General features: G+C 50.7%; 2 protein-coding genes across 2 annotated transcripts; one reads left to right on the plus strand and one right to left on the minus strand.

Moving 5' to 3' along the window:
* Window positions 1–8,813: 8,813 nt before the first annotated feature.
* PDIA5 (protein disulfide isomerase family A member 5) lies at window positions 8,814–53,471 on the minus strand. Its single transcript, XM_044295900.1, has 16 exons — window positions 53,372–53,471; window positions 40,043–40,169; window positions 32,367–32,454; window positions 31,823–31,906; window positions 31,622–31,667; window positions 31,352–31,505; window positions 29,893–29,960; window positions 28,390–28,481; window positions 27,119–27,190; window positions 25,518–25,654; window positions 22,740–22,807; window positions 20,625–20,788; window positions 20,411–20,541; window positions 14,011–14,081; window positions 12,429–12,563; window positions 8,814–12,359 (listed from the first exon to the last, which is right to left on the minus strand). Exons 1-16 carry the CDS (start codon window positions 53,426–53,428, stop codon window positions 12,279–12,281), a joined length of 1,575 nt encoding a protein of 524 aa, XP_044151835.1. The 5' UTR covers window positions 53,429–53,471; the 3' UTR covers window positions 8,814–12,278.
* Window positions 33,883–39,338, plus strand: LOC122939780. Its single transcript, XM_044295901.1, has 2 exons — window positions 33,883–36,005; window positions 39,135–39,338. The coding sequence occupies exon 1, from the start codon at window positions 34,619–34,621 to the stop codon at window positions 35,525–35,527; it is 909 nt and encodes a 302-aa protein (XP_044151836.1). The 5' UTR covers window positions 33,883–34,618; the 3' UTR covers window positions 35,528–36,005; window positions 39,135–39,338.
* Window positions 53,472–72,089: the final 18,618 nt, after the last annotated feature.

Here is a 72,089-nt window from a genome sequence, read left to right on the forward strand (position 1 = left end):
TCCGAGTGCAGCGCTTACCTACCTCCCTATGGGTCTCAGTGCAGCGCTCACCTACCTCCCTATGGCTCAGAGTGCAGCGCTCACCTACCTCCCTATGGGTCCGAGTGCAGCGCTCACCTACCTCCTTATGGGTCCAAGTGCAGCGCTCACCTACCTCCCTATGGGTCTCAGTGCAGCGCTCACCTACCTCCCTATGGTTCTCAGTGCAGCGCTCACCTACCTCCCTATGGGTCCGAGTGCAGCGCTCACCTACCTCCCTATGGTTCTCAGTGCAGCGCTCACCTACCTCCCTATGGTTCTCAGTGCAGCGCTCACCTACCTCCCTATGGTTCTCAGTGCAGCGCTCACCTACCTCCCTATGGTTCTCAGTGCAGCGCTCACCTACCTCCCTATGGGTCCGAGTAATCAGTAACATGAAGTGACAGGAGGTCATGAGAAATACAAGGCGCAGGACGCACGGGCGTTTCCGGTCCTTCAGGCTTCTTCTCACAGCGCACAGGGGCTTTTCTATAGTGGAAAAACCGACATGAAGAAAACCCAGAGCGGTAAGAAGCACGGGCCACAAAAAACGTCACAAGAAGTGCAATAAAAAAACACAGCGGTTATTATTATTCTGGTGTTTTTGAGGTGAGAGTCCCGCGGGGGGAGGAGGCCGGACAGTTTCCGTGGCGGTGCTGGTTCTGTAATACGTGTGTATTTTCCTCCCAGAGGTCCACTGACCAGGCGGAGAGAAGATGCGCCAAATCTACCTCAGTAAAATTCCAAATCAAGCAGCTCCCGACCTCAGTATCGCTGTCTGTCCCCATACACTCCACACAAGGTGACCCCAGCAGACGCACGCGCTCTTAATGGTGCGCCTTATTAACAACGGTTCACAGTCACATGGTCATGACATCATCAATTAGTAACACAGGAACTGACATCACTAATGGTGAAGAAACCTCGTATCCCGATCCATGGCCCGCCAGTCTGCACCCACGCACTGGGAAGGCCACTACACTAGTGACACCAAAAATGTAATTTACCTTATTACGTGGCCGTGCGGCCTGCTGTGTGTGTGTGTGTGGGGGGGGGGGGGGGGGACAATCCAAATGGTGAGAGACCGTATATGCAAACATAAATCCACAATACGGAAAGAAATCTCGCCGTTCCCTATCCCTTCTCACAATCACAATCATTCAATCGCACAATGGAAGTGTCAGGTCATGGAGCAGGTCTGTCAACCGAGGAGCGGGGGATGTGAAGGGTTATTGCGCAGGGAGGCCTTTGGATCCATACGTTGGATACATTATATCCAAAGGGGCTTAATAGGGATTCTGAGGTCGTGTGTTTTTAATCAGTTTTTTCTATATTTGTTATTTTTTTTCAGACTGGCGGGCCATGGATCGGGATACGAGGTTTCTTCACCATTAGTGATGTCAGTTCCTGTGTCACTAATTGATGATGTCATGACCATGTGACTGTGATCTATGCCTATAAAATGTGACTGTGAACCGTTGTTTATAAGGCCCACAATTAAGAGCGCGTGCGTCTGCTGGGGTCACCTTTTCTGAAATCTATCTCAGTGACTCGCGCTGTATGATCAGTTTGGCGCACACTGTTCACAGCTTGTGTGTCGCTTCAATGGAGCAGAGCTGCGATACCAGACACAACCTATGGACAGATGAGGCGCTGTATCGAGAAGAAAGCTGCCAGATGAACTGATGACATCACAACATTGCATCAACCAATCAGATCACAGTATGACATCACCTGGTTATAAAAGGAGCTCCCGATACTGGGGCCGCTCATCTGTACAATGAAGCATGTATGATGTGCGCCGTGTATATATGTATGATGTATGTATATGTGCCCTGTATAATATGTATGTATATGTATGATGTGTGCCATGTATAATATATGTAGGATGTTTGCCCTGTATAATATGTATGATGTATGTATATGTGCCCTGTATGATGTGTGCCGTGCATGATATATGTATGATGTTTGCCCTGTATAATATGTTTGTATATGTATGATGTGCCCCGTATGATATATGTATTATGTGTGCCCTATATATAATATGTATGATGTATGTATATGTCATGTATTATGTGTACCTGTATATGATATTTATGATGTGTGCCTGTATATGTAGGATGTGTGTCCTGTATGATATATGTATGATGTGTGCCCTATATATGTATCATGTATGATGTGTACCTGTATATGTATTCTGTATGATATATGTATGATGTGTGCCCTATATATATCATGTATGATGTGTACCTGTATATGTATTCTGTATGATATATGTATGATGTGTGTCCTGTATGATATATGTATGATGTGTGCCCTATATATGTATCATGTATGATGTGTACCTGTATATGTATTCTGTATGATATATGTATGATGTGTGCCCTATATATATCATGTATGATGTGTACCTGTATATGTATTCTGTATGATATATGTATGATGTGTGTCCTGTATGATATATGTATGATGTGTGCCCTATATATGTATCATGTATGATGTGTACCTGTATATGTATTCTGTATGATATATGTATGATGTGTGTCCTGTATAATGTGTGCCCTATATATGTATGATATATGTGTGCCCTATAGATGTATATCCTGTATATGTATGATGTATGTTATAACGAGCGCGTTAGCTGCAGTAGACCCCCTCTTCCCCTCTGTAGCGGTTTGCGGGGGTATCAGCAGTCGCAGGCAGAGTACTTGGCTGTGATTTTAGTAGATGTAATTCCTCACTTTTCCAGCGGAGGTGCTGCCTAGAGAATGACCCCCTTAGGCTAGTTTCACACGAGCGCTGGTATCCGGCGGGCTGTTCTGCTGTGCGCAGCGTTTCCTTCTGGACTGGATCACCGCTGATCCCCATTATAGTTAATGCGGCCGGACAGTGAGCAATGCCGGAATGCTGTTCCCTGCGCGACGCTGGCCTTAGCCTTTCCGCAGACCTGGTGCTGAACACAGGACTGAAAGCACACGGCCTTCCTATAGAAATCAGTGGAGAAGAGAGATCACAAAAATGGCGGTACACACTGCGTGATCCTATCCAGGTCGGCGGAGGCGGGGGTCAGTCACAAGATGACATCAGGGGTTAGTTTCTTTTCTTTTTTTTGCATTATACAAGACAAAGCCAATGGTCCTTCCTCTAGATTATAAGGTCCAGGGGGTGGGGTGCAGAGGCAGAACTATAGGGGGTGCAGAGGTAGCCTGAGGGGCCCAAAGACCCTTGTGCCATATAAGAAGACACTGGTATTATAGAAAGTGCATGCTGCTCAAGTTACACCTCTGGCTGGAGGGAAGGGGTTAGGCCAAGAATTTGGCATGCCGTGTCAATATTTGCCTTAGACAGCAGAAGGCTCTGTGCTTCCCTGCCTCTGGCCACAAAGCACTGAGGGAAGCTGAACTCTTGCACCAGGGCCCATGAGCCTTTAGCTACTCCCCTGGTGAGGGGGGTTCTTCTTGCAGATTATAAGGTCCTAGGGGTGAGGGGGTCTTTCCTGTAGATTATAAGGTCCTAGGGGTGGGTCCTTCCTGTAGATTATAAGGTCCTAGGGGTGGGGGTTGTGAGGAATATGGATTATCACTTACTGTCGGCCATGTTCCCACCCAACCATCTGCTGAAAGGTAGCAGAGGTAGTGAGCTCCACATGGGGGACCCTGCTTCAAAGCCAGCCAGATGGCAGAGAGCCTCTAGCAGTCCACCTTTGTTTACATTTCTCACCTCCATTCAGCATGCCAGGAACCCAGCTAATGGAACAGGAAAAACTTCCCTGCAGAGGGTCTAGGCCATTCACCAGTTCAATGCACATTATCAGACATCATGGAACCGGCAGTTCATAAGGGATTATGATTCACCCATCCATCAGACATAAACCAGATACATATTTGTGTCCCTGTGGCCACAATGAACAGGCCCGTGGTCATAGCTTGGTGGTGGGATGCCAGGGAGGGGAGATATACATATCTCCCCACAGAAACCAAATAAAGTTACCATGCTTGGATTCTACTGGTAGCCGGAAACCCAGGCGGATCCATTGGTCCCAGGACCACCTCCCTGCGACATTCTGGTCTGGAGCCATGAGCCCTAATCGGTTTTGTGGTTCATTTGCTGCCAGCCCAGAAGTGGGGGGGTGGACCCCTCCCAGGGGAGGGGAGGGGCCAGCTACAGGTTAAAAGGCTTGTGCCAGCAAGCGGGCGTGTCTTTCTCTGAAGGAGGGTTACATCGGGCCATGTGTTTAGAGGGACCTGCTGCCATCACTGGCCTCCATGTGACTACAGCAAAGGACTCATCACAACCCAAAGGACTCCTATACCTGGTAAACTGACTTTTTGCTCAGTTTAATCCTGTGTGTACCCTATTACCTGTATCTGTAACCTCAGACCACTGTATATATCTTGTTTGTGTTTATAGTGTTATTTCTAGTGAGCCCTTAAGGCGATTAAATATATAATTTAATCTTGTGCTGTCTTGTATCTCGATCACGAATCCCCATGTCCGTGTTTAGGCCTAGTTATACGCTACCGCGAATTGGTTTCTCATCCTCTATAATCCCGTTAGCGGACCGGGCTTATATCTAACGAAGCAGATACCCAGGTGCAGATACCCAGGCTGAGACAGCACTGTTTTCACTGGGGCAGTGACCAGACTCTCTCATCTTGTTGCCTCTCTGTGCCCGTGTAACATCCCAGAGTATGTCACTAAACTCTGTTCCCCTGCTACTACATGTCACGTGTATATTTATTGTCATCGTGTGTAATCTAACATTGCATTTTCCCTGTATATATATTTTCTATGCCCGTTTCATATATCATGCTGTAATTTCCCTGTACACCAGCAGGTGGTGGCAATGTGTGATCAGGTATATAGCCAGTTTAGTATATCTAGGCCTGGAATAGTTCATTCCAATCTAGTCTCCCCTGTGTGAGCAGAAGTGGGCTAGTCCCATGTCCTGTCTCCTGAGGAGGAGAAGGAAGTTAGTGAGTGTACCAGCCACCCCTGCTGGGGGTAGATTGTGTTAGTAGGAGCTCCCAGTTACAGGGATCCCAACCTAGGATCCAGCCTCAGCTGAGGCCAAGGACCACTCTTCCGAGACTGAGTCATCTACCTCAGCTGGTGGCAAGCAACCCTCCAGAACTACAGATCTCCAGGAAGACATCATTCCCTGCGAGCAGTCCTGTGAGTACCTATCCAGAGTCCAGGAGAAGCCAAATTCCTCCTCAGCTAGTCAGGTCCATACCAAGCAGAAGACAGACATAGCAGAAGATAGATACCTGCCAGATTCTTTAGGCATATGACAAGAAGCAGAATAGATATAGATTATATCTCCTGTCTGGATTTCCATCATTCCTCAATTACTCCTACAGACCACACTCAATTTTATTGCAAGTGAGCCAGGATCCAGGAGTCCAGCCGTACCAAGGTAGGAGACACCGTTGACACCACCATATCTGCTACACAGAGACATTACCCCCCTCTGGCATTCCTCACCTGGTACGTGAGTTATAACATCTTAAAGGGCCCTGCTACAGTACCTGCGCAAGCTGCAATTGGCGTCACAAACTAATTATAAACTTATACACATATCTATCCTGACCCACTGCATTGTACTAGTGTCCTGCTCATTGCACCAGCGTGGACAGGAGATATCAGTGTAAACTGTACCAAGCTGACCTTACCTGCTCCTCCAGGAGGGCGTGACGTCACCAGTGACCATACCGGGTCTCTTGAACTCGACGTAGTTGACGTCAGTCGGGGTACGGTATTCGTCACGGGTCCTCGGGGTGCGGAGTCTTTCCTGTAGATTATAAGGTCCTAGGGGTGGTGGGTCCTTTCTGTACATTATAAGGTTCTGGCCCTCGTAGTGAACAGGGCATCATCTTTTAAGGCAATGTCCATCCAGTAGATTGTGAATATCTTTTATATGACGCGTTTCGTCTGTGCCCCGCCATGTTCCTATTATCACCACAGATTTCAGGGCTGTGATATCAGCGTCAGTCCTGACTCCGCTCCGCCATGTTCCTGTTATTACCATAGATTTCAGGGCTGTGATATCAGCGTCAGTCCTGATTCCGCTCCGCCATGTTCCTGTTATTATTACCACAGATTTCAGGGCTGTGATATCAGTGTCAGTCCTGACTCCGCTCCGCCATGTTCCTGTTATTATCACCACAGATTTCAGGGCTGTGATATCAGCGTCAGTCCTGACTCCGCTCCGCCATGTTCCTGTTATTATCCACCATAGATTTCAGGGCTGTGATATCAGTGTCAGTCCTGACTCCGCTCCGCCATGTTCCTGTTATTATCACCACAGATTTCAGGGCTGTGATATCAGCGTCAGTCCTGACTCCGCTCCGCCATGTTCCTGTTATTATCCACCATAGATTTCAGGGCTGTGATATCAGCGTCAGTTCTGACTCTGCTCCGCCATGTTCCTGTTATTATCACCATAGATTTCAGGGCTGTGATATCAGCGTCAGTCCTGACTCCGCTCCGCCATGTTCCTGTTATTATTACCACAGATTTCAGGGCTGTGATATCAGCGTCAGTCCTGACTCCGCTCCGCCATGTTCCTGTTATTATCACCACAGATTTCAGGGCTGTGATATCAGTGTCAGTCCTGACTCCGCTCCGCCATGTTCCTGTTATTACCATAGATTTCAGGGCTGTGATATCAGCGTCAGTCCTGACTCCGCTCCGCCATGTTCCTGTTATTATTACCACAGATTTCAGGGCTGTGATATCAGTGTCAGTCCTGACTCCGCTCCGCCATGTTCCTGTTATTATCACCACAGATTTCAGGGCTGTGATATCAGCGTCAGTCCCGACTCCGCTCCGCCATGTTCCTGTTATTATTACCACAGATTTCAGGGCTGTGATATCAGCGTCAGTCCTGACTCCGCTCCGCCATGTTCCGGTTATTATTACCACAGATTTCAGGGCTGTGATATCAGCGTCAGTCCTGACTCCGCTCCGCCATGTTCCTGTTATTATCACCACAGATTTCAGGGCTGTGATATCAGCGTCAGTCCTGACTCTGCTCCGCCATGTTCCTGTTATTATTACCACAGATTTCAGGGCTGTGATATCAGCGTCAGTCCTGACTCCGCTCCGCCATGTTCCTGTTATTACCACAGATTTCAGGGCTGTGATATCAGCGTCAGTCCTGACTCCGCTCCGCCATGTTCCTGTTATTATCACCACAGATTTCAGGGCTGTGATATCAGCGTCAGTCCTGACTCCGCTCCGCCATGTTCCTGTTATTATCCACCATAGATTTCAGGGCTGTGATATCAGTGTCAGTCCTGACTCCGCTCCGCCATGTTCCTGTTATTATCACCACAGATTTCAGGGCTGTGATATCAGCGTCAGTCCTGACTCCGCTCCGCCATGTTCCTGTTATTATCCACCATAGATTTCAGGGCTGTGATATCAGCGTCAGTTCTGACTCCGCTCCGCCATGTTCCTGTTATTATCACCATAGATTTCAGGGCTGTGATATCAGCGTCAGTCCTGACTCCGCTCCGCCATGTTCCTGTTATTATTACCACAGATTTCAGGGCTGTGATATCAGCGTCAGTCCTGACTTTGCTCCGCCATGTTCCTGTTATTATCACCACAGATTTCAGGGCTGTGATATCAGCGTCAGTCCTGACTCCGCTCCGCCATGTTCCTGTTATTATCACCACAGATTTCAGGGCTGTGATATCAGCGTCAGTCCTGACTCCGCTCCGCCATGTTCCTGTTATTATCCACCATAGATTTCAGGGCTGTGATATCAGTGTCAGTCCTGACTCCGCTCCGCCATGTTCCTGTTATTATCACCACAGATTTCAGGGCTGTGATATCAGCGTCAGTCCTGACTCCGCTCCGCCATGTTCCTGTTATTATTACCACAGATTTCAGGGCTGTGATATCAGCGTCAGTCCTGACTCCGCTCCGCCATGTTCCTGTTATTATTACCACAGATTTCAGGGCTGTGATATCAGCGTCAGTCCTGACTCCGCTCCGCCATGTTCCTGTTATTATTACCACAGATTTCAGGGCTGTGATATCAGCGTCAGTCCTGACTCCGCTCCGCCATGTTCCTGTTATTATTACCACAGATTTCAGGGCTGTGATATCAGCGTCAGTCCTGACTCCGCTCCGCCATGTTCCTGTTATTATTACCACAGATTTCAGGGCTGTGATATCAGCGTCAGTCCTGACTCCGCTCCGCCATGTTCCTGTTATTATTACCACAGATTTCAGGGCTGTGATATCAGCGTCAGTCCTGACTCCGCTCCGCCATGTTTTTGTTATTTGTGAGACTAGTAAAAGTCCTGTGTGCAGAATAATAAAAATATGACAGAAAAAAGTGCTGAAAATCTCACAATATGACGACACCATTGGTGTCGGGGAACACCATGTTTTAAGTCCCAAACCCACAACCCTTTTTGCCCCCATAAACTTGGCCGGAGCTGCATTGTCTGCTGGAGTGTGACCTTCTGACGTAGGCATCCTCAAACTGCGGCCCTCCAGCTGTTGTAAAACTACAACTCCCACAATGCCCTGCTGTAGGCTGATACCTGTAGGCTGTTCGGGCATGCTGGGAGTTGTAGTTTTGCAACAGCTGGGGGTCCGCAGTTTGAGGATGCCTGTTCTGACATATCGTATTCTCTGCTGCTGCTCACCATCATACTTTACACTGCATCTCATTTGCACTTATAAATGCTGGTCTCATATAATCTCCCTACATCTCTGTCCACCACCCGCTGCGCACATTAGGACGGGTTGCATTATCAGGAAGCAGAAGACGATTATCTGTAAAATAGTTTTTATTTCTGAGATGAAACAAATCACGGATACACAGAATGATAATAATCAACGAGACGCGTTCAGAACCTGGCGCTTTACAAGACACATGAAGACGCGGCAACGTTTTCCGAGGAGGAATGTAAACAAGTTCTGCGCTTATATAAAAAATATGGTGCATTTATTCCGTTATACAGTATGAAACTGCCGCCGTGAACACGTTACCCTCCCCCACCACCATCTTGGTGTACATAAAATAAAGAGAACAAAAATAGCTTCTTTTTGGCTTTTTTTCCCACCTGCTTAACTAAGTCAAAACATTCTCTGGAAGTCATGTAAACGCTCTGGTTACGGTCGCACAATCGCCGCCGTTTGATATCATGTCCCTGAGTGACGCAATGACGGCCTCCTCTCAGCTTAATGTATAGAACAAGAGGAAGCCGCAGGAAACACCGAGGTCCAGCAAAAATCTAAGAAAAAGAAAAAAAGTCTTGGGGCGTCCACCGGCTGCACGCTCACCCCATGGTTTGGGTTACAGCATCTGGAATGTTCACTGGTGACGTGAAACGCGTCTGTGGGTGAAACTGATATTCGTGAAACGCGGCATCAATGCATCAGGAGCCACTCATAGAAATAAGGCACAAAGGCGACCCACCCATGGAAGAGGAGCCATTGATCTCCTTGCGTATGAGCCGTAACGCAGCGCTGAGCCGACCTATGGGAGTGGCCGGGAAGCTGCAGCTGTCACTTCCGTAAAGTGAGTGGGAATTGGCGCAGTGGCACTGTGATGGGAGCGCACGCTGCACAATGCCAACATGAGGTCTGAGCCGTACAGACGTGCACCTTGTGCCTCCGCAAGGTTCCCTACGAACAGCTGGGCTACAGCAGAACGAAAGTCAGTTCTGCCCACAACGTGGCGCGTAAGGAAGGGGGGGCAAGTACAGAACATAAAATAATCTCCATTTTTGGCATAATCACAGTATGGAGGGAAGGTCGGAGCACAACCCTAAAATCTCACGCAACTAGCGGACTGATGGAGGGGCATAGGCTGCCGCAGCAAACAAGGTGGGGGGTCCTCCAGACCAGCAGCACACTGACCGGTTAATCTTATTTTGGGGTGCCATAACCCTTTTCCTTCTTCCGTCCTCCTTTCCCAGTTTTTCCTACAGGGAACCGCTAACCTGGAACGGTTACTTTACGTTTCCTAAAGTGGTTGTTCAGAATTAGGAAAATATGGTGGCTACTCTCAATAGAGTTGAGGTGCAATACCAGACACAACCTGTGGAAGAGGGGAGCGCTGTGTTCAGGAAAGTGGCCATGATTTCCTAATCCTACACAAGATGGGCTGTCTGAGATAATGAGATATATCTCCAATATCCCGCCTGCTGTCATCCCTTTCTCCAGGGCCGTTCTCTGCACCGCCATTATACCGGCACATCACTACTGCAGTCTGTAAACCAAACAACTGGCGGCGCAGAGAACGGCGATGAAGGAGGAGGCGGCGGCGAGTACGTAATCTATTTTTGACAACATTTAGGGACAAAATTTCTAATTATGTCAGACAACCCCCTGAAATCTCATGTATGCTTTATTTAGTAGAGGGCGGAGCTGCACCCACAAAATCCTCCCAAAGAACCAATCAGAGGGCTGCAAAATGTCTTATTACAAAAGCCCCTCCCCCTAGGAGCCTTCGCAATCTCTCTCTAGAGTCAACATTTACTTTTCGGCCTCCTGATTGGCTCTTGTGCCGGTATTCAGTGGGGGTCACTGTACTACTTGGGCTTTGATACCAAATGTCACGTTATAAAAGGAACCAGATCTGGAGAATATTTCCCTTTAAATAAACTAGGGGGACATAAAGAATGAAGTATTCCTAATACAGTGCGGTCTGGGGAGACAGGGCAGATCCTCCTTCATGGCGGTAAGAAGTAATCCTTGCGGTCAGATTGTCGGCATTCAAATAAAGGGGGTGATGAGAAGCATCAACCCCGATCATTCTCATCTAGCCCCATTCACCTTGCTGCGATGTCAGGGGCTGTGCGAGGGGAAGCACAGAAAGTGACAGAGGATTCTGGGTGAAATCAGTGATCGGATACCTGGTGTCATGGGGTAGAGTACAGAGACCATGGTGCACACAACTTAAAGGGCATCTCCACCTGGGAACCAGAGGTCTCCTTTCTATGCGGAGGCTTCACCTCTCCCCCAGGTCTGGGCAGTACAGATTTAACCTCCTCAGCAGTGGTTGATCCTCCTTTCTGCAGCAGCCTAACTGCACTCGGGTCAGAGGTTTGCGGATTCTTCCTCAGTCCACTGGATCAGACCCGTATCTAAGACCAGGAGAATAGTCCAGGTGCACAATGATGGTGGCCCTGGAAGCTGCAAGTATTACCAATGCACTGCTGGACCCCCACTAAGGCCTGCTGCACAAGAATATGGGGTCTTCACAGATAGCACTGCACCAGTCCAAGGTTAGGAGAACAGGGTTCATCTTCTGGAGAGCAGGCCAAGGTCTTATTACAGTGCACTGGAGAATGGATGTACATGGCTTCTTACAGTGCACTGCAGCATGTGTAAGATGCACTGAAGATCAGGGGGTCATTATACAGGGCCTTGGAGAATCCATGTGGGAAGGCCTTTTTACAGCGGAGGTGCAGGGCCCTGCTACAGTGCACTGGACTATTGAGGGTGCAATGCCTTCATATAATACACTAGATATTATGGGTGCAGCAGGGTCTTCACACATTGCACATGTTACTGCACTGGATATTAAGGGTGCAGGGTCTTCATACAGTGCACTGAACATCAAGGGTGCAGGGTCTTCACACAGTGCACTGAACATCAGGGGTACAGGGTCTTCATACAGTGCACTGAACATCAGGGGTACAGGGTCTTCCTACAGTGCACTGGACATCAGGGGTACAGGGTCTTCCTACAGTGCACTGGACATCAGGGGTACAGGGTCTTCCTACAGTGCACTGGACATCAGGGGTACAGGGTCTTCCTACAGTGCACTGGACATCAGGGGTACAGGGTCTTCATACAGTGCACTGGACATCAGGGGTGCTGTATCTTCCTACAGTGCACAGGACATTAGGGGTACAGGATTTTCGTACAGTGCACTGAACATCAGGGGTGCAGGGTCTTCATACAGTGCACTGAACATCAGGGGTGCAGGGTCTTCATACAGTGCACTGGACATCAGGGGTGCATGGTCTTCATACAGTGCACTGAACATCAGGGGTGCAGGGTCTTCATACAGTGCACTGGACATCAGGGGTGCATGGTCTTCATACAGTGCACTGGACATCAGGGGTGCACTGGACATCAGGATCTTCATACAGTGCACTGAACATCAGGGGTACAGGGTCTTCATACAGTGCACTGGACATCAGGATCTTCATACAGTGCACTAGGACGGGTTCTCCTGGGCCCTGGAGGTTGGGAGCTGCAGTGCACTGGAGGGATTAGCTTTACAGTTCTTCCTTCTTCTTCCCGAGTTTGCCGTGGTCCTTCTCTCTGAGCGACCGCATGAAGGAAACAAACCCAGACTCCTGAATGATAGAAAAGACAGAATTATTAAGCGTCCCTCCCCGCCCCCCTCCATGCCGAGCGGCACTCACCGAGCGCTCCCCGTTGTACTTCTCCGTGAATTTGCCGTAGTTGTAGTAGACGTAGGTGGGGAAGCCCTCCACTCCCTCCTGCTTACACAGAGCCTGGTTCTTCTCTTTGGTGCAGTCAACAGCAGCGTATGCGATCTACAACACGAAGCAGTGTGTCAGCTGACTGGGTCATGTGACTGCGATTAAAGCTCCCCCCCCAACTAACACTGGCGGAGCGGATTCTCTGAGACCAGCCACCTACCATATACTCCATGGGAAATTCTATAACTCAAATCTCCCTGCTGAAATTTTTATGCATAAAAATCACCACAAAAACAGGGTTAACACTGCCTGTGTGAAAAAGACCCTAAAACTCCCCCGGGGCCCCTCCCCCACAGCATTATTACAGGGTTAACACTGCCTGTTGGTCACAATGTATCGGGTGTGGACCGCGACCTGATACAATGTTTCCAGCTCCAGAATAAGCTGAGTTTTGGAGGAAAATCAAAAAAATAATTTGCATTTAAAAGTCACAAAACAAAGAATCCCGTTTGAGAAGGCGTCGGATGGCGGCAGAGCGCGGCCTCGCGATCCAGAACCTCAGCCAAAGTCCGCAAAAACATCTGCTCATTTACTGAGGGATATGACTTGTGGGATCAGACGCGGCGTGACGCCGTCTACAAATACCGGGGTGACTAATCTCCAAACACCAGAGACGAGCGGCGCCGGCAGCGTCTGAACCGTAACACTGTCCCTCGACTGATGAGACCGGTCCTGGTGATCGATACGTCCTTAAACCGATCAGATATGGAATAAGGGTCTCCAGGTGTCCGGGAAACTACAACTCCCAGCATGCCCCATCACCCAAAGGCTACTGGAGGATTCACTTCCAGATCTAGATTCATACAAATTATTCTAGTTATATAATGAACTGTCTCAGTCTTTGTGTTTCGAATCCTCACTATCTGCAAGATCTCTCCTTGCTGTCACTGAATGGGAACATTCTTGTACAGACATTGTATTGCTCACAGCTGAGGCTTTGTCACAATGTATCAGTACTGGCAAGCCTGTGTGAGCTGCACAAGACTCTGTCCGCAACTCTCAGGCTTCCCGATACAAAAACGTAGGCTGTGCGGGAAGCTTTTCAGGTGTAGTCCATTCACAAGGGGAGGGCAAGGGGAGGTCTTGAAAATGATACGGCCATGTTCACAAGACGGAGAACTTGGGGGACGTGGAGCCTTGGGCCGACCCTTGGATTTCTGCAGCAGATTGCGCCTCATTCAGCCAAAGGATCCCACAGCAGGAACCTACGCACTGCGAGTGTGAACTACGCACAGAATTCCCATTTAACGTAAATATTGGTGAAACCTGCACGAAAACGGGTGTGAACGTGGCCTGAGGCAGAGACCCCCGACCTGTGGCTCTCCACCTGTGGTATAACTACAACTCCCATAATGCAGGCTGTCCCCGACGAGAGTTGTAGTTTGGCAACAGCAGGGAAGCGACAGGTTTGGGAACATTACCCTAAAGAAGGAGAAACACACTGGACCCGTAGCGTCGGGTGTCCGATTTTCTGCCGGCAGACTGACCGCCCCGCACTCACCTTCCGGTCTTCTTTGAATTCCTCCGCTGCGTTCATAAAATCAGGAATTGAGTTTTTGCAGTGAGGACACCCTGAAAACGGAGGAGACGGTTATCCGCCAGCACATCGCTCAATGCATCATATAGAGTACTACAGATCAGTTCTCAGGGGGACGCCTGCAGTATAAAGAATGGAGGTTGTCACACTGGTTGACATGGGTCCATTCTACAGACACGTAATTATACTTTCTAATACTGTCTGTACCTTAGATTCCATTACATCAGCAGAGGATAGGACCCTGGACAAAGCCAGGACCATGAGAAGAAAAACCTCCCTGCTTTACACTTCAGGCTACATCCAGAGAAACAATTTATTTGTGTCGTTAGAACTGACAACCCAAAAGGTATCTAGCGGCCTCTGCAGGGGAAAGGCGACATTACATGGCAGCTGTCCAATAAGGGGGGGGGGGGGGGGGGAGGCTTTTACGAGAACCCCCCCCCCCCCATTATAATGAGCGCACATATATCCACACTTACAATTATCTGAAGCATATCCGATAAAAGGTGTGGACGACACTGTATAATATATACACACACACTATACGGTATATACTGGACGACACTGTATAATATATACACACTCTATACGGTATATACTGGACGACACTGTATAATATATACACACACTATACGGTATATACTGGATGACACTGTATAATATACATACACTATATGGTATATGCTGGATGACCCTGTATGGTATATATATATTATACGGTATATACTGGACAACACTGTATGGTATATGTACATACCGTACGATATACACTGGATGGGATCATATAATATACATACACGATATATACTGGCGCCATCATCCGCACACCAATGCCCCACCCCCCCCATCCCTGTGACATCACCGCGGGCACAGACTACAGCGCTGGACTATTGTCGGATTAGCAGGATTCCCAGACCATGGGCGCTGGGTTAGTGGACAGTCGCTGTAATCTGCCGCCCGCTCCTCTGCCGATAAACCCTCCTCAGCCGCCGGCCCCTCGCCTTCTCCCAGTAATGGGGGCGGCTTCCCTGATCTGACTCTCTCCTCCCTGATCGCTTCTGACAGATGAAACTAATTGCCCCGTCCTGTGAATCGTGCGACGAGGGGTGATAACGTCCGGACGCTTCCAGGCCTGCGGGACACCAGGGACGCTGTACATAAAGCGGCGCGCCATCATGATGAATCGCCAGCGCTGCAGCCTTCAGGTCTCAGACAATTAACTGTAATTACGCTACCGACAGCCGGTGAACGGACGGCGCCGCCGCTAATTGGAGAGATATCAGGGAACAAAGCAGAATCCGAATGGTTATTGTAAAGGACGTTCATGGAATTAGGGGGGAGGGGAAGGCAACGTGGGGTTAATAAACGTCTGCATGTGCAAAATGGAGATAAAAAGGACGTTAATGGCCGGAGGAAAGACGAATTCTCCTGATCAGAGCAGTGAGCGGATGGGACGCCGACTCTGGCCCACTGGAGAAGAGGCTGCCGCCCGCTCTGCCGCCGCCTCTCCTCCGCACCCGGGTGGGGGCTCTGTTCTGTGACACTATAGGGGGCGCCGCTGCTGAGAATCGCACTTATAATTTATCTCTCCATTCACATCAAGAGCAGCTTTCAAATTCTCACAGGTCAAAGATACAAATAGAAAATTCTACCCCAATCCCTCACGCACCGCCACCGCAGCCAAGATCCCACAATGCACTGCTCTCCGGTTACAAAAGAGCTGCAACACTGTGAATGCAGCTCTGGAGGAGACTAGAGCACGAGGATCATCACTGTAATATTTCATCAACCGTCTCACCATGTTCAAGATCTCTGCTTTCTGACCCAGTCTTGTTCACACGGCTGCCGATGGCTTGTTACACTGTATCACTGGAAACGCATCAGAAGTTACTGAAACACTGTAACAAAAATATCAGCAGTCTCAGCAGCACTTGTTTTCAGTGGATTAATGGAAGTGTTTCCATTCACTGATGGCAAGTAGAGATCTTGAAAATCATTATAAAGTAGATGACCCATAAGATCAGCCATTTGCAGAATTTCTGATGATATCTTCAGTAAATCCTGGATCCGGTATCCTCCATCGTTCGCAGATCACAAGGACCGCACGCCCGGCCTGACAACAGGAAGGGTTAACCGGCTGCTCAGACTTCACTCCGGACGCGCGGTGGAGTGTTACAAATCCCATAATCCCCTGCATCGGGGATCGGACGCGTTTTAAGGCCGCACTTACAATCCCATAGAGGAGGCAGCGCAGATGTCTTCACATCACACAGAAATACATCCAGGACGCTGCACTGAGCCGACAGCCCGCCTGGCGCCCCCTGCTGCCCGAGAATAAAGCGGGGGGACGGGGGGCACCTAGAAACAGAGAGAAAACCACAAGGGTCCAGAAACTAAAACCTCTGCAAACATTTCTCCACCAGGTCCCAGCTCTGCTTGTTGTCAGTGTATGGGAACACCACTATTAACAAGCACAATGTACACCATAGTCTCGGGGTCTGATGTCATTCCAGGGGTCTGTTCTGGAGTCTGAATGAATGTTAGGGGTCTGCAGCATGACTACATTTAGGGGTTCTGAATGAATTTTAGGGTTCAGCGTATAAATTAAAGGGGACCTCTTCCCGCTCCTGACATGTCTGGTTTAGTAGCTTCATGCACTCCCCATGTAATAACAATTCTGCAGCCTCTATTCCTATGGCTCCATGTTGTGCTGTTCCTCTATTATTTCTACTAGAAGTTATGAATGAATTGCTAGCAGTCTGCAGTAAGGTTACAGAGGGGAGGTGACCAGGTGGGGGCGTGTCCCTGCACAGACTGAAAATGGCAGCACTGATTGGATAGAGTCAGACTGTGCAGGGACACGCCCCCAACTGGTTACCTCCCCTCTGTACCATTACTGCAGACTGGCAATTCATTCATAACTTCTAGCAGGAATAATAAAGGAACGGCACAACACACAGACATAGGAATAGAGGCTCCAGAACTGTTATTACATGGGGAATGCATAAAACTATTAAAATAGACATGTCAGGAGAGGGGAGAGGTCCTCTTTAAATTTAGGGGTTCTGGGGTCTGATGAAATTTAGTAATCTTTCCTAAAACCAGTGGAGTAACCCCCTGCCCAGTGCTATCTGACGAGGATGAGCTCAGGACGGTTAAAGTGATCCCATTCACTGAAAGCAAGCCGAGGCGCCCACAATGTTTTCGGCAGACTGCCTATAGGGTAACAGGCTGATATATCTGCAGAGTAAAATCGCTATAAATCAGCTTAGAATTCATCACAAAAGGCGCAACTCGATGATAAAAGCAGCGCGGCACTCGGGGTGTGGGCTGCGGATCCGCACACGTTCCATGTTCGCTGCTTTACTCGGGGCAGATAATCTCCTTATGTGAAGCCTCCGGCTGACGGGAATGTATTCAGGATTCTATTTGCTCAGTTCTTATCATTGGACACAAAGCAAATCCACAAAGAACTAAAACAAACTGTACATGATACAGGGAGACGCCGGCGGCTGCAATACCGGCGAATCTCCTGCGCCGATCACACAGAGGCCACGCAGCAGCTCTGTGGACGCTTCTCTCAGGATGTGCTGATGGAAATGAAATTTAAAGGGGTTATCCAGAGTTATAGAAGTGATTCAAGATCTTTGCTTGCTGCCAGTGAACTGCATAGATCCCGAGGTAGGATGCCAGACTGATATATTTTACATGCACTGATACATTGTAACAAACTGTCAGGACAGCCGCTGGTGTATTTAGCTCCCAGCTGTGGGACCTATCGGGACAGAACAGATTTCAGCCTCTGGATGTAAACAAGAATCTCCAGCAAGCAGAGATTTAGAAAATGTAATAAACCTGAAGCACGCCGCCTATTACAGCCCTGCATGGTTGATAAAAAAAATGGCTACACAACATTTCACATACAAACAACAGAGCTGAGAAATGGGGGTCATTCTGAATTAAAGTGGCATTATACCTACTGGAAATGGAAAAATAGAAGCTCTGAGCACATTTTAGATACAAACCTGTGTTGGGCCCATCTACCAGCCGTCGAGGTGGCTTCTGCAGACGGGTACCTAACACTGATATCCCGCCTCTCCTGGACTTACCTAAGCCTACAATACTCAGGGCGGTGCAGGAACCAGCTACATATATACTCTGCTCAGAAGCCCCAGGCAGATGGGCGTTCCTCAGTCTAAAAGAGGCGCTACCCTCAATATATACTACAAGTATATTTGGACTGGTACATTCATATTCATAGTCACAGGGGCAAATCTATCAAGCAAACATGGTTGAATTAAAGTGGCATTATACCTATAATAAATGGAAAAATATAAGCTCTTTGCGCAGAGTATACACCCTGAGTATTGTAAGCTTAGGTAAGTCCAGGAGAGGCGGTATATTAGTGTTAGGTACCCATCTGCAGAAGCCACCTTGATGCCTGGTAGATGGGCCCGACACACGTTTGATAAAAAATGTGCACAAAGAGCATCCATTTTTCCATTTATAGGAGGTATAATACCACTTTAATTTAGAATGATCCCCATTTCTCAGCTCTATTGTTTGTATGTGAAATGTTGTGCCGCCATTTTTTTTTTTTATCAACCACGTTTGCTTGATGGATATGCACCTGCGACTATGAATATGAATGTGGTAGTCTAAATTTTCTTGTAGTATTAGAGCCCTGCAGACCTCTTCATGATGTGATGATTAAGTGATATTTACATAGGACTGCGCCGGCTGTTAACCTTCCCTGCAGAGCCTTAGGCTACGTTCACACTAGCGTTTTTACTGGATCTGGTAGGGTTCAGCAAAAACGCTTCCGTTACTGATAATACAACCGTCTGCATCCGGTATGAACAGACCTGGTTGTATTATCTTTAACATTGCCAAGACGGATCCGTCATGAAATCTAATAAAAGTCAATGGGGGATGGATCAGTTTTCTATTGTGTCAGAGAAAACGGATCCACCCCTATTGACTTGCATTGCTGCGCTCCGTTCTATTCAGTTACGTTTTGTCCCCCTTGACAATAAATGGGGACAAAACGGAAGCGTTTTTTTTCCGCTATTGAGCCCCTATGATGTATGTTAATACCGGAAAACATTAACGCTAGTGTGAAAGTCGCCTTATGCTGGAGGATCAGATTTACCTCACAGCAATATCCATTAGGCGGTATAAATACAGAGACGTCTTCCTGACACAACATAACGGGATACACTCTGTAAATCTCCCGCTAGTAAAGAGCTGGATGGAGGGATCGTAAACTTTAAGAGGATTTCACTAGATCTGCCTGATATCACAGAATATACTGTGGGTAATGGCACTGCGCGGGGGGGGGGGGGGCGCGTCCTCCGCACGTTCAGCACTGGGATTATCCGCTCTCAGGTTTCATCATCATGATGTCTAGATGTAAAAGTCCAGCATCTCAAACCGATCGGGGGTTACACTACATCTTATGCTCCAGTCACATCCAAAGCTGCTGCACTGCTTATGATAGGTTGAATAAAGTAGACATTTTCCGAATAGGTAACTAAGGCTACTTTCACACTTGCGCTTGATCGGATCCGTTCAGAACGGATCCGATCATATTAATGCAGACGGAGGCTCCGTTCAGTACGGATCCGTCTGCATTAATAACTTAGAAAAATTTCTAAGTGCGCAAGATGCCTGAGCGGATCCGTTCAGACTTTCAATGTAAAGTCAATGGGGGACGGATCCGCTTGAAGATTGAGCCATATGGTGTCATCTTCAAGCGGATCCGTTCCCATTGACTTACATTGTAAGTCTGAACGGATCCGCTCGCCTCCGCATGGCCAGGCGGACACCCGAACGCTGCAAGCAGCGTTCAGCTGTCCGCCTGGCCGTGCGGAGGCGAGCAGAGCGGAGGCTGAACGCCGCCAGACTGATGCAGTCTGAGCGGATCCGCTCCATTCAGACTGCATCAGGGCTGGACGGAGGCGTTCGGGTCCGCTCGTGAGCCCCTTCAAACGGAGCTCACGAGCGGACCGACGAACGCTAGTGTGAAAGTAGCCTAAGCTGCGGCTCTGCACGATGATCAGTCCAGACTATCCTCTGTGAGCTATACCCATCAGCAACCAGATGTCCTGATCGTCTGTTACAATGTATCAGTCCGGAGCTCAGGATGTTTAGGATTGTCAGGATGGATACACTGTAACAAACTGTCAGCTGTGAGTAGTATTAGGTCAAGACTGGTATTCACCATCAGGCCATGTCTGCTGCACCCCCTCATTCTCAGGATGGGTGCAGGATCGGAGGTCGGACCCCCATGACCATGAAGTGATGACATATACTATACCCCGTAAAACTTTAGAAAGAAGGAAACCAATGTGAAAGCTCTTACAAGGTGCGTAGAACATGACGAGCGCGTGCTTCTTCTTCTTCAGGGTCTCTCTGAAGTCGTCTCCCAGGAGGTGGAGCACGCTCGATGGCTTGTCCTCCCATGCCGGTTCTGGAGGAGGCGGGGCTTCGGGGCTGCGACAAACAGAAGTCTACGTGATTTACGGACTCCCTCTGACTCTACACTCAGCAGACGGTGACCGCACTCATCCACGTACCTGCGCATGAACTCCAGGATCTTCTGGTCGGTGCGCAGGTGTGGCACCGTGTACTTCTCCTCACCGTCCTCAAAATACTTCAAGGTCGGGAAGCCAGAGACGTGGAACCTCTCTGCCAGAGATCTGTGGATGGTGGCGTCCACGGCCGCCAAGACACCGGGGCCCTGAAAGAGACAAGAGGGCAGGTCAGCAATGAGAGCGGGGGCTGGGAACGGCTGCTAATCAGAGTCACTGACAACAGCAGAAACTGCAACAATGTACCAGAAGGTTGTCACATTGTAACTGGAGAGAGGGGGCATTATACGACACAATACAGTGCTGCACTATAATACCGCACAATACTAACCGGACAGTGGTACAGGATAATCAGACGCCGACACTCGGGGTACAGGATAATCTCAGACGCCGACACTCGGGGTACAGGATAATCTCAGACGCCGACACTCGGGGTACAGGATAATCTCAGACGCCGACACTCGGGGTACAGGATAATCTCAGACGCCGACACTCGGGGTACAGGACAATCAGACGCCGACACTCGGGGTACAGGGTAATCAGACGCCGACACTCGGGGTACAGGGTAATCAGACGCCGACACTCGGGGTACAGGGTAATCAGACGCCGACACTCGGGGTACAGGGTAATCAGACGCCGACACTCGGGGTACAGGGTAATCAGACGCCGACACTCGGGGTACAGGGTAATCAGACGCCGACACTCGGGGTACAGGGTAATCAGACGCCGACACTCGGGGTACAGGGTAATCAGACGCCGACACTCGGGGTACAGGGTAATCAGACGCCGACACTCGGGGTACAGGGTAATCAGACGCCGACACTCGGGGTACAGGACAATCAGACGCCGACACTCGGGGTACAGGACAATCAGACGCCGACACTCGGGGTACAGGACAATCAGACGCCGACACTCGGGGTACAGGACAATCAGACGCCGACACTCGGGGTACAGGACAATCAGACGCCGACACTCGGGGTACAGGACAATCAGACGCCGACACTCGGGGTACAGGACAACCAGACGCTGACACTCGGGGTACAGGGTAATCAGACGCCGACACTCGGGGTACAGGGTAATCAGACGCTGACACTCGGGGCCTGTGAAGGATTAGAGTAGGTTTTATGCACACAGCCGATTGATTAACTAACCCTCATGTAGGCAGTTCATGAACTACAACCCCCATGCGGCTAGACTGAATGATCCGATCCGCTGCAGTGGGTAATGTGCACTGATCTCATTAATGATTAAAACCTTTGATTAGAATTTAAGTGATTGATGCAGAAATGCTTCTTGCCAGGGTGACCCCCAAACCTTCTTTCTGCCACGCTCGGATACAGCGGCTCGGCTACGGCGTCTCGCCTCCCTGTTTTCTCTAAATATGACAAGTTTAATTAATTCTAATGGTAAACACTTCTCCTAATAAACGAGACTCTCAGGCTGTTCCTGTAATGTTCTTAGCGCTGGAGATTTGGCAAAGCGAGTGAATTAGCAATCAGCCCGCGCTCGGCTCCAACTCCTTGAGGATCTCAGCAAGACCACGCGTTTCAGTCTCATTAGTCTGGAGCATTAGGATTCTATTAGTAAAACAATCCATAAATTAGAAAATCTACAGGATAATAAATATCAGGAGGTGTTTTAACCAAACAACATGAGAGCAAGAACAAGGTATGGAGGAAGGGGCGGAGCATAGGCGGTCACCTGCAGCTGTACCAGGAGTGGGTGTGGCCAAACACTCGCAACAATGTATCTTTGTAAATACATGTGACAATGGTACCTGGCTGGGGGTTATTACCCAATGGAAGAAGCTGGCCTGGTCTGATGAATCAGGTTACATCCTGCGGATGGCCGGGTGCGTTTGTGTTACTTACCTGGGGAAGAGCTGGCGCCAGGTGCACCACGGAGAGAAGGCAGCCTCTGATGAATCAGGTTACATCCGGTTTATGTCTGGGTGTGTGCGTCACTTACCTATGGGAAGAAGTTATGTCTGACCGCTGTTTCCTCCCCGTACGCCGGGTCTCACCTCCGGTTCCAGGAGGCACAAAACAGTTTACCGGAAACAAAGAAACGGTTTCACCTAAATAAACCTGATTTTCTTACACTTTCTTTTTGCAGAACTTCGGCCGCCTTTTCATAATCCGGTTTCATCTTCTTGCAATGTCCGCACCCTACAGGAAACGGACAGAAAACACGGTGATCGCCACAATCCCGATCTAATCCTCGTCTTATACCCAGATGTGAGCAATTCTACTAAAGCTGTTTATTTGCTATATTGGTTCCTGGGAAAGCTGGGTGACAACCAATATGGCTGCCATAGAAGTGGTTCCCCTTAACCCCAGCAGGATTACGCAGATTTACCATTCAGATCCTTGTGAAAGTGGCTGACATCAGTACATGCGATGAAACGGCTCTAGCCACCATTAGATACATCCAGGTGACCAAGGGTTAATGCATTTATATTAACACCACCAACTGGAGGAAGATGGAGACGCGCTGACTAAACAGATTAAAAACCAACACAGCTGAGTGTTTGTGACAGTCTCATGTAGGTCACGATCCCCGACTGTGACAGTCACTGAATAGAGAGAGACCTCATCACACAGAACGCGTGCAGAAGGGAGGGCACCTGTGTACATACATTACTTATCCTGTATTATACTGCAGAGCTGTACTCGCTATTCTGCTGGTGCAGTCACTGTGTACATACATTACTTATCCTGTACTGACCCTGAGTTACATCCTGTATTATACTCCAGAGCTGCACTCACTATTCTGCTGGTGCAGTCACTGTGTACATACATTACTTATCCTGTAGTGATCCTGAGTTACATCCTGTATTATACTCCAGAGCTGCACTCACTATTCTGCTGGTGCAGTCACTGTGTACATACATTACCTATCCTGTACTGATCCTGAGTTACATCCTGTATTATACTCCAGAGCTGCACTCACTATTCTGCTGGTGCAGTCACTGTGTACATACATTACTTATCCTGTACTGATCCTGAGTTACATCCTGTATTATACTCCAGAGCTGCACTCACTATTCTGCTGGTGTAGTCACTGTGTACATACATTACTTATCCTGTACTGATCCCGAGTTACATCCTGTATTATACTCCAGAGCTGCACTCACTATTCTGCTGGTGCAGTCACTGTGTACATACATTACTTATCCTGCACTGATCCTGCGTTACATCCTGTATTATACTCCAGAGCTGCACTCACTATTCTGCTGGTGCAGTCACTGTGTACATACATTACTTATCCTGCACTGATCCTGAGTTACATCCTGTATTATACTCCAGAGCTGCACTCACTATTCTGCTGGTGCAGTCACTGTGTACATACATTACTTATCCTGTACTGATCCTGAGTTACATCCTGTATTATACCCCAGAGCTGCACTCACTATTCTGCTGGTGCAGTCACTGTGTACATACATTACTTATCCTGCACTGATCCTGAGTTACATCCTGTATTATACTCCAGAGCTGCACTCGCTATTCTGCTGGTGCAGTCACTGTGTACATACATTACTTATCCTGTACTGATCCTGAGTTACATCCTGTATTATACTCCAGAGCTGCACTCACTATTCTGCTGGTGCAGTCACTGTGCACATACATTACTTATCCTGTACTGATCCTGAGTGACATCCTGTATTATACTCCAGAGCTGCACTCACTATTCTGCTGGTGCAGTCACTGTGTACATACATTACTTATCCTATACTGATCCTGAGTTACATCCTATACTATACTCCAGAGCTGCACTCACTATTCTGCTGGTGCAGTCACTGTGTACATACATTACTTATCCTGTCCTGATCCTGAGTTACATCCTGTATTATACTCCAGAGCTGCACTCACTATTCTGCTGGTGCAGTCACTGTGTACACACATTACTTATCCTGTACTGATCCTGAGTTACATCCTGTATTATACCCCAGAGCTGCACTCACTATTCTGCTGGTGCAGTCACTGTGTACATACATTACTTATCCTGCACTGATCCTGAGTTACATCCTGTATTATACTCCAGAGCTGCACTCACTATTCTGCTGGTGCAGTCACTGTATACATACATTACTGATCCTGTACTGATCCTGAGTTACATCCTGTATTATACTCCAGAGCTGCACTCACTATTCTGCTGGTGCAGTCACTGTGTACATACATTACTTATCCTGTCCTGATCCTGCGTTACATCCTGTATTATACTCCAGAGCTGCACTCACTATTCTGAGCTTCTTCAGCATTATAAGAGGACTCCAGGATTATAAATGGCCCATGGTAGATCCGGGGGGGGGGGGGGGGCCTCACTAATGGTAGATGGTAGCCTGTGGGGCAGATAAAGGGCCCCGCTATTAAAGCGTCATCAGGGGGTATGGCGACGTCCCCTATGTCTGGCTCCTGGGCGCACCGTCCCTTTAACGATTCCCGGCAGGTAAAGCATTTCCTGAAATTCACAAATCAATGTAATTTTCTTTCAGCCACAAATTGCAGATTTTCATTTCCCCGACCGCTACTCACCAGGGAGCAGAAAGAAAATAGAGGGAAGGGGGGGGGGATATTTAAAAAATAAAATACCTGAAATTCTCTGAAATCGGTTTCCCTCAGTTGGAGTGAAATATGTCCACCCCCCCTTATTGCTGATTACTACACTGTGAGCGCCCAGGAATCCGCGGCGCCTCTGTCCTCTCTGACATCGGGGCATCAGCTGAAGGCGGACACATGGCGGGCACCCAGCTTTCCCAGGATGAGATATAAGCACAAGGGGCTTATGTACAGGGATAATGCTCCGGGCGGACCTGCCACTCAGGAGTCCGGGAAAGTGGAAGAGAAACAGAATAGGAGCGGGACACGAAGGACTTACATGGAGCGTAGAACATGACGAGCGCCGACGGGTGATCCTGGATAAACTCATCAAAGCCGGCGTCAGTCAGGTGATGGACGGCGCCTTCCTGCTCCGACCAAGGCACTTCGGGCTGTTCAGGCGCCGGAGCCTGAGGGCTGAAATAACACACCAGCATAGCATGGGTTAACAGCGACTCTTCTGCAATTTTCGCGGTCCTGACAAATGTGGGGTAAAACTGTTCTTCTCTGCGCTGGTACCGACAGTATGTCCCCTGAGCGACGCAGGTGTCGGGGGGCAGGCTAATGTACAGGAGGGGTCCGGGCACTGGGGGGGTCATTATAGGGGTTAGAGGACCCCCTTAAGCAGCTGGTACTTCACGTTTTTTCACTGGCGCAGTTGTATGAGGCCCAGGTTTATGAGGGAGAAGTTGCAGATTTTGCAGCGGTTTGTGCGTATATAAGTCGTTTTGTAATTTAAACCTTTTGCGTGATTTTTAGCAGTTTTTTATTTTATTTTTATTTACTTTATCGTTTCCACTGCACATACGTGACACCGAATAACCTGGTAAATGAGCTCCACAGGTGATCTCTGTCGTAGTTTTTTTCCTTTTTCATAATATATGTGCAATAAAATGTATTTTATGTAAAATAATCCCTTGCAAGCTTTGTTTTATTGAAAACATTTAATACAATTTTTTTAGATTGTGATTTTATACTCCTGTACGCTGTGTCTCTACGGCACAGACTGCGGTGAGGGCGATGACTGAGCGTAAGTCCTGGGGTCCCTGCTAGGTCCCCGCTGCTGACTGCAGAAGCCCCAATGACCAGTCCCATCCAGACACACCTACCAATGACCAGTCCCATCCAGACACACCTACCAATGACCAGTCCCATCCAGACACACCTACCAATGACCAGTCCCATCCAGACACACCTACCAATGACCAGTCCCATCCAGACACACCTACCAATGACCAGTCCCATCCAGACACACCTACCAATGACCAGTCCCATCCAGACACACCTACCAATGACCAGTCCCATCCAGACACACCTACCAATGACCAGTCCCATCCAGACACACCTACCAATGACCAGTCCCATCCAGACACACCTACCAATGACCAGTCCCATCCAGACACACCTACCAATGACCAGTCCCATCCAGACACACCTACCAATGACCAGTCCCATCCAGACACACCTACCAATGACCAGTCCCATCCAGACACACCTACCAATGACCAGTCCCATCCAGACACACCTACCAATGACCAGTCCCATCCAGACACACCTACCAATGACCAGTCCCATCCAGACACACCTACCAATGACCAGTCCCATCCAGACACACCTACCAATGACCAGTCCCATCCAGACACACCTACCGATGACCAGTCCCATCCAGACACACCTACCGATGACCAGTCCCATCCAGACACACCTACCGATGCTTAGGTCAGCAGTGGACAGATCTCCATGTGCAGATGACTGACTGCATTACTGTTGTGTGCAGGATTACAGTTTTTACACCAGGTTAATAGGATGCAGCCTGATCTTCAAGCGGATACTACTACTACTACTCCTCCCAGCAGATCCCAGTCACACGATTCTACTTACTTTTTAAGCCAGTCTGCAATGTCTTTGGCAGTTGCTCCGTACTTCTCAAAGTTGAACTTGTACTTTCCTTTCCTGAGAATCAAATATAATAATTACAACAGCTGTGTAGAGTCCGTCAGTGAAGGTCGTCCCCTCAGTGCAGTGCCCGTCCCCTCAGTGCAGTGCCCGTCAGTGCAGGTCGTTCCCTCAGTGCAGTGCCAGTCAGTGCAGGTCGTTCCCTCAGTGCAGTGCCAGTCAGTGCAGGTCGTTCCCTCAGTGCAGTGCCAGTCAGTGCAGGTCGTTCCCTCAGTGCAGTGCCAGTCAGTGCAGGTCGTTCCCTCAGTGCAGTGCCCGTCAGTGCAGGGCCAGTCAGTGCAGGTCGTTCCCTCAGTGCAGTGCCAGTCAGTGCAGGTCGTTCCCTCAGTGCAGTGCCAGTCAGTGCAGGTCGTTCCCTCAGTGCAGTGCCAGTCAGTGCAGGTCGTTCCCTCAGTGCAGTGCCAGTCAGTGCAGGTCGTTCCCTCAGTGCAGGTCGTTCCCTCAGTGCAGTGCCAGTCAGTGCAGGTCGTTCCCTCAGTGCGGTGCCAGTCAGTGCAGGTCGTTCCCTCAGTGCGGTGCCAGTCAGTGCAGGTCGTTCCCTCAGTGCGGTGCCAGTCAGTGCAGGTCGTTCCCTCAGTGCGGTGCCAGTCAGTGCAGGTCGTTCCCTCAGTGCGGTGCCAGTCAGTGCAGGTCGTTCCCTCAGTGCGGTGCCAGTCAGTGCAGGTCGTTCCCTCAGTGCGGTGCCAGTCAGTGCAGGTCGTTCCCTCAGTGCAGTGCCCGTCAGTGCAGGTCGTTCCCTCAGTGCAGTGCCCGTCAGTGCAGGTCGTTCCCTCAGTGCAGTGCCAGTCAGTGCAGGTCGTTCCCTCAGTGCAGTGCCCGTCAGTGCAGGTCGTTCCCTCAGTGCAGTGCCCGTCAGTGCAGGTCGTTCCCTCAGTGCAGTGCCCGTCAGTGCAGGTCGTTCCCTCAGTGCAGTGCCCGTCAGTGCAGGTCGTTCCCTCAGTGCAGTGCCCGTCAGTGCAGGTCGTTCCCTCAGTGCAGTGCCCGTCAGTGCAGGTCGTTCCCTCAGTGCAGTGCCCGTCAGTGCAGGTCGTTCCCTCAGTGGAGTGCCCGTCAGTGCAGGTCGTTCCCTCAGTGCAGTGCCCGTCAGTGCAGGTCGTTCCCTCAGTGCAGTGCCCGTCAGTGCAGGTCGTTCCCTCAGTGCAGTGCCCGTCAGTGCAGGTCGTTCCCTCAGTGCAGGGCATCCCAGGAGTACTCACTCAAAATACGGAACGGTGGGGTAGCCCTTTACGCTGTACTCTTCCTTCAGTCTTTCAAACTCGGGAGGGAAGACGTTCATTCCCGCTAAAACCTGCAGGAAGAAGATAAAGAAGCTCCGATGTCAAAGAGGCAACAAAGACCCCGAAACAGCGCCGGAGGACGAGGCGCCCGTGCATAGAAAAGCCTCTCCTAACCCTTAGGGTACCGGAGGTTTTTTTCGTTTTTGCATTTTGATTTTCTTCCCCATTTTCCTTGAGCCATAACTATTTTAGTTTCCCGGTCACATAGCTGTAGGAGGGCTTATTTTTGCGGGACAAGTTGTACTTTGTAAATATGGCGTACAATGTAGTGAGAAGCGGTAAACGCATTCCAAATGGTGTGGAATTGGAAAATAAATGCATTTCCTCCACCATTTTACGAGTTTTGTTCACATGGCGTTCCGATTGCGGCAAAACTGACCCATGTCCTTCACTCTCTGGGTCAGTACGATTACAATAATACCCCCTATGTGTAGGATTTTATGTCTAAATAGCGTAAAAATAATGTAAAAAAAAAATTCCTTTTTTTATGATTTTGAATCTCGTATTTGAGCCTACAAAATCCAATATATATTTTTTTTATTCTGAACAATCCTGGATTTTTTACAGTAATCGTACAGAATTGCTCATTTCTTATGTTGGCCGCTCTGATGCCCTGGCTCTCTTCAGCGAGACCCAGCGTATTAAAATCAATTAGCGGCATCCTCATTGGCGCACAGGATGCCGGTAAGAGGCCCAGGTTTTACACCCTTAAGATGCTGGGATCTCACTTGATCACGGCATCTAAAGGCTTTAAATTACCGCGATCAGCATTATTGCCGGTTGCTGTCATTAGCCGCGGGTCTCTGCTGTTTGAAACATTGGAGACCCGCCGGCCATGGCCGCCGCACGCGCGAGTGGGGTTAATTTTTGTTGTGTTCGGACGGCTGAGGGTTTGTTACAATAGATCCATGAAGGCAATCCTCTGCGGGCTAAACACGGCAGCAACTAAAACATCTCTTCTGTCCTGGACCCTGATGAATTCATCCACCAGGACAAGTTCTCAGCGACTGAATGTAAACGAGAATGCACCTATTCACTGACAGCAAGCGGATGTATTGAACAAATGAGCATTATTTACTGTTACAGGATGAGGCTGTCTCTGGCTGACAGGACTTGCTGGGACCTGTGGGGGGCCGCAGGCAGCAGGGCCGTCTGTAGCCGCATCCACGTGTGAATCCCCCCGGTCCAATAATCCTGTTACCCAGGGCAGCAATGGCGGTGCGACATCAGGAGCGCACCCGTCACATTGGGAACTACAATAATTTCTGATGTGTCTGAAGGGTCACACGGGCTCCGCAGCACCTGTCAGAGGACATCAGTGTCCCCCTGTATGCCCCCCAGCGCTGACCTTACAGAATGGGGGCATCAGACAGTAATAATCTACTGCACATCGGTCCCGGGTCACTACTAGCGGTTACTCACATAGGTGCCCTTTAGCTCGGTGGCCGCCTGTTGGTACGCTGGCATCAACCTCTTACACACACCACACCCTGAGGACGAGAGACCAGGAACATTAAGATGGGGGGAGACACAGGCCAGAATCATAGGGCGGGGGAGGATGGGGACAGTAAACTGGAGCACGGTGACATGGACAACCTGGACAGATGAGCCACAGAGAGAGACAGAGACAGAGAGGCAGAGTGCACAGAGGAAGAGCCAGAGAGAGACAGAGAGAGAGAGAGAGAGAGAGAGACAGAGAGAGAGAGAGAGGCAGAGTGCACAGAGGAAGAGCGCAGAGAGAGAGAGAGAGAGGCAGAGTGCACAGAGGAAGAGCAGAGAGAGAGAGAGAGAGAGAGAGAGAGAGAGGCAGAGAGCACAGAGGACGAGTGCACAGAGGAAGAGCAGAGAGAGAGAGGCAGAGTGCACAGAGGAAGAGCAGAGAGAGAGAGAGAGAGAGAGAGAGAGAGAGGCAGAGTGCACAGAGGAAGAGCGCAGAGAGAGAGAGAGAGAGAGAGAGAGGCAGAGTGCACAGAGGAAGAGCGCAGAGAGAGAGAGAGAGAGAGAGAGAGAGAGAGTGCACAGAGGAAGAGCAGAGAGAGGCAGAGTGCACAGAGGAAGAGCGCAGAGAGAGAGAGAGAGAGAGAGAGGCAGAGTGCACAGAGGAAGAGCGCAGAGAGAGAGAGAGAGAGAGAGAGAGGCAGAGTGCACAGAGGAAGAGCGCAGAGAGAGAGAGAGAGAGAGAGGCAGAGTGCACAGAGGAAGAGCGCAGAGAGAGAGAGAGAGAGAGAGAGGCAGAGTGCACAGAGGAAGAGCAGAGAGAGAGAGGCAGAGTGCACAGAGGAAGAGCGCAGAGAGAGAGAGAGAGAGAGGCAGAGTGCACAGAGGAAGAGCGCAGAGAGAGAGAGAGAGAGAGGCAGAGTGCACAGAGGAAGAGCGCAGAGAGAGAGAGAGAGAGAGGCAGAGTGCACAGAGGAAGAGCGCAGAGAGAGAGAGAGAGGCAGAGTGCACAGAGGAAGAGCGCAGAGAGAGAGAGAGAGGCAGAGTGCACAGAGGAAGAGCGCAGAGAGAGAGAGAGAGAGAGAGAGAGAGGAAGGGGCAGAGTGCACAGAGGAGGAGCAGAGAGAGAGAGAGAGAGGCAGAGTGCACAGAGAAGGAGCAGAGGACGTGAGAACTTCAGGGTGAGGCAGAGAGGACTGTATAGCAGTATAGCAGAGAACGCTCAGATTATGGAGGTGCGCGGCGGGTGTCGGGGGTGGCAATGATGGGGTGCATACGTGGAGCGGCACAACAGTCCCGGGCGAGGCTCAGCACAGACACTGGTAAACTAAAAGGATTCTCACAAGTAGCGTGCGATTAACCCCCACCACGCACGCACACAGAGGCACGAGGCGCAGCAGAAGACGCACGGCACAGGACACACCGCAGCTCAGATATCACTCACATGGGGCGTAAAACATCACCAGCAGGGGGCGATCTTCCTTCTTCAGAAGCTTCCGGAAATCCTTCTCACTGTCAATATGGACAACGTCTTTGGCGTCAGGGTTCTCCTCCCACAGCGGCGCCCCCTCTGGATCTTTCAGAAAAGCCACCATGGACTGAGGGAAAGAGAAAACGTGAAAATCAGTGTGCAAGCACCGGAGGCGCCTCATGGGCGAGCGAGCGCACACACTGCTGGCGGGTGCATTCCTGGGACCAGTCTAAGGACACCTACCTTGTGTGTGAGCGGTCTGTTGTACTCTGTGTGGAACGTCCCATCCCTGCAAGACAAATCAGTCAGTCTAACGTTCAGGACTTCCCTCCCTGCTTTACACTGCAGCACTACTAACTCAGATTTACTGCTGTAAGGGGGAGGGGCCACAATCACGAATCTTCACACAGCGGCAATAATACCGCCAGGCTGTGAGTCACCTACTTGTAGTGCAGCAGCTCGGCGCCTCCAGTCTTCGCGCCGGGGTCCACTTTCATCTTCTTACACAGTTTCCTGCTCTCGGAGTCACTGGAAAGATTAAGGAAACGGTGACGCGCACATCCCAACACATTCTGCATCAGAGACCCCGGTCACATCCAGAGCTGCGATTGCTCTTTCATACACCACAAGTAACTCCGGGATGCCTCTTCTTTACCTATATCATTTCTCACGCTCCAGTTACATCCAGAGCTGTAGAACTGGACATTTCCTTCAGTGCAGGATCTGCTGCTGTGCACAGGGAGGCAGCGCTTAGCTCGCGCATAGTGCCGGTTACAAGAGTTCAGCGCTTTATGACAATGTGACGCCCTGTTACCGGCAGGATTGTGAACGCAGCTCTGGATGTGAGCGGAGTACAAGATACAACTTCACCACAACAGCCAGTGCCAGGCAGAAACACTGGGGTAAATCACAGGTCCTGTACAGACGTCCCAGTGGGTCCTGCCTGTTGGGGGTTGTAGTTTGAGAACAGGAAGCAATGTAATCATACCCGCAGTCAATCCATGATATGGTAGCTCTGCCCCGCACATCCTGCGCCGCATCCGACAGCAGCTTCAGCTGACGCTCAGCAGCCTTGGCTGAAAACAAAAAATGAAGATTGTTATTAAGTGCATTGTAAATAAAGTTTTGTGATAAGAGCACTAACCATAAAGTCACATGATTAGATTCTGCCTGTCTAAAGATGCCACTGGGGGAGCTAATAACAGGTTATACAGCCACCACTAGGGGGAGCTCACTACATACAGATTATACAGTCACCACTAGGGGGAGCTCACTACATACAGATTATACAGCCACCACTAGAGGGAGCTCACTACATACAGATTATACAGCCACCACTAGGGGGAGCTCACTACATACAGATTATACAGCCACCACTAGAGGGAGGTCACTACATACAGATTATACAGCCACCACTAGAGGGAGCTCACTACATACAGATTATACAGCCACCACTAGAGGGAGCTCACTACATACAGATTATACAGCCACCACTAGAGGGAGCTCACTACATACAGATTATACAGCCACCACTAGGGGGAGCTCACTACATACAGATTATACAGCCACCACTAGGGGGAGCTCACTACATACAGATTATACAGTCACCACTAGGGGGAGCTCACTACATACAGATTATACAGCCACCACTAGGGGGAGCTCACTACATACAGATTATACAGCCACCACTAGGGGGAGCTCACTACATACATATTATACAGCCACCACTAGGGGGAGCTCACTACATACAGATTATACAGTCACCACTAGAGGGAGCTCACTACATCCAGATTATACAGCCACCACTAGAGGGAGCTCACTACATCCAGATTATACAGCCACCACTAAAGGGAGCTCACTACATCCAGATTATACAGTCACCACTAGAGGGAGCTCACTACATACAGATTATACAGCCACCACTAGAGGGAGCTCACTACATACAGATTATACAGCCACCACTAGGGGGAGCTCACTACATACAGATTATACAGCCATCACTAGAGGGAGCTCACTACATACAGATTATACAGCCATCACTAGAGAGCTCACTACATACAGATTATACAGCCACCACTAGGGGGAGCTCACTACATACAGATTATACAGCCACCACTAGGGGGAGCTCACTACATACAGATTATACAGCCACCACTAGAGGGAGCTCACTACATACAGATTATACAGCCACCACTAGAGGGAGCTCACTACATACAGATTATACAGCCACCACTAGGGGGAGCTCACTACATACACAGATTATACAGCCACCACTAGAGGGAGCTCACTACATACAGATCATACAGCCATCACTAGAGAGCTCACTACATACAGATTATACAGCCACCACTAGAGGGAGATCACTACATACAGATTTTATTACAAGACCCGGAGGCTCATATTGCTATTCTCCTTCTTTACTCTGACCAATAGCAGCAAAGAACAAATAAAAATATTGAAACATGTGATCAGCCCCTCCCCATAGTCTCTCTATAACAGGCCACACCGCCTGCCAATCCTCCTCTTTCTTTGCTGCTGACCGCAGAGATAAGTAGTGCTTTGTTACTGTTTTTCTCATTATGTCTTACTGATGATTTTATATTCTTTGGGAAATTTGTCTTGATTTGTTTTTTCCCCTTGTGGGGCTATTTGGGGGTGCATATAGGTGATTTTACACTGTGCCTGTTAAATTTATACTTTTTCCCCTATCTTATGGTCTCTTTTGGGCTCTCCTATTGGTGGTTCGGTTCCCAGGACGGACATCTGGTTTCTCCCTCTGGTTCTCCCTCACTGTGCCCTCTTCTGTTCCCCCCTCCTAATCGGGCGGCTCTTTTTCCCGCCGCCGCTTACCTCAGTGCGGCCGCGGCTGCGCTCTCTTCCTCCCCGGCAGGCGCGCCCGAGATCTCGCGAGATCTCGGGCACTTCCGCTTCCGCTTTGTGCGTCTTCTCGGCCTGGAGCTCGGCTGCCTCGGTCCGTCCCTGGGTGTCCGGTTAGGTTTTTTCTCTTACAGCGATCCCCTGTTACTGGCCTGGGGCAAATCCCCATCACCAGTTTCCTTCTCCCCAGACGCTCCTGTGGCTGCCGCTTGTTCTAGTGAGCGGCCATTGTTAGCGTTTTTCTTTCTGTGTGGTTGAGACTGGTTTTTTAACCCTGTCTTCCCTCATACCATAACTGGCTAGATCGCCTATTATATTATACTAAGGCAGTACCATTATCAGTACTCACTTGCACAGGCCATCATGCCTAAGAATGTGCATACTGGCCAGGGCCCTGCAGCAGAGGACGTCCCTCTGGTGGAATTAACCCCTTCGGGGGAGGATGGCCATATCCCGATACCTGGGGATCAGACCATTGATTTTCAAGCGTCGCTGTCCAGCGCCATTGCTGCAGCCATGGGTTCAATGACCTCGGTCATTTCCCAGACTATCGCTCAGGCCCTAGCTGCCCATCCGACTACCTCTCAGTCCCCGCAGCCCGTCATGGTGTCCTCACCCACCGGGCCAGGGCCGTCTGCCTCCAGAAAAAGAATTCAGAAAGGTGATGATGTTCCCACCAATGTTGGCGCGCCTGGTCCGCGCAAGAGAGCCCGTACGCGTCGGGCAGAACGCACGCGCAACTGGAAAAGTGCTAGAGCACTGCAGGAGATGGATTCCGACTCTGATATCGGATCCGAGGAGGAGGCTTTAGATGACGCCTTTGAGGAGGCAGAGGAGGACCCATCAGGGGTCATGGAGGATAACCCCCTACCTGGGTGTAGCTCCCTATTGTCTGCTGCAGACGGTATGCCTGCACCTTTGACGGATCCCTCTGGGGAACCATTGTTCGACCCAGATTCGCTCCACCACCCCCGCTCGGCTGAGTGGTTACCATTGGAGCACGTCTCCAAATATTTGGAGGCTAGAGTGCGATGTCCTCTTTCCAAAGAGGCTCGCAATAAGCTTAGGGCGGAGTGCCCCAGACCCGTCATCCCTAACAGGGTGTGCGAGACTCCAGCGGTCGACCCCAAAATGACGCAGTTCCTCGCCAAATCTGGTTGGAACCCGCGTAGGGGTCTGGAGTCGGCGCTACGATCCTGCCAGGACAAACTCCTGGACATATTTGGCCCGCTAGCTAAGCTTTTCGACCTGGCAGAGACAGCTAAAGCCTAGGACAAGCAAGTTGACCCGCTGGAATTGCGCGAATGGGTACAGAGGGCCATTTGCATAGCAGGGAACGTGAATACGTCCTTGGCTATAGAGAGGCGAAAGGCCATCCTCTTCAAAATTGAGCCAAAGCTGTCAAACCTAGCTCTGACGGAGGCTGGAAAGGAGGCCCAGGGCCTTTTATTTGGTGAACCATTCATTAAGGACCTAGGGAGGTTTGTGGGGGCTTTCACGGCCTTAGACAAGGCCCAGTCCTCCATGAAGCGAGTTTTTCACGGTAGGGTCTCTACCAGGGCCGGCAGCTTCAGGGGCCGCCTGTCCGGCCGTGCCCAATTTCAGTCCCGTGGTTCGGGCCGAGGCTCCTACTCCCAGAGGTCTTCATTCCAGGAGCACAGACGAGAACAGTCTTCGTTCTTCCCTTCACGAGGAAGCTCCTGGCGTCCAAGAGGATATCGAGGAAATCCGTCTTCTAGACGTCCCTACGGTGAGTCTGCCAACTCATTTCAATTCTTTAAAGGCTTGTGTAGGGGGCAGACTACGTCTTTTTTCCCCAGCTTGGTCCCACATCACCTCGGACCGTTGGGTCCTGTCCACGGTCAGGGGTTTCCATATCGAGCTGACGTCCTCTCCACTATCCCTCCCACCCCCGCACCCGGCGATACTCTCAGCGGAGAACCGCATGCTGGTCGACTCAGAACTGTCGGACCTGGTCCGCAAAGGAGCCATAGAACCGGCTCCGATGTCCCCTGGCCTGATAATCAGCAATATTTTTCTAGTGGCAAAAAAGGGGGGCCAACTTCGGCCTGTTATCAATTTACGCGCCCTCAACGCGTTCGTCAGATACCGCCATTTCAAAATGGAGGGCATCCATCTCCTTCGGGACCTCCTTCAGATGGGCGATTGGATGGTCAAGCTGGACTTGAAGGACGCTTATCTTACTGTCCCAGTAGAGGACGCGTCCAGGAACCTTCTCTGTTTCTCTTGGCAGGACAGGATTTGGCGATTCACGTGCCTCCCGTTCGGCCTATCTTCAGCTCCCTGGTGTTTCACCAAGCTGATGCGTCCGGCTATGGCGTGGCTGCGCAGTCGTGGAGTTCGTCTCATCGTATATCTGGACGACATTCTGATCATGGCCCAGAATCGGTCAGTATTACTGGATCATCTTCGCTGGACCATGGATCTTCTGTCAGATCTGGGTTTCCTCCTCAATCAGGAGAAGTCTTGCCTCACCCCGTCTCACGTGATGGAGTTCTTGGGGTTTCTGGTGGATGCCACGGCAGGGACGCTCAGCCTACCTCCGGCCAAGGTTCGGTCCATACGGAAGGAGTTGTGCAAAGCTCGGTCGTCTTCCCAGATCCCTCTACGCCATCTAGCCAGGATCATAGGTCTGCTGGCCTCCTCTATCCAGGCGGTTTTCCCAGCCCCGCTTCACTACCGGGCTCTACAGCGCCTGAAGATCTCCCACCTTCGGGCGGGGGCTTCCTATGCGGATTGGATCTCGCTGGACGAGGAGACCAAGGAGGAACTATCCTGGTGGATCCACAATCTACGTGCTTGGAACGGCAAGGCGATCTTCGGCCATCGTCCGGATTTCGTGGTAGATTCGGATGCCAGCCTGTCGGGCTGGGGAGCTCACTGCGAGGGGATCACGACCGGAGGCGGTTGGTCAGAGGCCGAGGCGGGATTCCATATCAATGCGCTGGAACTGTTGGCTGGATCATTTGCGATCAAGAGCTTCACGAAGGACACGGCCAGATCCTGCATCCAACTTCGCATGGACAACGTGTCAGCGGTGAGGTACATCAACTGGCATGGGCGGAACCCGCTCCACCATCTTGTCTCGTCTGGCGAAGGATTTCTGGGACTACTGTCTAGACAAGGAGTTGATTGTTTTGGCGGAATATCTCCCTGGCGTCCAGAACATTCATGCGGATTGGAGCTCTCGGTATCTTTCCGATTCCAGCGACTGGCAGTTGGATCCCGCGGTGTTCCGTTCCTTAATGTCAATTTGGGGTCCTTGCTGCATCGACCTGTTTGCTTCCCGTCTCAACTCGCAACTACGACGTTTTTACAGTTGGCGCCCGGACCCGGAAGCCGAAGCGGTGGACGCTTTTCTGCAGGATTGGTCCAGAGATCTGCTTTACGCATTTCCTCCATTTCAGCTGATCCCCAGGACCCTGATTCAGGTGCGACGTTATTCAGCGGATCTGGTGCTACTGGTCCCATTTTGGAACTCCCAGTCATGGTTTCCGCACCTTCTGGAGATGATGATAGAGATCCCGTACCTGCTCCCGACGTCTCAGACTCTCCTCCGAGGGCCGAATCACCAACCACATCCTCTTCTCCTAGACGGATCCCTGCGCCTGCTGGCATGTCGGATTTCAGGGGACCCTGGGAGGTCCCAGGAGTTTCGGGAACAGCTAGAGTCCTCTTGGAAAATGCGTGGGCCCCTGGCACCAGAAGATCTTACAGATCGGCCTGGGGATCTTGGGCTCGCTGGTGCGTGGCTAGGGACTTGGATCCCGTATCGGCACCTGTGACGGAGGTCTTGCATTTCCTTTCTTCTTTATTTGACCAGGGCAAGGCTTACCGCACAATCAGCCTGTTCAGATCGGCTATTTCTGCCTCTCACCAAGGGTTTGATGGTACCCCTGCGGGACAACATCCTTTAGTGTGTCGCCTCCTGCACGGTTCTCGGATGTCTCGTCCTCCTAGACCTAGATTTTCTGCCACGTGGGATGTGTCTTGTGTCCTTTCTTTTTTGTCGTCTTGGCCTCAGAATACGGACCTTTCCCTTCGGCAGCTGTCGGCAAAGCTCGTCACTCTCTTTTGCCTGATCTCCTGCAAGCGGGTTTCAGACGTCCGGGCTTTGGACTATGATGCACGCTCGTACACCCCGGAGGGGGTCTCGTTTGACATCTCTAGGAGGACTAAGACCCACATACGCTCGGTCGCTTATCCTGCTTTCCCGGCTTCACCTTCACTTTGCCCAGTGGCCTGCCTCAGGGAGTATGAGGCTCGCACTTCTCCGCATCGGTCACGTGAGTTCCCGCATCTTTTCCTGTCGACCATTCGTCCTTTTGCCCCAGTGACCACTCCCACGCTGGCTAGGTGGATGAAGTGGGTCATGGAGCTTGCGGGCGTAGATACTTCTGTTTTTTCGGCGCATTCTGCTAGGGGGGCGTCTGCTACCTCTTTGGCGGTTTCTGGCGCCAGACTGGAGGACATTTTGAAACTGGCGGACTGGTCCAGCGTGTCCACGTTCAGGGAATTTTACTTCCGTCCAGGTCCTCACGTTTTTTCGTCAATTATTGGGAATTTATCTTAACTTTGAACTTGCAATATGAGCCTCCGGGTCTTGTAATAAAATCAGGTGATTTTCCTATTTCATGACGTAAAGTCATGATTTTATTAAAGACACGGAGGCGAGTATTGCCCGCCCTACGTTTCCCTCCCTATGTGAGTTTTCAAATTGGAATGATTTTGATTGTGTGTCATTTGCATGTTGCTTAACTCTATGAGTTTTTTCCTGAGTAGGTTTGTCGCAACCAATTGTTTGTGAATACGATGCACCAATTTGCTTCTATCATGGTTCTGTTTTCGCCTTTTTCAGGTTGAGATCGGTCAGTTCCGTGGTGTCCTTTGTTCTACGTCCTGGTTCGGAGGGTCGGCAGTTCGGTTCCAGCCGGTCATGTGACGTGGACAGCTTCAGGAGGTTCTTCAAGGTTGTTCCTGGTGTTCCTGTTCGCTTCCGGATGGATGGCGCTTTTGTTCCCAGGCTGTTCCGGTTCCTGGTTGGCGGTTCGGTTCGGATTTACATACAAAGAAAGAGGAGGATTTGCAGGCGGTGTGGCCTGTTATAGAGAGACTATGGGGAGGGGCTGATGACATGTTTCAATATTTTTATTTGTTCTTTGCTGCTATTGGTCAGAGTAAAGAAGGAGAATAGCAATATGCGCCTCCGTGTCTTTAATAAAATCATGACTTTACGTCATGAAATAGGAAAATCACCTGATTATACAGCCACCACTAGAGGGCGCTCCTCACATACAGATGTATATACAGTCACCACTAGAGGGAGCTCACTACATACAGATTATACAGCCACCACTAGGGGGAGCTCACTACATACAGATTATACCGCCACCACTAGAGGGAGCTCACTACATACAGATTATACAGCCACCACTAGGGGGAGCTCACTACATACAGATTATACAGCCACCACTAGAGGGAGCTCACTACATACAGATGTATATACAGTCACCACTAGAGGGAGCTCACTACATACAGATTATACAGCCACCACTAGGGGGAGCTTACTACATACAGATTATACAGCCACCACTAGAGGGAGCTCACTACATACAAATTATACAGCCAGAATCACACGCGTGCCTCCCACGAAAGTCCAAGACACTTTACATGAAGATTTCCGCTCTCGGTTTTGCAATTTCAGCCGGTCCCAGACGCCTCCTAATAACCCCTCCCCAGCTTGTGAGATCAGCAGCGCACCCTCACCTGTTTTGGAGTACAGAACCAGCACGTTATTGCGAGTGCGCAGCAGCTTCTTAAAGTCCTTGTGGTCGCTGACTTTTTCGATGAGCGGAGAGATTTTTAGCGCCAGGAGGATGGATGGGAAGACGATCTGTAAGAAGAACGACCAGCACAGGGTTAGTGACTAAGGATCATGTACTGCGGCCGCCATCTTCTCAGGACATTAATAATAGGGGGCGTCATGCAACTCTCCACTGACAGGTCTATCATTCTATTCATCACTGACATATTCCACAGCGCTGCACAGACATTCTCATCATGCTGTCCCCAGGAGCTCACACTCTAAGCTCCCTATGAGTTACAAGGCTTAGAAGTTTAGAAGTAAATCTTGAAACTTTTCCGAAAATTTCTAAAACCCACGTTTTCAGGACCAAATCAGGTCTGAAGTCACTTGGAGGCTTACATAAAATAAACCACCCAAAATGACCCCATTTTACAAACTACACCCCTCAAGGTATTCAAAACTGATTTTACTAACTTTGTTAACCCTTTAGGTGTTCCACAAGAATTAATGGAAAAGAGATAACATTTCTAAATGTCACTTTTTTGGCAGATTTTCCATTTAAATATTTTTTTCCAGTTACAAAGCAAGGGTTAACAGCCAAACAAAACTCAATATTTATGGCCCCGATTCAGTAGTTTACAGAAACACCCCATATGTGGTCATAAACCGCTGTACGGGCACACGGCAGGGCGCAGAAGGAAAGGAACGCCATACGGTTTTTGGAAGGCAAATTTAGCTGGACTGGTTTTTTGACACCATGTCCCATTTGAAGCCCCCCTGATGCACCCCTAGAGTAGAAACTCTAAAAAAGTGACCCCATTTTGGAAACTACAAGATAGGGTGTCAGTATTGTTGGTACTAGTTTAGGGTACATACGATTTTTGGTTGACTATATTACACTTTTTGTGAGGCAAGGTGACAAGAAATAGCTGTTTTGGCACCGTTTATATTTTTTTGTTATTTACAACATTCATCTGACAGGTTGGATCATGTGGTATTTTTATAGAGCAGGTTATTCCGGATGCGGCGATACCTAATATGTCTACTTTTTTTTTTTTATGTAAGTTTTACAATTATTTCATTTTTGAAAAAAAATAAAATCATGTTTTAGTGTCTCTAATAGTCTGAGAGCCATAGTTTCTAAGTTTTTGGGCGATTATCTTGGGTAGGGTAGGATTTTTGCGGGATGAGATGACGGTTTGATTGGCACTATTTTGGGGTGCGCATGACTTTTTGATCACTTGCTATTACACTTTTTGTGATGTAAGGTGACAAAAAATAGCTTTTTTTTTTACACCGTTTTTATTTTTTACGGTATTCACCTGAGGGATTAGTTCATGTGATATTTTTATAGAGCAGGTTGTTATGGACGTGGCGATACCTAATATGTGTAGTGCATTTTTTTATTTTTAATCAGTGACTTTTTTTTCCATTTTTTTTACCCAGACCTACTTGGTTCTTGAAGATCCAGTGGGTCTGATGTCTGTATAATACAGTACAGTACACTATATAGTGTACTGCACTGTATTTTCACTTCATACTTAGTCTGATCAGACTTCTGCCTTTAGCAGGACCGCCCTCGCAATTGTCCCAGGGTGCCTGCTGATTGATTTCAGCGGGCACCCAGTTCCGATCACCGTCTGCCGCACGGAGGTTATCAGAAATACACATGACGTACCGGTACGTCATGTGTCCCCAAGAGGTTAAAGCCCATCTGTCTGCAGTTTTGTCCCTGTGACACCGGCTGAACTGTTACATGGGCGCTCGGCTGCTGAAGACATCTGTGTTGGCCCCATGTTCATATGTGCCCTCATCGCTGAGAAAAAATAAAAGTTAATATATGCAAATGAGCCTCTAGGAGCAACGGGGGCGTCGCCATTACTCCTAGAGGCTCTGCTCTCTCTGCAACTGCCGCGTCCTCTACACTTTGACAGGAGCCTACAGTGTAAACGTCATCACACCTGGTCCTGTCCATCAAAGTGCAGAGGGCGCGGCAGAGCCTCTAGGTGTAATGGTAACGCCCCCATTGCTCCTAGAGGCTCATTTGCATATATTAACACTTCATTTTTCTCAGCAATGCGGACACATATGAACATGGGGCCAACACAGACGTCTTCAGCTGCCGAGCGCCCATGTAACAGGTCAGCCGGTGTCATAGGGAAAAAACTGCTGACAGATGCCCTATAAATAGCACTGTTGGTAGTAGTGTAAATAGTGGTGGTAGTAGTAGTATAAATAGTGGTGGTAGTAGTAGATTAAGCAGTACTGAAGGTAGTAGTAGTATAAATAGTGGTGGTAGTAGTAGATTAAGCAGTACTGGTGGTAGTAGTAGTGTAAATAGTGGTGGTAGTAGTAGTAGATTAAGCAGTACTGGTGGTAGTAGTAGATTAAGCAGTACGGGTGGTAGTTGTAGTGTAAATAGTGGTGGTAGTAGTAGTAGTAGATTAAGCAGTACTGGTGGTAGTAGTAGATTAAGCAGTACGGGTGGTAGTTGTAGTGTAAATAGTGGTGGTAGTAGTAGTGAGATAATTCCTGGCTGCTGTTCCACAAGAGGCAAAGTGCAGGACAGAAGGAGATTTCCCCATTTAACACTTGAGGTGCCAACCACAACCAAATGGACTCAGGGGCCGACATGACGCGTCCAGTATTACATATGTACCTTGTGAAAAGGACTGCAAGTTGGTAACAGACTCTTTGTTTTAAGGTCTCACTCTCTTGATCTCTGCTTGCTGTCAGGGAATAGGAGCCTAAACTAACCTCATCCAGAAGCTGAGAACCCCACACCGACCTAATAGTTTTAAGAGCTGCAGATCGTCACCGTGTACCAGTGCAGGTTGGGGCCGTCACCCAGGACAGGGGAGAACTTTGTGCTGCTGCATTTAGCTCACAGAGGATACACTGATACACTGTATCAAACCCTCAGCTGTGTGACCAGGACCAAGACAGAATGTATACATTTCATTGACTGCAAGCAGAGACTCTGAAAAGGTTGAGGAACTGAATTAAGGTCTATAAGAGGGTCGCATAAGGGCCCTCACATTATTCCTGCCAAGGGCCCCTGGTTACACACACTTAATACTCCAGGGGCCGTCCACAGGAAACACACGTGGCAGTATCTGTGTACAAGAGCTGACAACCCCACCATACCTGGCTTGCAGGTATTGGCTGAGCACCAGACCGTGGCCCCTGCCAGCAGGTAGCGGGCGTCGCCTCCTTCTATAAACAGCCCGGGGCCATATTCCAGGATCTGAGCGACTCGAAGGACGGGTTCCTCGCCGCGCCGTTTCGTAGTTCCTCTTCCAAGTGAATACAAAATCAATATTTGTCCTAAGTGGTGTTTGCTCAGAGACCCAGTCACCTCATCCAGGGTCACACCTGCACCCGCAGCTTTAGACTGTCAGCTCTTGTGGACAGGACACATGATGGCGCCATGTAAAGGGATGGCATGTTCAGCTTCAGGACTATGGCAGTATATGGGGGGTAACGCCACAGCTTGTGCCCAACACCCCAAATAAAGCAGCAGTCACTGGGCAGACTTCAGATCCAGGTAAAAGCACCCGAGCGAAACATGTGCTGGCATTGCCCAGAATCACCTGTGTGCACCGGCTTCCCTGCCAGGTGAGTGATATGGGGGTATACCAGCGCAGGCAGATGGCATGTGCCGGGAAGAGGTCGTCTCTTGTTCTAGGTTGCGGGACCCCAGGTTTACAAATCTACCGCCATCTATCTGCATCCTAGCGTTTTGGACCTGGCAGCACAATCCGGTTATCATCTGACACCGTACCCAGAGGAATGTGTGATGGCCCCGCCGCAGACAAAGACGCCTCAGTAGCGGGCAAGATCTGAAGATGCCAACCCCAAATATCCTTTCCACAAGTTACATGATCTGTAATCCTTCAGTTATAGCGGGCACCGCTGCCAACTGTCATTATGGGGGCGACACCTGAAGCCTCCGCTGCCCCTCGCTCTACGCCAGGTGACCGGTATTCACGACTTCTGTGCCACCGGAGGACAATCTCCAGGCTGACGGCGATAATTAGCAATGATAAGTGCAGCAACTTTCTAATAGAATTGGGATTTTAATTTCTCAGTGTTTTCACAATATCTGCTTGCAAATGGGAATGGGAACATTGCTGTGTACATTTGGAGTGCGAAAAACCCATCCAGCTCTACTACTTTTCACAGCTGAGGGTTTGTCACAAGTGTATCCAGTGTAGACCAATCCTCTGTGAGGTGAACATCCTCCGGACTGATACGTTGTTATCTGCGCTGATACATTGTAACAATCTATCAGGACAGGAGAGAGAAGCTATCAGGTAATAGGATCATCCATAAAAAGTCACAATAAATGATGCAACAACACTGCCTGCAGCTCTGGATGTGACTGGAGAATAAGATATGATGCCACTCGGAATCAGTACCGGATAAGTTCTGCTAACAAGAGCAGGATCCTGCCCAGACAGCGGAGAATCTTGGAATTTCCTGAGCGTGCCGAGAGGCAGGGATGGGGGAGGGGTTGGTGCCAATTCACCAGAAGCCGCAGGCCTACGATAAAGTGTCAGCTGTTTGACAAGACACCAGAAGCCGCAGGGCTGGAGGACGAGGCTGGAAATGAGAGGCTTCCTGCTGCATCCGGGAGGACGAGGTCGGAGGAGAAAGCCCAAAAATAACCCCAAAAGCCGGCCGACGACAGAGAGCGCCCCCCGCCGCCGGCCGATGACAGAGAGCGCCGCCGGCCGACGACAGAGAGCGTCCCCCGCAGCCGGCCGACGACAGAGAGCGTCCCCCGCAGCCGGCCGACGACAGAGAGCGTCCCCCGCAGCCGGCCGACGACAGAGAGCGTCCCCCGCAGCCGGCCGACGACAGAGAGCGTCCCCCGCAGCCGGCCGACGACAGAGAGCGTCCCCCGCAGCCGGCCGACGACAGAGAGCGTCCCCCGCAGCCGGCCGACGACAGAGAGCGTCCCCCGCAGCCGGCCGACGACAGAGAGCGTCCCCCGCAGCCGGCCGACGACAGAGAGCGTCCCCCGCAGCCGGCCGACGACAGAGAGCGTCCCCCGCAGCCGGCCGACGACAGAGAGCGTCCCCCGCAGCCGGCCGACGACAGAGAGCGTCCCCCGCAGCCGGCCGACGACAGAGAGCGTCCCCCGCAGCCGGCCGACGACAGAGAGCGTCCCCCGCAGCCGGCCGACGACAGAGAGCGTCCCCCGCAGCCGGCCGACGACAGAGAGCGTCCCCCGCAGCCGGCCGACGACAGAGAGCGTCCCCCGCAGCCGGCCGACGACAGAGAGCGTCCCCCGCAGCCGGCCGACGACAGAGAGCGTCCCCCGCAGCCGGCCGACGACAGAGAGCGTCCCCCGCAGCCGGCCGACGACAGAGAGCGTCCCCCGCAGCCGGCCGACGACAGAGAGCGTCCCCCGCAGCCGGCCGACGACAGAGAGCGTCCCCCGCAGCCGGCCGACGACAGAGAGCGTCCCCCGCAGCCGGCCGACGACAGAGAGCGTCCCCCGCAGCCGGCCGACGACAGAGAGCGTCCCCCGCAGCCGGCCGACGACAGAGAGCGTCCCCCGCAGCCGGCCGACGACAGAGAGCGTCCCCCGCAGCCGGCCGACGACAGAGAGCGTCCCCCGCAGCCGGCCGACGACAGAGAGCGTCCCCCGCAGCCGGCCGACGACAGAGAGCGTCCCCGCAGCCGGCCGACAGAGAGCGTCCCCGCAGCCGGCCGACGACAGAGAGCGTCCCCCGCAGCCGGCCGACGACAGAGAGCGTCCCCCGCAGCCGGCCGACGACAGAGAGCGTCCCCCGCAGCCGGCCGATGACAGAGAGCGTCCCCCGCAGCCGGCCGATGACAGAGAGCGTCCCCCGCAGCCGGCCGATGACAGAGAGCGTCCCCCGCAGCCGGCCGATGACAGAGAGCGTCCCCCGCAGCCGGCCGATGACAGAGAGCGTCCCCCGCAGCCGGCCGACGACAGAGAGCGCCCCCCGCATTATATGGCTGCCGATTGTGAACGTCTGAAACGATTCATCGATGTAATTGAGGCAAAAAAATCCTTGATGCAGTTTCCCTGCATCGAGGATTCGTTTAAATCACGTGACCACGAAGCGCGAATGACGTGAAGCTTCTCACTCGAGCTCCGTGGCCTTCCGACTTGACACCGCGCTGCAGTGGCCAGGGCCCTGCGTGTACAGATTGTCAGCGCGCTGGCTGACGCTGTGTGTGACATCAGGTCCCTCCCAGTGCATGCTGGGATGAAGATGCCTCTCCTGCGCACTGCCAGGAAGGGAAGTATAAAGTTAGTGGCGGGGGGATCCTGTGATGGCGGGGGGCACCGGGGAACATGGCATGGAGGGGCTGATCTGATGGAAGTGGGGGACATTGTGGATGGCATGGAGGCACTAGGGAAGGGGGACATCATGGCAATCTGAATGGCATGGAGGGGCTGATGGAAGTGCCATCATGGGGGCACTGGGGGACATTGCATGGAGGGGCTGATCTGTTGGCATTGGGGTCTGGCTCTGATTGCAGCAAGGGAGGGTCTGATTGCGGGCTTGCAGCATGGGAGTCTGATTTTTTGTCCGGATCCCCATTACAGTCAATGGGCATCCAGCTATGACAGATGCAGCCGGTGTAATCCGGCAGTGTGATCCTCCACCGGAACAAACTGCCGGAGTTCGCAACATAGCCTTAGATACACATTCTGGCAGAAGAACAGCCTGCTGCAGTACACCGTATTGGGCATAGCCGGATACAACCAGCTATGTGCTCTCATCGACTATAATGTGGTGCAGGCCATGTTCCGGCATACATGCTGCGTAGCGTCCTGTACGCTGTAACAAGGCCGGACCCCATTACAGTCACTCGCTGCAGCAGCCGGCGGTCTCCAGCTACACCCGACACAATGTATATTGCTGCCTTATCCGCTATACCAGTGTAAGGAATACAAATAGTGTTTTTATAAAGAAATACGTTATTTTAAGAAGGTTTTTCTTATTAGATTACTCGATTAATCGTTAAAATCGTTAAGTAGAATACTCGAATACTCAATTACTAAAATAATCGTTTACTGCAGCCCTAGCCCAGGCACATCAGGACAGATTCACCAGTGATGCCTCTGCAACCCCATTCAGACGTATGGAGGATAGAGCACATCATGGTCTGACGCAGGTATTCCCACAGGATAGGCAATAAACGTCTGATAGATTGGGGGCCCCCGAGACATGAACCTATCTGCAGTGGTTCCCCGACCGCAGTCCTGTCGGGGGAGTCAGAAGTGCAGGAAGATCCCTTTAAGAGACGGCACGTGAGGCAGGTTCGCCGGATACTTCGGTCCCATACATCCGAATGAGGTTTGGCAGAAGCCGGTCACACGTCCGCGAGTCAGATCCCTGCAGCAGAACACAGGAGACCTGCGGAAGGAGCGGTCGCTGGCTGAAGGATGATGGGGGGGGCAGGCGTGGCCGATAAACCTGATAGAGGACAATAGATAAGGTGATCGCCGGGGACGTCCTAGTGATCCGACAACCTTCACCTGAAAGACTCGTCCCGACCACCACAAAAAGTTCTGCAGCTTTCAATTCCTCAGCAGATCTCTGCTTGCAATCAGTGAATGGGGTCATTTTGCTTACACCCAGAGGCTTTCCTCACAGTATGGCTACATGCACACGACCGTGCCGTTTTTTGCAGTCCGCAAACCGTGGATCCGCAAAAAATGCAAGGCGCCCATGTTGCCTTCCGCAATTTGCGGAACGGAACGTGCACCGGCAATATAATGCCTATTCTTGTCCGCAAATCGCGGACAAAAATAGGACATGTTATATTTTTTTTGCGGTGCCGCGGAATGGAGCCACAGATGCGGACAGCACACGGTGTGCTGTCCGCATCTTTTGCAGATCCAAACAACGGCCGTGTGCATGAGGCCTAAATGTTACATTTGTATCCAGTCCTGTCTGTTCCCCACAAGCTAAACAGCCTGGACTGCACCGATACATTGTAACAAACTCTCAGGACAGGAGGGGAACTTATGCAGCAGTGTCGGCACGGAGGGACTGTGGGTGGGTCAGGGGGCAGCAGTGTCGGCACGGAGGGACTGTGGGTGGGTGATGGGGCAGCAGTGTCGGCACAGAGGGACTGTGGGTGGGTGATGGGGCAGCAGTGTCGGCACGGAGGGACTGTGGGTGGGTCAGGGGGCAGCAGTGTCGGCACGGAGGGACTGTGGGTGGGTGATGGGGCAGCAGTGTCGGCACGGAGGGACTGTGGGTGGGTGATGGGGCAGCAGTATCGGCACGGAGGGACTGTGGGTGGGTGATGGGGCAGCAGTGTCGGCACGGAGGGACTGTGGGTGGGTGATGGGGCAGCAGTGTCGGCACGGAGGGTCTGTGGGTGGGTGATGGGGCAGCAGTGTCGGCACGGAGGGTCTGTGGGTGGGCCAGGGGGCAGCAGTGTCGGCACGGAGGGTCTGTGGGTGGGCCAGGGGGCAGCAGTGTCGGCACAGAGGGACTGTGGGTGGGTGATGGGGCAGCAGTGTCGGCACGGAGGGACTGTGGGTGGGTGATGGGGCAGCAGTGTCGGCACGGAGGGACTGTGGGTGGGTGATGGGGCAGCAGTGTCGGCACGGAGGGACTGTGGGTGGGTGATGGGGCAGCAGTGTCGGCACGGAGGGTCTGTGGGTGGGTGATGGGGCAGCAGTGTCGGCACGGAGGGTCTGTGGGTGGGCCAGGGGGCAGCAGTGTCGGCACGGAGGGTCTGTGGGTGGGCCAGGGGGCAGCAGTGTCGGCACAGAGGGACTGTGGGTGGGTGATGGGGCAGCAGTGTCGGCACAGAGGGACTGTGGGTGGGTGATGGGGCAGCAGTGTCGGCACGGAGGGACTGTGGGTGGGTGATGGGGCAGCAGTGTCGGCACGGAGGGACTGTGGGTGGGTGATGGGGCAGCAGTGTCGGCACAGAGGGACTGTGGGTGGGTGATGGGGCAGCAGTGTCGGCACGGAGGGACTGTGGGTGGGTGATGGGGCAGCAGTGTCGGCACAGAGGGACTGTGGGTGGGTGATGGGGCAGCAGTGTCGGCACGGAGGGACTGTGGATGGGTGATGGGGCAGCAGTGTCGGCACGGAGGGACTGTGGGTGGGTGATGGGGCAGCAGTGTCGGCACGGAGGGACTGTGGGTGGGTGATGGGGCAGGAGTGTCGGCACGGAGGGACTGTGGGTGGGTGATGGGGCAGCAGTGTCGGCACGGAGGGTCTGTGGGTGGGTGATGGGGCAGCAGTGTCGGCACGGAGGGTCTGTGGGTGGGCCAGGGGGCAGCAGTGTCGGCACGGAGGGTCTGTGGGTGGGTGATGGGGTAGCAGTGTTGGCACGGAGGGACTGCGAGTTGGTCAGGGGCAGCAGTGTCGGCACGGAGGGACTGTGGGTGGGTGAGGGGGCAGCAGTGTCGGCACAGAGGGACTGTGGGTGGGTGAGGGGGCAGCAGTCAATTCCTCAGCAGATCTCTGCTTGCAATCAGTGAATGGGGTCATTTTGCTTACACCCAGAGGCTTTCCTCACAGTATGGCTACATGCACACGACCGTGCCGTTTTTTGCAGTCCGCAAACCGTGGATCCGCAAAAAATGCAAGGCGCCCATGTTGCCTTCCGCAATTTGCGGAACGGAACGTGCACCGGCAATATAATGCCTATTCTTGTCCGCAAATCGCGGACAAAAATAGGACATGTTATATTTTTTTTGCGGTGCCGCGGAATGGAGCCACAGATGCGGACAGCACACGGTGTGCTGTCCGCATCTTTTGCAGATCCAAACAACGGCCGTGTGCATGAGGCCTAAATGTTACATTTGTATCCAGTCCTGTCTGTTCCCCACAAGCTAAACAGCCTGGACTGCACCGATACATTGTAACAAACTCTCAGGACAGGAGGGGAACTTATGCAGCAGTGTCGGCACGGAGGGACTGTGGGTGGGTGATGGGGCAGCAGTGTCGGCACGGAGGGACTGTGGGTGGGTGATGGGGCAGCAGTGTCGGCACGGAGGGACTGTGGGTGGGTGATGGGGCAGCAGTGTCGGCACGGAGGGACTGTGGGTGGGTGATGGGGCAGCAGTGTCGGCACGGAGGGACTGTGGGTGGGTGATGGGGCAGCAGTGTCGGCACGGAGGGACTGTGGGTGGGTGATGGGGCAGCAGTGTCGGCACAGAGGGACTGTGGGTGGGTGATGGGGCAGCAGTGTCGGCACGGAGGGACTGTGGGTGGGTGATGGGGCAGCAGTGTCGGCACAGAGGGACTGTGGGTGGGTGATGGGGCAGCAGTGTCGGCACGGAGGGACTGTGGATGGGTGATGGGGCAGCAGTGTCGGCACGGAGGGACTGTGGGTGGGTGATGGGGCAGCAGTGTCGGCACGGAGGGACTGTGGGTGGGTGATGGGGCAGGAGTGTCGGCACGGAGGGACTGTGGGTGGGTGATGGGGCAGCAGTGTCGGCACGGAGGGTCTGTGGGTGGGTGATGGGGCAGCAGTGTCGGCACGGAGGGTCTGTGGGTGGGCCAGGGGGCAGCAGTGTCGGCACGGAGGGTCTGTGGGTGGGTGATGGGGTAGCAGTGTTGGCACGGAGGGACTGCGAGTTGGTCAGGGGCAGCAGTGTCGGCACGGAGGGACTGTGGGTGGGTGAGGGGGCAGCAGTGTCGGCACAGAGGGACTGTGGGTGGGTGAGGGGGCAGCAGTGTCGGCACGAAAGGAACTGTGGGTGGGTGAGGGGGCAGCAGTGTCGGCACGGAGGGACTGTGGGTGGGTGAGGGGGCAGACAATTGGAGCATTGGGGTTGTCTGCTCCTAATAGAATCTTTCCAGTCACTGACAACCAGCAAAGATCTTGAAAATGGCGAATGTTTGAAACACAAAGTATATTAGAAAGTGGCAGCACTTCCCATCACACATTAGACTGGACACCGGCCCTTTATTTGGCCACGTTTACCAACTTGGTAACATTTTGATTGACCTACAGAAGAACACGTACACGTCCCCCAGGTCCACAGACCGCATCACTGGGAGTGGGGTACACCGACTACAGGGGGGTCAACGTACATGGGGGGGATGACAAGTTACTCGGCTACAGTGTTACCCCGGCACCGAGATATAACACAGGGACCTCTACACATAGGGCACAGTCTGCATATAGCGGGGCCCCTGTATAGTAGGTCGGGGGTCTCCTGGGTCTCTCTGTATATAGAAGGGCCCCTGTAGGTCGGGGTCTCTTGGGTCACTCTGTATATAGAGGGGCCCCTGTAGGTCGGGGTCTCTTGGGTCACTCTGTATATAGAGGGGCCCCTGTATATTAGGTCAGGGTCTCCTGGGTCACTCTGTATATAGAGGGGCCCCTGCATATTAGGTCGGGGGTCTCTTGGGTCACTCTGTATATAGCGGGGCCCCTGTATATTAGGTTGGGGGTCTCCTGGGTCACTCTGTATATAGAGGGGTCCCTGTATATTAGGTCGGGGTCTCCTGGGTCACTCTGTATATAGAGGGGCCCCTGTATATTAGGTCGGGGGTCTCCTGGGTCACTCTGTATATAGAGGGGCCCCTGTATATTAGGTCGGGGTCTCCTGGGTCACTCTGTATATAGCGGGGCCCCTGTATATTAGGTTGGGGGTCTCCTGGGTCACTCTGTATATAGAGGGGCCCCTGTATATTAGGTCGGGGTCTCCTGGGTCACTCTGTATATAGAGGGGCCCCTGTATATTAGGTCGGAGGTCTCCTGGGTCACTCTGTATATAGAGGGGCCCCTGTATATTAGGTGGGTGTCTCCTGGGTCACTCTGTATATAGAGGGGCCCCTGTATATTAGGTCGGGGTCTCCTGGGTCACTCAGTATATAGAGGGGCCCCTGTATATTAGGTCGGGGTCTCCTGGGTCACTCAGTATATAGAGGGGCCCCTGTATATTAGGTCGGGGTCTCCTGGGTCACTCAGTATATAGAGGGGCCCCTGTATATTAGGTCGGGGTCTCCTGGGTCACTCAGTATATAGAGGGGCCCCTGTATATTAGGTCGGGGTCTCCTGGGTCACTCTGTATATAGAGGGGCCCCTGTATATTAGGTCGGGGGTCTCCTGGGTAACTCTGTATATAGAGGGGCCCCTGTATATTAGGTCGGGGTCTCCTGGGTCACTCTGTATATAGAGAGGCCCCTGTATATTAGGTCGGGGTCTCCTGGGTCACTCTGTATATAGCGGGGCCCCTGTATATTAGGTCGGAGTCTCCTGGGTCACTCTGTATATAGAGGGGCCCCTGTATATTAGGTCGGGGTCTCCTGGGTCACTCTGTATATAGAGGGGCCCCTGTATATTAGGTCGGGGTCTCCTGGGTCACTCTGTATATAGCGGGGCCCTTGTATATTAGGTCGGGCGTCTCCTGGGTCACTCTGTATATAGAGGGGCCCCTGTATATTAGGTCGGGGGTCTCCTGGGTCACTCTGTATATAGAGGGGCCCCTGTATATTAGGTCGGGGTCTCCTGGGTCACTCTGTATATAGAGGGGCCCCTGTATATTAGGTCGGGGTCTCCTGGGTCACTCTGTATATAGAGGGGCCCCTGTATATTAGGTCGGGGTCTCCTGGGTCACTCTGTATATAGAGGGGCCCCTGTATATTAGGTCGGGGTCTCCTGGGTCACTCTGTATATAGAGGGGCCCCTATATATTAGGTCGGGGTCTCCTGGGTCACTCTGTATATAGAGGGGCCCCTGTATATTAGGTCGGGGTCTCCTGGGTCACTCTGTATATAGCGGGGCCCCTGTATATTAGGTCGGGGTCTCCTGGGTCACTCTGTATAGAGGGGCCCCTGTATATTAGGTCGGGGTCTCCTGGGTCACTCTGTATATAGAGGGGCCCCTGTATATTAGGTCGGGGGTCTCCTGGGTCACTCTGTATATAGAGGGGCCCCTGTATATTAGGTTGGGGGTCTCCTGGGTCACTCTGCATATAGCGGGGCCCCTGTATATTAGGTCGGGGGTCTCCTGGGTCACTCTGTATATAGCGGGGCCCCTGTATATTAGGTCGGGGGTCTCCTGGGTCACTCTGTATATAGAGGGGCCCCTGTATATTAGGTCGGGGTCTCCTGGGTCACTCTGTATATAGAGGGGCCCCTGTATATTAGGTCGGGGGTCTCCTGGGTCACTCTGTGGAGTTGGGGTGCAGTCTGTATATCAGGAGATCCTGTACACAAGTTTTAGGGTTCTTCTGCCCCTGACAGGGAGCCTCCCCCGCTCCCCCCTTCAGTCCCCTGCAGGGTATGTGGCCCCCGGGGCCCCTCGTTACTCACCAGGACGTGGAGCAGCAGCATTCTTTTCTTTTCCCAGCAGAGCCCGGCAGGAGCCATCACACGGCTGCCACGTCTGGCCGCGCAGGCGCACACGGCAGGAGCGGGGCATGCCGGGAAGTGTAGTTTACTCGGCCTCCAGCGGCGCCCGCGACCAGGTGACGAGCTACCTGTCAGTGCGGGACTACGACTCCCAGCGTGCTCCAGAGGCGCCGATATGGACCCACTGCCTGCCAGGACATGCTGGGACGTGTAGTCCCTGGGAAGGCTTTAATATGGCTCTCTGGGCATTCTGAGACTTGTAGTTCAGTCGCAGACATTATGTCATCTGTGGCACAGAATAATATTGTGTCAGTGAAATGACGTCACCAGGTGTATTTAATACGAACCGCCAGATAGACCGCCACTGTGTGAACGTCAGCGCCTCACCGACCCCAGTGCTGGGTATACCGCCACAAGATGTCAGCGCCTCACCGACCCCAGTGCTGGGTATACCGCCACAAGATGTCAGCGCCTCACCGACCCCAGTGCTGGGTATACCGCCACAAGATGTCAGCGCCTCACCGACCCCAGTGCTGGGTATACCGCCACAAGATGTCAGTGTCTCACCGACCCCAGTGCTGGGTATACCGCCACAAGATGTCAGCGTCTCACCGACCCCAGTGCTGGGTATACCGCCACAAGATGTCAGCGCCTCACCGACCCCAGTGCTGGGTATACAGCCACAAGATGTCAGTGTCTCACCGACCCCAGTGCTGGGTATACCGCCACAAGATGTCAGCGCCTCACCGACCCCAGTGCTGGGTATACCGCCACAAGATGTCAGCGCCTCACCGACCCCAGTGCTGGGTATACCGCCACAAGATGTCAGTGTCTCACCGACCCCAGTGCTGGGTATACCGCCACAAGATGTCAGCGCCTCACCGACCCCAGTGCTGGGTATACCGCCACAAGATGTCAGCGCCTCACCGACCCCAGTGCTGGGTATACCGCCACAAGATGTCAGCGCCTCACCGACCCCAGTGCTGGGTATACCGCCACAAGATGTCAGCGTCTCACCGACCCCAGTGCTGGGTATACCGCCACAAGATGTCAGCGTCTCACCGACCCCAGTGCTGGGTATACCGCCACAAGATGTCAGCGTCTCACCGACCCCAGTGCTGGGTATACCGCCACAAGATGTCAGCGTCTCACCGACCCCAGTGCTGGGTATACCGCCACAAGATGTCAGCGCCTCACCGACCCCAGTGCTGGGTATACCGCCACAAGATGTCAGCGCCTCACCGACCCCAGTGCTGGGTATACCGCCACAAGATGTCAGCGTCTCACCGACCCCAGTGCTGGGTATACCGTCACAAGATGTCAGCGTCTCACCGACCCCAGTGCTGGGTATACCGCCACAAGATGTCAGCACCTCACCGACCCCAGTGCTGGGTATACCGCCACAAGATGTCAGCGCCTCACCGACCCCAGTGCTGGGTATACCGCCACAAGATGTCAGCGCCTCACCGACCCCAGTGCTGGGTATACCGCCACAAGATGTCAGTGTCTCACCGACCCCAGTGCTGGGTATACCGCCACAAGATGTCAGCGCCTCACCGACCCCAGTGCTGGGTATACCGCCACAAGATGTCAGCGCCTCACCGACCCCAGCGCTGGGTATACTGCCACAAGATGTCAGCGCCTCACAGACCCCAGTGCTGGGTATACCGCCACAAGATGTCAGCGCCTCACCGACCCCAGTGCTGGGTATACCGCCACAAGATGTCAGTGTCTCACCGACCCCAGTGCTGGGTATACCGCCACAAGATGTCAGCGCCTCACCGACCCCAGTGCTGGGTATACCGCCACAAGATGTCAGCGCCTCACCGACCCCAGTGCTGGGTATACCGCCACAAGATGTCAGCGCCTCACCGACCCCAGTGCTGGGTATACCGCCACAAGATGTCAGCGCCTCACCGACCCCAGTGCTGGGTATACCACCACAACATGTCAGAACCTCACCGACCCCAGTGCTGGGTATACCGCCACAAGATGTCAGTGTCTCACCGACCCCAGTGCTCAGTATACCGCCACAAGATGTCAGCGCCTCACCGACCCCAGTGCTGGGTATACCGCCACAAGATGTCAGCGCCTCACCGACCCCAGTGCTGGGTATACCGCCACAAGATGTCAGCGCCTCACCGACCCCAGTGCTGGGTATACCGCCACAAGATGTCAGCGCCTCACCGACCCCAGTGCTGGGTATACCGCCACAAGATGTCAGCGCCTCACCGACCCCAGTGCTGGGTATACCGCCACAACATGTCAGAACCTCACCGACCCCAGTGCTGGGTATACCGCCACAAGATGTCAGTGTCTCACCGACCCCAGTGCTCAGTATACCGCCACAAGATGTCAGTGTCTCACCGACCCCAGTGCTCAGTATACCGCCACAAGATGTCAGTCTCTCACAGACCCCAGTGCTGGGTATACCGCCACAAGATGTCAGCGTCTCACCAACCCCAGTGCTGGGTATACCGCCACAAGATGTCAGCGCCTCACCGACCCCAGTGCTGGGTATACCGCCACAAGATGTCAGTGTCTCACCGACCCCAGTGCTCAGTATACCGCCACAAGATGTCAGTACCTCACCGACCCCAGTGCTGGGTATACCGCCACAGGATGTCAGCGCCTCACCGACCCCAGTGCTGGGTATACCGCCACAAGATGTCAGTGTCTCACCGACCCCAGTGCTGGGTATACCGCCACAAGATGTCAGCGTCTCGCCGACCCCAGTGCTGGGTATACCGCCACAAGATGTCAGCGTCTCACCGACCCCAGTGCTGGGTATACCGCCACAAGATGTCAGCGCCTCACCGACCCCAGTGCTGGGTATACCGCCACTAAATGTCAGCGTCTCACCGACCCCAGTGCTGGGTATACCGCCACAACATGTCAGAACCTCACCGACCCCAGTGCTGGGTATACCGCCACAAGATGTCAGTGTCTCACCGACCCCAGTGCTGGGTATACCGCCACAAGATGTCAGCGCCTCACCGACCCCTGTGCTCGGTATACCGCCACAAGATGTCAGCGTCTCACCGACCCCAGTGCTGGGTATACCGCCACAAGATGTCAGCGCCTCACCGACCCCAGTGCTGGGTATACCGCCACTAAATGTCAGCGTCTCACCGACCCCAGTGCTGGGTATACCGCCACAAGATGTCAGTGTCTCACCGACACCAGCAGGGCCGTCTTTAATATTGATTGGACCCTGGGCAAAAATTTACTTGGGCCCCTGGATCCCGCCTTCCCACACCTTAGCAGGCAATCACGCCTCCACCACAACACACACAAAATCCACACACCTGGTAGAGTCCAGTGAATGACTGTAAATACTTCCAGTTCTGAAGACTCCAGCGGCTCAGGATCAGTGCTCTGGGCTCAGGCTGGAAGTGGGCACCGCTCTGCAGGAAGGAGACCAGGGCTCGGCTCACCCTAGTGTTCCAGTGCACCCCACAGTATGCAGTATAGCACCCTATAGTATACAGCACCCCACAGTATGCAGTATAGCACCCTATAGTATACAGCACCCCACAGTATGCAGTATAGCACCCTATAGTATACAGCACCCCACAGTATGCAGTATAGCACCCTATAGTATACAGCAACCCACGGTATGCAGTATAGCACCCTATAGTATACAGCAACCCACAGTATGCAGTATAGCACCCCACAGTATGCAGTATAGCACCCTATAGTATACAGCAACCCACAGAATGCAGTATAGCACCTCACAGTATGCAGTATAGCACCCTATAGTATACAGCACCCTACAGTATGCAGTATAGCACCCTATAGTATACAGCAACCCACAGAATGCAGTATAGCACCCCACAGTATGCAGTATAGCACCCTATAGTATACAGCACCCCACAGTATGCAGTTTAGCACCCTATAGTATACAGCACCACACAGTATGCAGTTTAGCACCCCACACTATACAGTACCCCACAGTATATAGTAGAGCAGTATAGCAGCCCACAGTATACAGCACCTCACGGTATACAACACCTCACTGTATACAGCACCCCAAACTACAGGGAGTGCAGAATTATTAGGCAAATGAGTATTTTGACCACATCATCCTCTTTATGCATGTTGTCTTACTCCAAGCTGTATAGGCTCGAAAGCCTACTACCAATTAAGCATATTAGGTGATGTGCATCTCTGTAATGAGAAGGGGTGTGGTCTAATGACATCAACACCCTATATCAGGTGTGCATAATTATTAGGCAACTTCCTTTCCTTTGGCAAAATGGGTCAAAAGAAGGACTTGACAGGCTCAGAAAAGTCAGAAATAGTGCGATATCTTGCAGAGGGATGCAGCACTCTTAAAATTGCAAAGCTTCTGAAGCGTTATCATCGAACAATCAAGCGTTTCATTCAAAATAGTCAACAGGGTCGCAAGAAGCGTGTGGAAAAACCAAGGCGCAAAATAACTGCCCATGAACTGAGAAAAGTCAAGCGTGCAGCTGCCAAGATGCCACTTGCCACCAGTTTGGCCATATTTCAGAGCTGCAACATCACTGGAGTGCCCAAAAGCACAAGGTGTGCAATACTCAGAGACATGGCCAAGGTAAGAAAGGCTGAAAGACGACCACCACTGAACAAGACACACAAGCTGAAACGTCAAGACTGGGCCAAGAAATATCTCAAGACTGATTTTTCTAAGGTTTTATGGACTGATGAAATGAGAGGGAGTCTTGATGGGCCAGATGGATGGGCCTGTGGCTGGATTGGTAAAGGGCAGAGAGCTCCAGTCCGACTCAGACGCCAGCAAGGTGGAGGTGGAGTACTGGTCTGGGCTGGTATCATCAAAGATGAGCTTGTGGGGCCTTTTCGGGTTGAGGATGGAGTCAAGCTCAACTCCCAGTCCTACTGCCAGTTTCTGGAAGACACCTTCTTCAAGCAGTGGTACAGGAAGAAATCTGCATCCTTCAAGAAAAACATGATTTTCATGCAGGACAATGCTCCATCACACGCGTCCAAGTACTCCACAGCGTGGCTGGCAAGAAAGGGTATAAAAGAAGAAAATCTAATGACATGGCCTCCTTGTTCACCTGATCTGAACCCCATTGAGAACCTGTGGTCCATCATCAAATGTGAGATTTACAAGGAGGGAAAGCAGTCCACCTCTCTGAACAGTGTCTGGGAGGCTGTGGTTGCTGCTGCACGCAATGTGGATGGTGGACAGATCAAAACACTGACAGAATCCATGGATGGCGGCTTCTGAGTGTCCTTGCAAAGAAAGGTGGCTATATTGGTCACTGATTTGTTTTTGTTTTGTTTTTGAATGTCAGAAATGTATATTTGTGAATGTTGAGATGTTATATCGGTTTCACTGGTAAAAATAAATAATTGAAATGGGTATATATTTGTTTTTTGTTAAGTTGCCTAATAATTATGCACAGTAATAGTCACCTGCACACACAGATATCCCCCTAAAATAGCTAAAACTAAAAACAAACTAAAAACTACTTCCAAAAATATTCAGCTTTGATATTAATGAGTTTTTTGGGTTCATTGAGAACATGGTTGTTGTTCAATAATAAAATTAATCCTCAAAAATACAACTTGCCTAATAATTCTGCACTCCCTGTATACATGATACAGCCCCCCACACTATACAGTATAGCACTCCCCCCCACACTATACAGCCCACCACACAGTATACAGCCCACCACACAGTATACAGCCCACCACACAATATACAGCCCACCACACAGTATACAGCACCCCACTATACAGTAGTTTACAGTATATTAACATAACAGCCCCTGTCACCTTTTTCTGATGTAATCTTTACACAAAAAAGCTCCACAGTTAACTTCTGCAACACTCAGTAGGACCTGTGATGACCTCATAGCCATGTGACCAGTAATTGCTAGGTTACTGGTCACATGGTAATGATGTCATTAAGGTCCTAGAGCAAAACTCATTAAGGTCCTAGAATTAAGATCATTAACACAGTACGATCATGATGCCTGTGTAGCCGACAGCCTGACACCCGGGGCAGTAGCTAGCAGGGCTCAAGAGGCAGCTGCCCCTTTTGCCCCTTGGTAAAGACGGCCCTGGACCCCAGTGCTGGGTATACCGCCACAAGATGTCAGCGCCTCACAGACCCCAGTGCTGGGTATACCGCCACAAGATGTCAGCGTCTCACCGACCCCAGTGCTGGGTATACCGCCACAAGATGTCAGCGCCTCACAGACCCCAGTGCTGGGTATACCGCCACAAGATGTCAGCGCTTCACCGACCCCAGTGCTGGGTATACCGCCACAAGATGTCAGCGCCTCACTGACCCCAGTGCTGGGTATACCGCCACAAGATGTCAGCGTCTCACCGACCCCAGTGCTGGGTATACCGCCACAAGATGTCAGCGCCTCACAGACCCCAGTGCTGGGTATACCGCCACAAGATGTCAGCGCTTCACCGACCCCAGTGCTGGGTATACCGCCACAAGATGTCAGTGCCTCACCGACCCCAGTGCTGGGTATACCCCCACAAGATGTCAGCGCCTCACCGACCCCAGTGCTGGGTATACCTCCACATAATGTCAGCGTCTCATCGACCCCAGTGCTGGGTATACCGCCACAAGATGTCAGCGTCTCACCGACCCCAGTGCTCGGTATACCGCCACAAGATGTCAGTGGAGGAGACCCATTTACATGCAGCGATCTCCTCCACAGTATTGAGAGCAGTGATCACTAATGTCATTGCTCGTCCCCATACAGAAGCGTTCCTTCCTGACAATCGCCTGCTCGTCAGTGGAGGAGACACATTTACATGCAGCGATCTCCTCCACAGTACAGGGAGCAGTGACCACTAACGCCATCGCTCGTCCCCATACAGAAGCGTTCCTTCCTGACAATCGCCTGCTCGTCAGTGGAGGAGACACAGTTACATGCAGCGATCTCCTCCACAGTACAGGGAGCAGTAATCACTAACGCCATCGCTCGTCCCCGTACAGACTTGTTGTTTGCCGGCAGCAGATGATTGCACAACACAATCTGCTACCGGGAAGCAGTACAATTTGTGTCCGCAGACACGATCGGGTTACCATTTACACCGCCAGATAATTTCTGAAGAGCATTCCTATGAACGCTCGTTAGCGATTATCTTCAAGATTCTCGGCTCGTGTGAAGGGCCCTTAAATGCGTCGGGATCGGATTCAATCAGATGCCAATGTTTTCTAATGGCTTTTGTTGATATTCTCTGCCGCGGGGACGCACTGAAATGTTAAAAACATGAGAGAGTTTTCTTTTCCTGTCTTCATAATCATATTACGTATATTGCTATCTTTTTGGGTAACCTGAGTTTTTGGGTAATTTGAGGAGTCGATTGTTTTTCCTTTCTACCCCCCTCTGCGCACTGGGAATTTCACTACATCAGAAGCAAGAATAAGAGCGGAGACGTGTCCGGGGGCTGCTGAAGGTCATACACGTGAAGGTTTGCTTTTCTCACTTTCTTTGACCGTCCAATAAACCAGAATATCTGATAAATTGGCGCCTCCCAGGTCCTGTTTTTCTATAATTTTCTTATAAAGGTCCAGCAAGGAGCGACTGATAGTACAGGGCGGACGCTGCAGGGTGCGGTCTGAAGATATCGGAATGAGCTGCGTCAGGAGGTGGCATGTAACCTCCTGGACTGAAGAGAGCAGAGCCGTGAATTAACCACTTCATGACTGGATTCCTGTACTTCATAAAAGAGTTAAACACAACATTGGTAACTGTCCATTCAAAGACCAAACAAATGGTATTACAAGAATCTATAACCATCACTTCTGACAAAATGGCTGCAGGTCATCGGCATAAGCTCAGCATTCCCTGAATAATTCCACAATATACTGTATATTGTGGTAAAAGCACAGATTTTCTGCTACAGAGCTCCAAATCCCTTTGCGCAGGAGATTACTGTATACAGATATATACAGCCACCACTAGGGGGAGCCCAGGAGATTACTACATACAGATATATACAGCCACCACTAGGGGGAGCCCAGGAGATTACTACATACAGATATATACAGCCACCACTAGAGGGAGCTCAGGAGATTACTGTATATAGATATATACAGCCACCACTAGAGGGAGCGCAGGAGATTACTGCATACAGATATATACAGCCACCACTAGAGGGAGCTCAGGAGATTACTACATACAAATATATACAGCCACCACTAGAGGGAGCTCAGGAGATTACTGCATACAGATATATACAGCCACCACTAGAGGGAGCTCAGGAGATTACTACATACAGATATATACAGCCAACACTAGAGGGAGCTTAGGAGATCACTACATACAGATATATACAGCCACCACTAGAGGGAGCTCAGGAGATTACTACATACAGATATATACAGACACCACTAGAGGGAGCTCAGGAGATTACTACATACAGATATATACAGCCACCACTAGAGGGAGCTCAGGAGATTACTACATACAGATATATACAGCCACCACTAGAGGGAGCTCAGGAGATTACTACATACAGATATATACAGCCACCACTAGAGGGAGCTCAGGAGATTACTACATACAGATATATACAGCCACCACTAGAGGGAGCTCAGGAGATTACTACATACAGATATATACAGCCACCACTAGAGGGAGCTCAGGAGATTACTACATACAGATATATACAGCCACCACTAGAGGGAGCTCAGGAGATTACTACATACAGATATATACAGCCACCACTAGAGGGAGCTCAGGAGATTACTGCATACAGATATATACAGCCACCACTAGAGGGAGCTCAGGAGATTACTGACATACAGATATATACAGCCACCACTAGAGGGAGCTCAGGAGATTACTACATACAGATATATACAGCCACCACTAGAGGGAGCTCAGGAGATTACTGACATACAGATATATACAGCCACCACTAGAGGGAGCTCAGGAGATTACTACATACAGATATATACAGCCACCACTAGAGGGAGCTCAGGAGATTACTGCATACAGATATATACAGCCACCACTAGAGGGAGCTCAGGAGATTACTACATACAGATATATACAGCCACCACTAGAGGGAGCTCAGGAGATTACTACATACAGATATATACAGCCACCACTAGGGGAGCTCAGGAGATTACTACATACAGATATATACAGCCACCACTAGAGGGAGCTCAGGAGATTACTACATACAGATATATACAGCCACCACTAGAGGGAGCTCAGGAGATTACTACATACAGATATATACAGCCACCACTAGAGGGAGGCTCAGGAGATTACTACATACAGATATATACAGCCACCACTAGAGGGAGCTCAGGAGATTACTACATACAGATATATACAGCCACCACTAGAGGGAGCTCAGGAGATTACTACATACAGATATATACAGCCACCACTAGAGGGAGCTCAGGAGATTACTACATACAGATATATACAGCCACCACTAGAGGGAGCTCAGGAGATTACTACATACAGATATATACAGCCACCACTAGAGGGAGCTCAGGAGATTACTACATACAGATATATACAGCCACCACTAGAGGGAGCTCAGGAGATTACTACATACAGATATATACAGCCACCACTAGAGGGAGCTCAGGAGATTACTACATACAGATATATACAGACACCACTAGAGGGAGCTCAGGAGATTACTGCATACAGATATATAAAGCCACCACTAGAGGGAGCCCAGCAGATTATTGCATACAGATATATACAGCCACCACAAGGGGGAGCTCAGGAGATTACTACATACAGATATATACAGCCACCACTAGAGGGAGCTCAGGAGATTACTACATACAGATATATACAGCCACCACTAGAGGGAGCTCAGGAGATTACTACATACAGATATATACAGCCACCACTAGAGGGAGCTCAGGAGATTACTACATACAGATATATACAGCCACCACTAGAGGGAGCTCAGGAGATTACTACATACAGATATATACAGCCACCACTAGAGGGAGCTCAGGAGATTACTACATGCAGATATATACAGCCACCACTAGAGGGAGCTCAGGAGATTACTGCATACAGATATATACAGGCCACCACTAGAGGGAGCTCAGGAGATTACTGCAGACAGATATATACAGCCACCACTAGAGGGAGCTCAGGAGATTACTACATACAGATATATACAGCCACCACTAGAGGGAGCTCAGGAGATTACTGCATACAGATATATACAGCCACCACTAGAGGGAGCTCAGGAGATTACTGCATACAGATATATACAGCCACCACTAGAGGGAGCTCAGGAGATTACTGCATACAGATATATACAGCCACCACTAGAGGGAGCTCAGGAGATTACTGCATACAGATATATACAGCCACCTCTAGAGGGAGCTCAGGAGATTACTACATACAGATATATACAGTCACCACTAGAGGGAGCTCAGGAGATTACTACATACAGATATATACAGCCACCACTAGAGGAGAGCTCAGGAGATCAGATTATTGCATACAGATATATACAGCCACCACAAGGGGGAGCTCAGGAGATTACTACATACAGATATATACAGCCACCACTAGAGGGAGCTCAGGAGATTACTACATACAGATATATACAGCCACCACTAGAGGGAGCTCAGGAGATTACTACATACAGATATATACAGCCACCACTAGAGGGAGCTCAGGAGATTACTACATACAGATATATACAGCCACCACTAGAGGGAGCTCAGGAGATTACTACATACAGATATATACAGCCACCACTAGAGGGAGCTCAGGAGATTACTACATGCAGATATATACAGCCACCACTAGAGGGAGCTCAGGAGATTACTGCATACAGATATATACAGGCACCACTAGAGGGAGCTCAGGAGATTACTGCAGACAGATATATACAGCCACCACTAGAGGGAGCTCAGGAGATTACTACATACAGATATATACAGCCACCACTAGAGGGAGCTCAGGAGATTACTGCATACAGATATATACAGCCACCACTAGAGGGAGCTCAGGAGATTACTGCATACAGATATATACAGCCACCACTAGAGGGAGCTCAGGAGATTACTGCATACAGATATATACAGCCACCACTAGAGGGAGCTCAGGAGATTACTGCATACAGATATATACAGCCACCTCTAGAGGGAGCTCAGGAGATTACTACATACAGATATATACAGTCACCACTAGAGGGAGCTCAGGAGATTACTACATACAGATATATACAGCCACCACTAGAGAGAGCTCAGGAGATTACTACATACAGATATATACAGCCACCACTAGAGGGAGCTCAGGAGATTACTACATACAGATGTATACAGCCACCACTAGTGGGAGCTCAGGAAATTACTGCATACAGATATATACAGCCACCACTAGAGGGAGCTCAGGAGATTACTATATACAGATATATGCAGCCACCACTAGAGGGAGCTCAGGAGATTACTACATACAGATATATACAGCCACCACTAGAGGGAGCTCAGGAGATTACTACATACAGATATATACAGTCACCACTAGAGGGAGCTCAGGAGATTACTGCATACAGATATATACAGCCACCACTAGAGGGATCTCAGGAGATTACTACATACAGATATATACACCCACCACTAGAGGGAGCTCAGGAGATTACTGCATACAGATATATACAGCCACCACTAGAGGGAGCTCAGGAGATTACTGCAGACAGATATATATACAGCCACCACTAGAGGGAGCTCAGGAGATTACTGCATACAGATATATACAACTACCACTAGTTCAGGAGCTTAATGTGTTATTGAGTTCGATCTTTCCAGTAACTTTTATTGGGACTTCTCATGGTGACTCCCAGGTCATATTTCTCTTTCAGCTGAGTTGCCTCATTGCATTTTGAACCTTTTCTTTACCGGCCATTGTGTCATGTGATACGCAGTCTCCTTATAAGGCGTCAGACCTTACAGATCTTCTGCCAGTTTGCAATACATGGGTGCCCACTATAGGATTGCAGGAGAAAGTCCTTGGACACAGGTATGTTTTACTGGCCTCACGTGGGGCTTAGTGGTTTCAGCCGCTCACTGAGGATACAGTCCCTTTAGGGTACAATGTTTGCCCCCTATCTGACTTTCTTTGCTCCCGACTCCTGGGGACAACACTCAGTTTTTTCAAATAAAGATGTCATTCCCGGTTCACAGACCACGGTTGTTTACCTGGTAGCACGCACTGCACACTTTTCACTTGAATTGCTTCAGGCACTCACACCTCCACTGCTAGCTGACTAACGTGCAGGAGTATGCCTGGATCTACCTCCAGCACACACTTTCTTCCTGCCTACATAGTACTGGCACACCACATGGCACTGCTACTTTAAGGTACCTTCACACTAGCGTTATTCTTTTCCGGTATTGAGTTCCGTCCTAGGAGCTCAATACCGAAAAAAAACGCTTCAGTTTTGTCCTAATGCATTCTGAATGGAAAGCATTCCATTCAGTATGCATCAGGATGTCTTCAGTTCAGTCCCTCTTACGGCCAAAATTCCGGAACGCTTTCCGGGAACGCCGGATCGTGTATTAATGACGGTACCTAGTGTTCCAGCAAAATGGATCCGGTTTCCCGGTCTGTGCATGTGCAGACCTTTAAAAGTGCAGAAAAAAAAAAATACCGATACCGTTTTTCCGGATGACATCGGAGAGACGGATCTGGAATTTCAATGTATTTGTCAGACGGATCCGGATCCGTCTACAAATCATATTTGTTTGCATACGGAATTCTGGATCCGGCAGGCAGTTCCGGTGACAGAACTGCCTACCGGATCCTCACAACGCAAGTGTACCCTTACATATCCTCGGGAGTGTCTGAATCCCATGCGCAGTAGGGGCCTTTTGACTGTTACGAGGTCACATGACACTGAAAAGTCACATGGCTCTGAAGCAGACTGGTGATATAGGAGCTGGGTATTGCCTTAATATTAGTGTTGATCGAGCACCGTAGTGCTCGGGGCTCAGGCCGAACACATCAGGATGTTCGGGTGTTCGACCGAGCACCCGAGTATAATGGAAGTCAATTGGAGAACCCGAGCATTAAACCAGGCACCCCCTGACTCACACTGCCTGCCTATACAATGTGTGTGCTGTGTGCAGAATCTCTGCCGGTAAGATGCTGCTTCACACTGCTCTCCCCTGACTAACACTGCCTGACTTTACTATCTGTGTGCAGAATCTCTAATGTATTGTTATGAGACATAGCTTCACACTGCTCCCCCCTAACTTGCACCACTCTTCCTGTTTATAATATTTGTGTATGCTGTGTGCAGAATTTTCAGTGAATCCTATAGGATACAGCTTCATAATGCTGTACCCAGACTCACACTATATGGGTATACTATGTGTGTGTGTTACACACAGAACCATTGGTGTATTGTATATCATGCAATCTCACACTGCTCACCCTTTTCATACACTCTCTGTACCATATGTGTGCTGTTTGCAGACTCTCTAGTGTGTTCCTAGGAGATGCACTTCACACAGCTCTCTCTTGATCCATGCTGTGTGCTGTGGGCAGAATCTCCATTGACCGTATTAAATAATATATAGACAATATGTTTGCGCATATTGTATCTTTATTGTCTATCTTTCGTGTTCTCCTGTATTGTTATATGCTGAAAATTTAAATTAAAATATTTAATATAAAAAAAAAATATATAGACTCTCTAGTGTATACTATAGGATACAGCTTCATACTGCTCTCCCCTGACTCATACTATCTGTCTATACTATCAGTGTATGTTGTGCATATACTCTCCAGTGTATACTATAGGATACAGCTTCATACTGCTTTCTCCTGACTCATACTACCTGTCTATACTATCAGTGTATGTTGTGTATAGACTCTCCAGTGTTTCCTATCAGATACAGCTTCACACTGCTCTCCCCTGACTCATACTACCTGTCTATACTTTTGGTGTATGTTGTGTATAGACTCTCCAGTGTATACTATAGGATACAGCTTCATACTGCTCTCCCCTGACTCATACTACCTGTCTATACTATCAGTGTATGTTGTGTATAGACTCTCCAGTGTATACAATAGGATACAGCTTCATACTGCTCTCCCCTGACTCATACTACCTGTCTATACTATCAGTGTATGTTGTGTATAGACTCTCCAGTGTATACTATAGGATACAGCTTCATACTGCTCTCCCCTGACTCATACTACCTGTCTATACTATCAGTGTATGTTGTGTATAGACTCTCCAGTGTATACTATAGGATACAGCTTCATACTGCTCTCCCCTGACTCATACTACCTGTCTATACTATCAGTGTATGTTGTGTATAGACTCTCCAGTGTATACTATAGGATACAGCTTCACACTGCTCTCCCCCCTGACTCATACTACCTGTCTATACTATCAGTGTATGTTGTGTATAGACTCTCCAGTGTATACTATAGGATACAGCTTCACGCTGCTCTCCCCTGACTCATACTACCTGTCTATACTATCAGTGTATGTTGTGTACAGACTCTCCAGTGTATACAATAGGATACAGCTTCATACTGCTCTCCCCTGACTCATACTATCTGTCTATACTATCAGTGTATGTTGTGTATAGACTCTCCAGTGTATACAATAGGATACAGCTTCATACTGCTCTCCCCTGACTCATACTACCTGTCTATACTATCAGTGTATGTTGTGTATAGACTCTCCAGTGTATACTATAGGATACAGCTTCACACTGCTCTCCCCCCTGACTCATACTACCTGTCTATACTATCAGTGTATGTTGTGTATAGACTCTCCAGTGTATACTATAGGATACAGCTTCATACTGCTCTCCCCTGACTCATACTACCTGTCTATACTATCAGTGTATGTTGTGTATAGACTCTCCAGTGTATACTATAGGATACAGCTTCACACTGCTCTCCCTCCTGACTCATACTACCTGTCTATACTATCAGTGTATGTTGTGTATAGACTCTCCAGTGTATACTATAGGATACAGCTTCACGCTGCTCTCCCCCCTGACTCATACTACCTGTCTATACTATCAGTGTATGTTGTGTATAGACTCTCCAGTGTATACTATAGGATACAGCTTCACGCTGCTCTCCCCCCTGACTCATACTACCTGTCTATACTATCAGTGTATGTTGTGTATAGAATCTCCAGTGTTTCCTATCAGATACAGCTTCACACTGCTCTCCCTTGACTAGAGATGAGCGAATTTCTCAAAAATTCAATTCAGCCTGTTTGCCGAATTTTCCGAAATTTTTTTGTCCGATACAAATTTATTTGTGGTGAATTGGGTTAAAAAACAGCTATTTCCCGGCTGCAGAGAGCCTGTATAGTGGTGTAGAACACTGTGCCTGTATAGTGGTGTAGAACACTGTGCCTTGCAGTAACACAGATAGGGAGTCTGCTGGGGTAGTGAAACAATACTGTGAGTCCGTATGACATGCAGATGACAGGCGTCGCTCGCAGTCACGGGGCCAAAACTGACCAAATAACTCAAGTGTGAACTCAGCCTTACGGGTTGATGTTAGCACCAGGCATAAAGAACTGTGCAGAGGCCTAAGATCCTACTATAGCGTGAAAGAGCGCACTCCTATTACACCAATTCACTGATTCCACATAGATGTCTACAGAACCTGTTCTAATAAACGCTTATACAAGTAGAGCCCCCGACAGAGTGGAGAGGGGGTCAGCAGTAAGTTTGTGATGACATCACTGATTATTTTCCCCTTCCTCTGATCTGTCATAACAATAACCCCCAAAAAGCAGATCCTTTTTGTGGAGCATCCGCCTTCAGTCGGTCAGCGTTTGGTCAGTAATCCATCAGTATTGGTAATGGCAAAAAAACAGGAGTGGATCCAAAACCGAGATGACGCGTGAATGGAATATTTGCATGTCTTCTGTGTTTTGTACCCACTCCTGCTCTTGGCTACCAAATCATAAACCAATTCTGATGCAAACTAGGGACCATGTCATACAGGCCATACAAATGTTACATAGACAGGATCCGTTGTGCGTCCAATTTTTCATTCCTTCTGACAGATCAGAAGACCAGTCAATTAAATGATGATGGCCCAATGACAAAGTCTGAAGGTGGCAGCAGCATCAGGAGGAGGCCACAGAGTGGCACAATGACAGTGTGGAGGTGGCAGCAGCATCAGGAGACCACAGAGTGGCACAATGACAGGGTGTGGAGGTGGCAGCAGCATCAGGGGACCACAGAGTGGCACAATGACAGTGTGGAGGTGGCAGCAGCATCAGGAGACCACAGAGTGGCACAATGACAGGGTGTGGAGGTGGCAGCAGCATCAGGGGACCACAGAGTGGCACAATGACAGAGTGTGGAGGTGGCAGCAGCATCAGGGGACCACAGAGTGGCACAATGACAGAGGTGTGGAGGCAGCAGCAGCAGCATCAGGAGGAGACAACAGAGTGGCACAATGACAGTGTGGAGGTGGAGGCAGCATCAGCATCAGGAGGAGGTCACAGAGTGGCACAATGACAGAGTGTGGAGGCGGCAGCAGCAGCAGCATCAGGAGGGAGCCACAGAGTGGCACAATGACAGAGTGTGGAGGTGGCAGCAGCAGCATCAGGGGACCACAGAGTGGCACAATGACAGAGTGTAGAGGTGGCAGCAGCAGCATCAGGAGGAGGCCACAGGGTGGCACAATGACAGAGTGTAGAGGTGGCAGCAGCAGCATCAGGAGGAGGCGACAGGGTGGCACAATGACAGAGTGTGATGTCACCATGATGTGACCAGTGCAGAAGAGGACGGCAGTGAAGAGGGGAAGTCCTGGGAAAGAAGCTGAGGTGATGTCTGCTACATCAGGAGAGGGAAGTGAAGGGAGAGGCAGAGCAATGCTGGGAGTTGCGGTTATTTAACTGGGACTGTATGTTAGGGCTGAAGGGAGGGAAGTTATTTATGTTGAACTGTGTGTTGGAGGTGGCTGGGGGGGGCAATGTTATTTACGTGGGACTGCATATTGAAGGTGGCTGGTGGGGGGAATGATGTTATTTACATGGGACTGAATGTTGAGGGGGTGCTGTTTACATGGGAATTCATGTAGGAAGCGTCTGGGGAGGGGGTGATATTATTTACTTGGGACTGTATGTTGAAGGCGGCTGGGGAGGAGGTGATGTTATTTACATGGGACTGTATGGTGGAGGGAGGGAAATAGTGTTATTTACATGGGATTGTATGTTGGAGGGGGTGAAGGGAGGGGAGTGATGTTATTTACATAGGACTGTATTTTGGAGGGGGCAGGAGAGATGGTGTGATGTTATTTACATGGGACTGTATAGTGGAGATGGGAATATAACAACAGGGGGCATTATAAATACTGGGGACATAAGGCGTTCTTATTAGTACTGGGGGCTCTATAGGAGGGTCTTATAGATCAGCCTTATTTCTACTAGGAGCACTATGGGGGCCTTATTACTACTGCGGGGGCTGTAGAGCTTTATTACCACTGGGGAAACAATAGGGGGGGCTTATTACTACTGGGGTCTCTGTGAGGGTATTATTAACACTGGAGGGCTCTTCTACTAATGGGGGAACTCTTGGGGAGCGTTATTATGGTTGGGGGCAGTATTACTATGGGGGCACATATTTTTCTTCAGGATAGTATTTGGGGGTATTGGGGTCACAGCGAGCAGCATTGAGGCTCCAGGTTGGGGGATGATGATATAAATGTGAGGAAGCTAAGATGTCCGTGTGTCACAGCGCCGTACATTGTATGGTGGCCGTGCTTGGTATTGCGCTGAGCCATATAGAAGTGAATAGGCTCCTAAACCACATGACCGAGGAACGTGTCGTCACTGGCCTAGGAAATGCAGATAGAAGGTTGCGGTGCTGACAGGAGTGCCGACGCCTACTCAGACACTGCCGGACCCCACTGGTCAGATCTTGGAAAACCCCTTTAACGCCTGGCGCCATACCATTACGGTGCAGTGATGGCACAGGATCAGGAGCCTTGCCCGAGCAATCACTTGCAGGTGCTGCTCTTTTATACAGCTGATAACGTTGATCTTGCCTATTTAACCCCTTAGATTCCACGGCCAATGTGATTGGACGGTCCTGAGGGTTTCCAGAGCAGCCAGGGGGCTAACAATAGCCCAAAGCCCGGACATTTGTGGAGGCCTATTAAAGGGGTTTTCTCATCTCAGACAATGGGGCATATCGCTAGGCTATGCCCCCATTGTCTTATAGGTGCGGGTCCCACCGCTAGGACCTGCACCTATATCAAGAACAGAGCCCCAAAAGTGAAGGAGAGCGCACTGCGCATGCGCAGCCGCCCTCCTTTCATTTCTATGGTGCCGCCGAAAATAGCCGAGCGCTCCGCACGCTCCCATTCACTTCTATGGAAGAGGCGGGGATTAACGCTTGGTGGTGGACGGACCCCGGGAAATCTGGGGTCCTCCAGCCACAGCGCTCCCCGCTCCGCTCTCGATATAGGTGCGGGTCCCAGCGGTGGCACCCACACCTATCAGACAATGGGGGCATAGCCTATCGATATGCCCCCATTGTCTAAGATGGGAATACCCCTTAAAGCCCTGCCTTCAGCATCCTGTCAGAGGCACCGTACCCGGCATAATACTCTGAAGTACTGGACGCGTCGCAGCATTTTATGGTGGAGGTCAGGGGGCTGCAGGCTCAGGTCCCTTAAAAAAAGGGAAAAAATGGGTTTTG

Source organism: Bufo gargarizans, chromosome 6 (assembly GCF_014858855.1).
Source record: "Bufo gargarizans isolate SCDJY-AF-19 chromosome 6, ASM1485885v1, whole genome shotgun sequence".
Classification (NCBI taxonomy): Eukaryota; Metazoa; Chordata; class Amphibia; order Anura; family Bufonidae; genus Bufo; species Bufo gargarizans.

Coding starts and splice junctions, on each gene's coding strand:
- PDIA5 (XM_044295900.1), bottom strand. CDS start 53,428: ATGGCTCCTGCCGGGCTCTGCTGGGAAAAGAAAAGAATGCTGCTGCTC. Junction 31,668..31,822: donor GCCGAGCTGCTGCACTACAA/GTAGGTGACTCA, acceptor TTTGTCTTGCAG/GGATGGGACGTTCCACACAG. Junction 22,808..25,517: donor CGTCATGTTCTACGCTCCAT/GTAAGTCCTTCG, acceptor CGTTTCCTGTAG/GGTGCGGACATTGCAAGAAG.
- LOC122939780 (XM_044295901.1), top strand. CDS start 34,619: ATGCCTAAGAATGTGCATACTGGCCAGGGCCCTGCAGCAGAGGACGTC.